The sequence below is a fragment of the Perognathus longimembris genome, chromosome 17 (genome assembly GCF_023159225.1).
Source record: "Perognathus longimembris pacificus isolate PPM17 chromosome 17, ASM2315922v1, whole genome shotgun sequence".
NCBI lineage: Eukaryota > Metazoa > Chordata > Mammalia > Rodentia > Heteromyidae > Perognathus > Perognathus longimembris.
Window position 1 is genome coordinate 15,337,237 of NC_063177.1, and position 54,650 is coordinate 15,391,886.

Consider the following 54,650-nt stretch of genomic DNA (forward strand, 5'->3'; position numbering starts at 1 on the left):
CTTGCATTTACAGTTTGGTGGAAAGTCAGCTATAAATTCAAGATTCAGATATATAGTGTTGTGGTATGTGACCAGAGCATAAACATAGGAAAACAAGGAAGGCTTAGCTAAGTATCACATAATTTATACCTGAAAGACAAGAAAGAGTAAGCATGGTAAAGCAGCGACAAAGGGAAGATGGAGGTAGGAGAGAGGAGTGGAAAATATGAACATTTTCTACATCAGAGGTGAGGCATCATGGGGACAGATAATTGTGGAAGTGGGAAAGGAAAAAAGAGGACAAAAGTGGCAGAATCTACAGTACTTTTAGATTAGATTAGATATGGAAAGATTGAAAAATGAATGGATGAAAGAAAATGTTAAGGTTTCTAACTTGAGCCTGGGTGCCTTTCAGTGAGATATGAATTGGGAAAAAGAAAGTGTAAGCCAGGAGCTTCATTATAGATCTATGAGCTGAAGGTAGTTCTGGTAAGTGGCTGGTGATAGGGTCTTATTGGTGATTAAAAGCTTTGTTTGTGATGTTCAGATGTTTATCTGTGATCCAAGAATACTTTCATGGAGGTATCCATAAAAATGAGAGAACAGTACTTGGGGAAACAAAAGCCCCAGTGAAGATAGTGTTAGAAAGGAACTGATTGGAAAAAAATCACCTTAAGTGAAGCCACACCCAAAGAAACATAGGCTACATGCTTTTCCTCATTTGTAATAATTAGAATGTGCCTATAAATCTATAAGTAAACCCAGTGGATAGTGAAAGACAAAAATTACTCTTTGGTATGATTAAACAGGACTCTAAACATTCACAGTGAGACAAAAGAAAGATATTCTCAGGAGAGGATCACAACGGCTCAATAGCTATGTGCATACAATCATATAAAATAAGCTTCTCAGAATTAACTCCAAGGAAAGGAAACAGGTGGTTGTTTTAATTGTACTGTTTGAGGTTCTTTTTTTCTTCTTGTTTTTTCCCCCTCTGGTCATTATTTTTTTTTTCTGCACACTGTGTCTTGTATATAAGTTTATCTGATTTGGGGATTGGAGGGGGAAGCATAGTAATGGTGGGACAAGGGGTGAGATAATTCAGCAGTGATACTCATTAGATACTATGTTGGAAATGAACTATACAACTTGGGAAGGGAGGAAGACTGGGAAGGGGGAACTGAGAGAAAATGAGAGAGGGGTAATACTGTTAAATAAGAAGTGTACTCATTATCTGACTTACTTAACTGTAGCCTCTCTGTACATCACCTTTACAATAAAAAAGAAACCAATTGTAATAATTAAGAATGGATGTCTGTGGAACTATGGGATATCAGTGACACATAGAAAGCAATATATGTCAGTTTTACTAGGCAAGGAAGAGTGAAAATTGTTAATCTACTGAGAAGTGATGAAAACGAGAGGCGACAGACTACGTAAAGTGGCATGTTTTAGTTGTAGGTAGCTTTTGTATAATAAAGGTAACATAAATTGTTGCAGAACATCTAAAAGATCATGTCTCATACAAATGCATTAATATATAAATGAGTTTCTAAGAGACCATATTATTTTTTCTTAAAGGTCCTGGAGACAGAGCATGTCAGGAAAGAACCAAACTATCATCTCAGAGTTCCTCCTCCTGGGCCTGCCCATCCAGCCAGAGCACCATAACCTGATCTATGTCCTGTTCCTGACTATGTACCTCACCACTGTCCTAGGAAACTTCCTCATCATTGTCCTCATTAGACTGGACTCACACCTCCATACCCCCATGTATTCTTTTCTCAGTAACTTATCCTTCTCTGACCTCTGCTTTTCCTCTGTAACAATGCCTAAATTGCTACAGAACATGAAGAGCCAAGTCCCAGCCATCCCCTTCGCAGGCTGCCTGACACAGATGTATTTCTTTCTGTTTTTTGCAGACCTTGAGAGCTTCCTCCTTGTGGCCATGGCCTATGACCGCTATGTGGCCATCTGCTTCCCCCTGCACTACATCAGCATCATGAGCCCCAAGCTTTGTGTGGGTTTGGTGGTGCTGTCCTGGGTGCTGACCACATTCCATGCCATGCTGCACACCCTGCTCATGGCCAGACTGTCGTTCTGTGAGGACAATGTGATCCCTCACTTTTTCTGTGACATGGCTGCTCTGCTGAAGCTGGCCTGCTCTGACACTCATGTTAATGAATTGGTGATCTTTATCATGGGAGGCATCATTCTTGTGATCCCATTTGTACTCATTACTGTTTCCTATGCCAGAATTGTGTCCTCTATTCTCAGGGTCCCTTCTGTTCGCGGCATCCGTAAAGCCTTCTCAACTTGTGGTTCTCATCTGGTGGTGGTGTCCCTGTTCTATGGGACAGTCATTGGTCTCTACTTATGTCCATCAGGGGGTAACTCTATTGTGAAGGAGACTGTCATGGCGATGATGTACACTGTGGTGACCCCCATGCTGAACCCCTTCATCTACAGCCTGAGGAACAGAGACATGAAGGGAGCCCTGGGAAGGGTCTTTTGTAAGAAGAGAATTTCTTTCTTCATATGATTGTAATACTTGGGATTTTTTAAATCATTTTTTCCAATAGCGGTATTAATAGTTGAATGATATTCCACACTTCCTTCTGCTCACTACCAAACATTCTATTCAATAAAAACACATAACTATCAATAAATGAGAAGGTTGTCATAAGGATATCTATTTGATATCAAAGAGGTTCTAGTAACCATTTAGGTCACTTTAACTATTAATTCCACTAATTATGGAAGTCATACCATAAAATAATATTTTAATTACTGGCACATTTTAACTATGCAATGGGCAGTCACTGTAAACTTTTTAACTGAAGTTTTGGTCCCTATGTTTTTCATCACTAATTTATCACAGGTTATTTTTATTTTCTGTATGAGACTGGGACTCAAACGTGGTATCTGATGCTTTTGCTCTACCACCTGAGCCTTGCTTCCAAACTCCTCATGTTTTTCTTAACACATCAACTTTCTCCTATTCTTGTGACTGTGTACTTCCATATTAATTCTGAGTAAGAGTTAAATATTGTGGTGCTTTGCTCACCCTTCTAACTTTTCTTTTGTAAAAGATTTTCATTTAATTTTATCACAAAGGTGTTACAGTTATATAAGTCAGGCAAAAAGTACATTCCTTTTCAGAGAAGGTCACCTCTCACTCTGTTTTTCCTTCCTGTCCCAACCTCAAGTTGTATAGTTCATTTTCAACAGAGTGTCTAGTGAGTACCACTGGTGCATTTGTTAACTCTTTGTCCTTCCATTTTTGTGCCCCAGCTTGCTCTCCGAAAAACAGATAAATGCACGAACAAGCCAAAAAAAAAAAAAAAAGAGAGAGAAAGAAAGAAAAGAAAACAAAAATAGAAGCAAAGAAAAAACCTCATTCCCATTTCCCGGAGTTAATTTCTAAAAATATTATTTTATTTGATCAGATACACGTAGGCATTGTGCTTTTGTGTTCCTCTCCTAAGTTGCAGAAAACATGTTATAATAAATTTTGTCTGATGTGATGAGGTTTGATGATTACCTCTAGCTATTGGACAATTTGTCTCAGTTTAATAAATTCATCTCAGCATTCCTGACTGCCCATACACTTGCTTGCCTTCTCTTTATCTTTCAAAATGATTGTAAGGTCTTTCGCATTCTCTTGCTAATTTAAATAGCCTTTTGAATATATTTATAAAAATCATTACTGACCTTTCAGAGTTAGTGTTCACATGATTATAATTCTTAGCCTCTATTACAACTCCTTTGTTTCATACAAGTTGTCTTTTTCTTTTACCTGATTTAAATTTATAAATGAAGGTTACACATTGTTATACTGTAGTAACTTTGCTTGTATTTACCTGGGAGCTGAGTCATTGGAGCCTTAAAAGCTGTTTCCATAAATGCAAGAAGCAAGTCTGCCTATCTCACTGTTCAACAATCTTTTACTTCCTTAGTTTTTTCACATTTGTTGGTAGAATTTGTGTTCATTATCATATTGTACATTGATGATTATTACAAAAAGGAAATGATCTTGTTTTGATGTTGAAGTTTGGAAGGTGTGCCAACATTTCAGTGTGTGTTGAATACTGAACTAGTTTAATATCTCAGACTATTTGTATAGTTTCTTCTCATTTTCCCCAATCTCAGAAATAGATTAGCCATTTATTGCTCACCCTGACCTGCATATGTATCATTGTCTAAGTTGCAATCCTCAGTCCATTTGTATTCTTGCTCCCTCCAAGTGATGGCACCTCATGATCTCATTCTTTCCTAATGTAATGTAATGCCAACTACATCTCTGGAGTCCGGATCTTCTCCACATTTACTTTGGGATGTTCCGTTGCTTAACATCCTTGTAACATCACAGTGATGCCGCATGATGTGAATCGAGTTTGTGTCCAGAAATGCTGAATCAAGGAATGAAAGGTCTCAGACGACACAGACAACGTGGGTGAGAAGTAGGCAGAGAGTCTTATTGGAAGATCTTGATATGATTCCGGAGGGACTCGGAACTGCAGCGATGGCTTTGGCTAGGGTGGGGTACAGTGTTTTATCCACAAGTTTCACAAGCATTCCTCTAATTGGTGGTGTGGGGTTGAGGCACCCAGGGCTTTGTACCACGACTTCACTTCCTAATTCTTTTGTCCTTGCACCAAATTTTCACCTCCTTGTGCCTTTTTTTTCTTGCCAGTCCTGGGACTTGAACTCAGGGCCTGAGCACTGTCACTGGCTTCTTTTTACTAGAGGCTAGCACTCTGTCACTTGAGCCACAGCATCACTCTGGCCATTTTCTATATATGTGGTGTTGAGGAATTGAACCTAGGGCTTCATGCATATGAGGCAAGCACTCTGGCCACCAGGCCATATTCTCAGCTCCCCTTTTGTTCTTGCTCATCATGGCTTTCCACTTTTTTGCTCCTTTAGGTCCCTGCGTCCATTTCATTGATCTGCAGTTTGGAGGATAATAGCTTAACCTGACACCAGTAAGTTGTACAAGCCCTCAATCCCTGTCTGCCTGTTTCCCCCTGACTCTCATTAATAGATCAGTGTACCACTCTGGTTTCCTCCCTGTAGCCATTGATGTCCATATCCATACCTTTTCTTGGTTGAAATTTCCATCTGTATGTTTATGACTTCTATATTGCCCTGTGTTTCTCTATTTTGTCCTCTGCACATTGGTAAGAAACCACTTCATGGAACCTTGATGATCTTCTTTCTGCCATGAAGTCTTTAACAAATATTTAGGGGCTAAGGTGTAGCCCCTCGTCAAATGGTAGAGTACTTGACAAGAATGTGCAAATCTGTGGGTTTATTCCCCAGCATGGTAGAAGAAAAAAGGATTCAATATAAATCACACTACTCTCCAACATAACCTCTTCCCTAAACACTGTTTAATCCCCTGCATAGTATTTATCATGACCTGACATTACAATATGCATTTAATTTTACTTTATAGTATATTTAAGGTATACTTAAGTATATAAGTAAGGTGCATTTAAGTTGCTGTTTAGACAAGTATATTTCTTACCTGTGTAAGTTTTCAGGGAAAAAAAAGCAAATTTATAAGTGAAGTTGCATTAACTAAAATGTCTCTGCACAGAAAAGGAAACAATTCCAAGAATGAAGCAAGAGCTCATAGAATGGAGGAGCATCTTTGCCACTCATTCATCTGACATAGGTATAATATCCAGAATGTATAAAGAGCTAAATAAATGGGGCCAGGTACAAGTGGCTCACACCTATAATCCTAACTACTCATGAGGCTGAGATCTTAGTTCAAAGCCAGCCTGGGCAGAAAAGTTTATAAGTCTCTTATCTCCGATTACCCGCCAGAAAGCCAAAGGTTAAGCTGTGGTGTAGAGCACTAACCTTCCTCACAAAAGCTCAGGAACAGTGCCTGGGCACTGAGTTCAAGCCCCAGGACTAGCACAAAAGAAAAAAAGTTAGGGAAATTAAGTAATTCAATGATTAAATGGGGATAGTTGAATGGAAGTGGAATGCAGAGAGGAAAGTATCTTCAGCTCCAAAGAGTACTGAAAATGTTACATAAGAATACATATACTTACATGTATATTTGAAGGTAACATAATGAAACACACTGAAGTCACTGAACTACATCTCCAACCCAAAGAAGAGTTTCTGGCCTAAGTACTGGACTTTAGAAACAGAAAATAATGTTACAACCCAAAGACAACTGCAAAATAAAATCTGGAGGGGAGACCAACTCTCCTCCTTAATAACTAAGAAATTCTGACTTTTTTTTCTCTATTATACTGTTTCTTTTAAATTTTCTTTCCTAACTGCTTTGTCTCTCTGCAGTTGATATCTATTCTCTCATTATTTTTGCCTTTTTCCACATTCCATTACATTCCATTACATCATTATTGCTACCTATACCTCTAATGATATTTATACTCCTGGTTTACCCTGTAAGTGTCCTAGTTACTTCTCAATTTTATTAGTGTGCGTGTGGATATTTATCATAGTCTTTTTACTGCTTTTAAATATATCTTTTGTGCATCAGAGTTAGTGCCTCATTTGTTCTCCCCACCATCCCCACATTCAGGGGAATTCCTGAAAGGTTTTCCATGTGCTAACACAAGGGAGCACAAGTGAGGGATCTGGGCAGCAAGAAGGAAATTTCCTGGCCTGTAGACTAAAAAAGCAATAGCTTCTAGTACACAAAGAAGGGAAGCTTCTAAGTTGGAAACAACACAGAAAGGGACAACTTATTCTTGATCACCCAGCCTCATAACACACTAACCCATACACAAAGAAATACAAGAGCCTCCAGGTAATTCTCCTCTAGAAGAAAAATACTGGGGAACTAACTCAGGATCCCTAAGCAGAGAGGGATCAGGTATATTTGGGTTACTGAGTGATCCACAAGAGAGAAACTACTCCGCCGAGCCAGCCAGCAGTGAAAAGGGAATCCTGAATGAGGGGGGCGAGGATTAAAGGAAAGGAAAAATACAAGACAAGAGAAAAAAGACAAGAGGCAAAGATGGGGTACGGGAGTCTGCATCTCGAGATTGTAACTCAAGACTGCAGCCTGGTTTATTCTTAACTTCCAGGATAAATGCAGTTTGAAAACCAGGAAACAGCATAGGCTTAAAATTCCAGAACACAAAAAGGCTTGAAGTTAGCAATACCTGACATAGCTAAGACAGGGTGAGGTTGGTTAACATAAGAATGGACTCCAGAGCAATACCTGATGGTAGTTAAGACAGGATGAGTTTGGTTAACATAAGAACGGACTCATGGCAGACATAGTAAAGCATTTCCGATTTCCATTAAGCCATGTCCTTGGACGTCCTTGAAAACACAGCCAGAGGTCAGGAAGAATTTAGCTGCAAGTTTGGCTCCCGACAAACTACATTGCATGACTCCAAATAAATGGTCCTGCCCTATCAATGAAAACACTTCAAATTAAATACTACAAGCATTTAAAACTTCCAACCAATGTAATAGCCACAGATGCAGCAATCCAATATTTTGAAAAGCAAGAATTATCAATATGACTGCTATGTGGCCATTTGCTTCTCACTGTATGACACCAGCATCATAAGGCTCAAATTGTATTCAGGGACAGGTAGGGGGAAGGGGAGAGATGGAGTAGTATGGTGCTGTCCTAGGTGCTAACCATCTTCTATGCCAGTACTAGTGGTGCACATACTCATGGCCACATCATCTTTTCTATGAACACAACAGAATCCCCCAATTCTGTAAGGCTGGTTTGCTCACAGTCATGTCAGTGAGTTGACTTTGAGATGTTTCTGGTGGGCAGGCTTGCTGAAGTCATCCCATTCCTATGTAAGAATTGTCTCCTCCATCTTCAAGGTCCCTCAGGATACCTACAAAGTCTTAACCTGTGGCCCTGCTCTGTCTCTGTTGGTGTCCATGGTGTCAGTATTCTATGGATCAGTTATTGATCTCTAATGTTCATCAGCTAATAATTCTACAGTGAAGGAAACTGTCGTGGTGATGATGCCCAAGGTAGTGACTCCCATGCTGAACCCCTTCATCTACAGCCTGAGGAACAGAGACATGAAAGGGGCCCTGCAAAAAATCAATTCTAACAGTAAAATATCCTTCTGTTTATGATGGTAATACTTGATATTTTTGAGTCCTAATTTGATTTTAACTTTTAGCTTTTCAGGGAATTGGCACATTTTTCCAGGGCAGCTGTACCAGTTCATATTCCCACTAGCAATCTGTGAGACTTATAATTTATCTACATTGCCACCAACATTTACATTTCACTTTCAAAACCAAGAATTAGACTTGTGGATGACTATTGTGAAATGTGTTCCTTGAAAATAGTAATATCTTGAGAGGATGACTGATGATATTGAATATCACATGTTTGTTCACTGCTTCTACATGTACCTTGGGAAAGTATTTGATAAATTCTATTGTCCATTATTTGGGAAGTACTGGGTTTGAACTCAGGAGCTTGAACCTGAAAAGCAAGCACTCTATCATTCCAACTATGTTGGCAGAGCCAACAGTGAAAATGATATAATTTTGGAAGAGTATATTACATAGTAACAGTAATAAACCCAATCATTAATTAAAAGGTTAAGCAATGACCATGAATTTAAATGATTTTAAATTGCATCAAAACATCTCTTCTATACATCACTGGGCCCACGTGTCTCTACCTCCCAGGGACATCAAGTTGGATAGAACTAATGAAAAGCTAATAATTACCCAGGACTTCTCTAGGACCAATTCTGTCTTAATCCTGTGGTGATTGATTACAGTCACTGATCGATGGAGAACAGCTCAGAGACATGTTTACTCATTGTCTCTTTAGGGAAATGGACTGGAGACTTCTCAGGGTAGAGATTGCATCCTAGGAGGTGAAGAAGCATCACTGAAAAAAATCATGAAATGAACAGGGACAGACTATGAATGCTCTCATAGATCTAATGAGAGTAAAAGTTTAGGCTTTTTCTTGCAGACAATAGGAAGCAATCTGTGGTTTTCAAGCAAACAATGAAAGAGCCATGCTTTGGCTTCAAGGATGGCATATCTTTCACTACAACCCACTTTTAACAGTTACAAAGGGAAGAGAGAAATGCATTTAAGAAGGACCAGACTTGCACGACTTAACCATATATATAGCTGAGAGAAATATAGAATAAGAAGATAGCATAAGAGAAAAGCACTTCCATATTATTTTTTTTATTGAAAAAGTATCCTGTTTTTTTTTTTTACCTCATTCAGTTGCTTTGAATTCTTTTTCTCTCTAGAATGTCTTAATATCACCCAAACACACTTCTACTTCTCCATGCATTTCATATAACTTCTGAATTCTAAGGTGTTTGTTTTCTTGTGCCTGATCATGTCACAATATATGGCACTTACGATTCAGTTTCACACTACCTCATTTCATATTTATCTTCTTCTTGGCTTCATCATTTGCATCAGACCTTTACGTAGTGGCTTATTTGAAATTTTCTTCTAGGGATCTGTGTACTCATTTGTATTGCATCTATTGAGTTATTTCAATTTTTTATTAACATTTGTTGGTGGCCTTCAAAATATGAGTGTCTAAAGAATTCTCCAAGATTTTAAGAAAGCATCAGATACCAAGTTTGAGTCTGTCTCAGACCAAAAAGGAAAGAAATATTAGAAAAATAAATCTAGTCCTGTACTACTACAGTACAAAACATAAAATAGTTTTTATTTAAATATAAGAACTGAATTGTAAACTAGGAAACTTCTAGAAAAAATCCTAGGGAAAATACATCAAAACATTTCAAGGAGACAAAAGTTTTTTTTGTACAAGACACCCCCCCCCCCAAAAAAAACCAAACCACAGGAAAACATTATGAAACAAATGGGATTATTTCAACCCAAAAGGCTTCTACACAGCAAAGGAAGCAATGAACATTCACTGGGGCAGACAAGAGGGCAAATGACATCAGAAGGAAGCTCTAGGCTCCACATGGAGGTGCTGAGGAGTCAGTGGCACACAAGAGCACAAAACAAATGAGTGTGTATGTCATTACCTTTTTTTTTCCAAATCCCTATTTCCACTGTTTTTTCTCCTTTTTAATTTATTTTTTATTGTAAAGGTGATGTGCAGAGGGGTTACAGTTACATATGAAAGGAAATGAGTACAATTCTTGTTGAACCTTGTTACCTCCCTTAGTTTTTTCTTGCTTTCTCTGCCCCGACTCCCCTCCTGTCCCCAAGTTGTAAAGTTCATTTCCAACATTATGTCTTGTGAGTATTGCTGTTGCATTGCATCACCCTTTGTCCTTTGTCTCACCATTTCTGTGATTCCCCTTCCCATCTTCAAGGTTCCCTTGAAGCTCCCAGGCCTCAGGTGGTCAATCTACATAACTTATCATAATAAAGGGGAGCTTCCCTGAATAGGGTGGGGGAGGGCTTAGTGGAGATGGAGTTGGCTTCTGCTCTAATCTGAGCTGGAGTCAACCTGAAGTCCCTCCACAGTTAATGATGGCACTGGCCAGATCTGACCTCCCTATTATCACAACAAAGTATGAGAAATAATTAAAGGTATATTTACACATATTTTAGTCAAAGTACCAATTGAAAGACAGACATCATTTAAAGATTTTTTTTTCTATCTTCTAGCTTATTTTCCCAGTTTTAAGGATATGAATTATGTGGCCTCTAGCTATTAATGCAATCTAGGAAAAATCAAATTGTACAAATGACTCTGATAAAGAGAAAAACTTGTTTAGTATCTGGACAGGTTAGAAGAGACAATGCAAAAAATTGATACTAAAGAAGTAGGGAAGGGTAAAGATCAAATGGCGTGAAACTTTGTTCAGATAGAACATATAGAAAGGAGACACTAGAAGACTGTGAGGTTGCAATGTTTGGGTGTCACTGAGTATTACTGTAAGAACACGGAGCACTATTTTTAAAATGATAGCCCATACTCAAAGCACAATTTTGGATAAATGACAAAATCTTGGGACAACTTAATTTAAGGAATGAAGATCACATAAAATAGTAGTTCTTATGCTATACTTTTCCAAGATCACCTGGGTAAAATGAAGTACAAGGGATAATCAGATAACTGAGTAACTCAGACCATGGTTCCTAGTTTTACTACCCCCAAAGCCTCCTTTCTGTTATGTATTGGATAATTAGTAGCATGGGTCTGTCTGTTTATCTATCACTTCAAATGTTTGTATAAGAGTGTTACAATTTAACACACCTAGTTATATGTAGGGTGCATCTTGATTAAACTCACTTCTTCCATCATTTTCCCTCCCACTTCCACCTATACATTCCACCATTTGCCAATAAAGTTTCCTTTTCCATAAATGCACTGACTTTTATGATTACATTTATTCCCCCTTTTTCCATCTATCTGCTTATTTAACACCAGCCCATCACCCCATTGAAAACATATTTTAGCTTCATAATAGCCATTTTGTTAGGTTGTTGATTATTCAGAGGGTCTATGCTATTGGGATTCTTCCCTGTATATACTACATGTTTGTCATCATATATATGTATATATATATGTGTTTACCTAGAAGATGTTATTTTGGATCTGTTATCCATATATAAGAGAAAACCTTCCCTCTTTGTCTTTCTAGGCCTGGCTTCCTTCACTATGACCTTCCCCAGATATATCAATGCCCCTGCAAATGACGTAATTCTTCTTGAGAGATCAGTAAAATGTTATTGTGTGTATATGTGTGTGTGTGTGTGTGTGTGTGAGTGTGTGCTGGGCTTCGCTCTGCCCCCCCATCCACGTGGGGGGTCCTGAGCTTCTCTGTCTCTCCCATGTGGTCCTCTCTCGCTCTCTCACGTCCCCAGGCCAGTAGGGATTAATCGCGGGAGCTGAGACCGCAGGTAGCCTCAGTTCGCGTGTGGTCGCAGGACCCTGCCACCTTCCCATCCCAAGAAAGACACGGGGCACGTGGGAGTCCCGGAGAAAGCCTCAGGGGCATTCTGGTTTAATAAAGGGAGGGGCCAACAATTTATACCCCCAAAGGCGGGCACAGGAGAGGGGCTACTGGATCTTAACGATTGGCTAAAAAGACTGTCCATCTGGTGTTGTCACGGTACTTCCTCTATGGGCGGAGACCACAGCCCCCAAGGACCGGGTTTCTGGGGTCCCTGCCATTACACACGTGGCCAGCCGAGAGGCGGGAGCTGCTTTGCTTCTCTTTCGGTTGAAGCCTGAAGGTGGGAGGGGCTCCCTTCCACACTGCCCCAGGGCTGGGGGAAGGGCAGAGTCTCTAAGGGAACCCTAGTTGCCCTTCCCCCCTTAAGGCCAAGCTGAATCCCCAACATATATGTATCTAATTTTGTTGGCCTGTTCATCCATTGTAAAGCATCTAGGCTACTATTAATAGTGCTGCATTATTCTGTATTAGCACAAGTTCCTTTGGTGAGGAAAAAGCTGGAATAATATTCCAATATCAATACAAACACATTATGTAAAAATCCAAAGTGTTACCATAACTGGTAAGAAGGAATTTTCTTCTTATAAAATATTCTTCTAAGGGCACCATTCATGTCTCTGTTCCTCAGGCTGTAGATGAAGGGGTTCAGCATGCATGAGAGTCACCACCGTGTATATCATCGCCATGACAGTCTCCTTCACGGTAGAGTTATCAGCTGATGGGCATAAGTAGAGATCACCAGCTGTCCCATAGAACAGTCCCACCACTGCGAGATGGGAGCCACAGGTAGAGAACATCTTGCGGATACTTTTAACAGAAAGGACCTTGAGGATGGATGGAGAAGACAATTTATGCATAAGACATGACTATGAGTAGAAATGGAGCAACAATTATAAGACATCCCATGATAAGTATCACCAAATCATTGACATGAGTGTCAAAGCAGGCCAGTTTTACAACAGCAGAAACATCACAGAAAAAGTGGGGGATAGTGTTGTTCCCACAGAATGACAGTCTGGCCATGAGCAGGGTGTGCAGCATGGCATGCAACGTGGTCAGTACCCAGGACAGCACCATCAGACCCACACACAGCTTGGGGTTCATGATGCTGGTGTAGTGTAAAGGGAAGCAGATGGCCATATAGCGGTCATAGGCCATGGCCAAAAGGAGGAAGTTCTCTAGGTCTCCGAAATACAGGAAGAAGTACATCTGTGTCAGGCAGCCTGCATAGGGGATGGCAGGGACTTGGCTCTGCATGTTCTGCAATAGTTTGGGCATGGTGACAGAGGAAAAGCAGAGGTCAGAGAAGGACAAGTTGCTGAGAAGCAAATACATGGGTGTGTGGAGATGGGAGTCCAGTCGAATGAGGACAATGATGAGGAGGTTCCCCAGGACAGTGGTAAGGTACATAGTCAGAAAGAGGGCATAGAACAGATGCTGGTGCTCAGGTTTGATGGGCAGGCCCAGGAGGAGGAACTCTGAGGTGATAGTTTTGTTTCTTTCTGTCATGCTTTGTCTGCAGTATCTTTAAGAGAAATGATATTGTTCCTGTAAATCCAAATAAAAATAAGTGTACGTGCATGTTTATGTCTGTTCATTGTTTTCAATAATTAACCTTACCCTCATCACAATTATAATCTCCAAACACCTTATGCTATAACCTATATAAATTTAATGACTCAGTTATTGACAGTTTTTGTGTACTTTCCAAACATACTATTTATTAGCTAGTGAAAGACAAGATGTATTAAGTTTTCCTTACCTGCCTAATTGATCATCCTAGACAACTTTAGTTGGTTCTTATTCACTGTTGGTCCTAGAAGAGTTTTCCATATTCGTTCTCCTTAAAATTCTATATATACTCCTGAGGAAAAACTGATGTATCGCAATGCCTTAGGTTACCATTTAGCATGCAGGTATCCATGGCTCTCTAATCTGCAAAACTCTTTTTTTAAATTTATTTAATAATTAAACAAAAATTTTTGACATGGTGTTGTGCACAAGGGGTACAGTTACATAGTAGGGCAGTATGTACATTTCCTGTGATATCTTACACCCTGTTTTTCTTTCCCTTCCCTAGGTCAGGTAGACATGTACACAATACACAGTGTACCAAGAAGATATACAGTAGCAACGTGGCCTATGCCAAAGAAAATTCGCCTAGGGCTTTAAATGTAATGTCGACAGTAGACAATATGTTAACAATATTCTTATATGAACGTACATACATAGCTTTTGAGCTATTATGATCCACTGAGAGGTCTATTTTTGACCTGTATATATTGAGTAGTTCTTTGGTTTTAGTTACATAATGTAGGGTCTCTGACCCAAACCTGTGGGATATACCATTTGACAAGAAGTTTTTGGTTTCCCAGACCTGGTCTCTACTGTCTCACCCTCCCCGCTTCTTAACAGTCATATATCAGGAGACCATGCCCCTTTGTTTTCTGTGTTCTAGGCTTGTCTTGCTCAACATTATTTGTTCAAGTTCTGACCATTTCCCTGCGAATAACAATATTTCACCATTTCTAATTGCTATGTAGTATTCCATTGTGTATAGGTACCATATTTTTTGGATCCATTCATCTGTGGGGGGGCATCTGGGTTGTTTACATATTTTGGCTATTGTGAATTGTGCAGCGACAAACATGGAAGTGCAAATGTCTTTTTGATATATTGGGACCTGTTGTTCAGGATAGATGCCTAGGAGTGGTATGGCTGGGTCATAGGGTAGGTCATATTGAGCTTTTTGAGAAACCTCCATACTGTTCTCCAAAGTGGTTGTACTAATTTGCACTCCCACCAACAATGGAGAAGGGTTCCTCTTTCCCCACACCCCCTCCAGCATTTGTTGTTGCCTGAGTTCAGAGTATAGGCCATTCTAACTGGAGTGAGGTGGTATCTCAGGGTTGTTTTTATTTGCATTTCCTTTATTGCCAGGGATGTTGAACATTTCCTCATATGTTTCTTTGCCATTTTTATCTCTTCTCTTGTGAAGTCTCTCTTTAGCTCCTTTGCCCATTTCCTAATTGGTTTACTGGGCTTGGAGGGGCTTAGTTTTTTGAGTTCTCTGTAGATGACAGATATTAGGCCTTTGTCTGTTGCTGTGCTGGTAAAGATCCTTTCCCATATGGTTGGCTGTCTTTCTATTTTGGTGGCTATGTCCTTAGCTGTGCAGAAACTTTGTATTTTGTAGTACTCCCATTTGTTGAGTCTCTCCCCTAACTGTTGTGCCCCTGGGACTATATTCAGGAAGTTCCTTCCTGTGCCTATAAGTTCTAGCATCTTTCCTACTCTGTCCTTCAGTAGTTTCAAGGATTTAGGTCTGATGTTGAGGTCCTTGATCCATTTTGAGTTGATCTTGGTGCATGGTGATAGGCTAGGGTTCACTTTGAGTTTTCTGCATATGGCTGCCCAGTTTTCCCAGCACCAGTAGTTGAAGAGGCTATGTTTTTTCCATTGTATGTCTTTAGCTCCTTTGTCGAATATCAGCTGACTGTGAGAGTGCGGTTTTATTTCTGGATCTTCAATTCTATTCCATTGGTCTTCAGGTCTGTTTTTTTACCAATACAAGGCTGTTTTTGTTATGATGGCCCTGTAGTAGAGCTTGAAGTCTGGTATTGTGATACCTCCTGCACTGCTTTTTTTTTTTTTTTTTTTTGCCTAGAATTGCTTTGGCTCTTCTAGGTCTTTTGTTGTTCCATATGAATTTATGGGTTGCTTTCTCTATTTTCGTGAAGAATGTAACTGGGATTTTGATGGGGATTGCATTGAATTTGTATAACAATTTGGGCAACATGGCCATTTTCACTATGTTGATTCTGCCTACCCATGAGCATGGGAGGTCTTTCTATCTCCTTCTGTCTTCTTTGATTTCCTTTATTAAATTTGTATAGTTCTCATTAAATAGGTCCTTCACGTCTTTCGTTAGGTTGATCCCTAGGTACTTTATTCTTTTTTTGTTTACTGTAAATGGAATTGTTTCCATAATTTCCTTTTCTGCTTGTATATTGCTGGTGTATAGAAAAGCTGCTGACTTTTGTGGATTGATTTTGTATCTTGCTACTTTGCCAAAATGGTTTATTTGGTGTAGGAGTTTGGGGACTGAGTTTTTTGGATCCTTCAGATATAAGATCATGTCATCTGCGAATAGGGATAGCTTGATTTCTTCCTTGCCGATGTGGATCCCTTTGATGTCCTCCACTTTTAATATTGCTATGGCTAGGGATTCCAGCACTATATTGAAAAGAAGTGGGGAGAGTGGGCTTCCTTGTCTGTTCATGAGTTTAGGGGAAATGATTTTAGTTTCTTCCCATTTAATACAATGTTAGCAGTTGGTCTGTTGTATATGGCTTTTATTGTTTTGGGGAATGTTCCATCTATTCCTGTTCTCTCCAGAGCTTTTAATAAGTATGGATGTTGTATTTTGTCAAAGGCTTTTTGGGCATCGACTGAGATAACAATGTGATTCTTAATTTTAGTTCTGTTTATGTGGTGAATTACATTGATTGATTTATGGATATTGAACCATCCTTGTGACTGTGGGATGAAGCCTACTTGGTCATGATGTATAATTTTCTTGATCAGTTTCTGGGTCCTGTTAGCTAATATTTTACTGAGGAGCTTTGTGTCTGTGTTCATTAGTGATATTGGTCTGTAGTTCTCTTTTTTTTTTTTGTTAGGTATTTGCCTGGTTAGGGGATGAGTATAATATTAGCTTCATAGAATGAGTTTGGGATTTCTCCCTCTGTTTCTATTTCGTGGAAGAGTTTGAGGAGTATTAGTATTAGCTCCCCACTAAAGGTTTTATAGAATTTGTTGGTGAATCCATCTGGGCCTGGGCTTTTCTTTGTTGGGGGGCTTTTCTTTGTTGGGAGGCTTTTGATTACTCCCTGTATCTCGCTGTAAGTTATTGGTTTATTTAGTTGATTTATTTCTTCTTGGTTCAATTTGGGGAGTTTATACTTCTCTAAGACTTGATCCATTTCTGTAAAGTTATTGTTTTGTATTGAGTAGAGTTTCTGGAAATAGTTCCTTATGATTGTTTGAATATCGTGTGTACTTGTAATTTTTCCGGTGGAGTCCCTGATTTTACATATATGAGTCTTTTCTTTTTTTTTTGTTGTATGTCTTGCGAGGGGTCTGTTGATTTTATTTATTTTCTCAAAGAACCAGCTTTTAATCATATTTACTTCTTGAATGGTCTTTTTATTTTCAATCAGATTTATCTCTTCTTTAATCTTTGTGATCTCTCTCCTCCTAGTCATTTTAGATTCGATCATTTCTTGTTTCTCCAGTTGTTTTAGTTTCAACGTGAGGTTATTTACCTGCTCTGCTTTCATTCTTTTAATGTGAGTGCTGAGGGCAATGATCTTGCCTCTCAGTACTGCTTTAGCTGTATCCCATAGGTTTCTTTGTGATGTACTTTCATTGTCATTGTGGCTTATGAATTCATCAATTTCATCTTTAATTTTGTCTGTGGCCCACGTGTTATAAAACAGTGTTGGGTTTAGCCTCCAGGAATGTGTATAGCTTCTGTGGTAACCATTGTTGTTGAGGGTTACCTTTATTCCACTGTGGTCAGATATAATACATGGGATGACGTCAATACTTTTGTATTTGCTGAGGTTCTTTGTGTGGGCTATGACATGGTCTGTTTTGGAGTATGATCCACGGGCTGCTGGGAAGAAGGTGCATTGGGTCTCTGTAGGGTGGAAGATTCTGTATACATCTGTCAGATCCATATGGGATATGGTGTTATTTAGGTCCTCAGCTCCCTTGCTAATCCTCTGGGTGTTGGATCTGTCTCTTGGAGAGAGTGGGGTATTAAAGTCACTCACTATGATTGTGTTTGGGTCTCTCTTGTTCTGTAGTTCTGTGGGAATTTGCTTGACATATGTAGGGCCTCTTTTGTTTGGTGAATATACATTTATCACCGTGATGTCTTGATTCTGGATTTTTCCTTGTATTAAAATGTAGTGCCTTTCTTTGTCTTTTTTAGTTGATTTTAATGAGAAGTTCAGCTTGTCTGAAATCAGGATGGCTACTCCTGCCATTTTGGTAGGTGCGTTTGCTTGGAAGATCTTGCTCCTTCCTTTCATTCGGAGCCTGTTTTTATCCCTTGATGTAAGATGGGTCTCTTGTAACCACAGATGGCAACTTTTTTTTTGCGGATCCACTCTGCCAGGCTTCTCCTCTTTATCGAAGAGTTTATACCATTTATATTCAAAGAGATCAAGGGTAAGAGTGTTTTTTCCCCTTCCATTTTCCTGTTATGCTGTTTTTCCTCCCTTTTTTTTCTTGTCGTTTGTGAGCTGCTCTTTCTGTTGGGCTCTGGCTATTGTAGTTTCTTTCTGTTTCTGTCTGTGTGTCTTGTACGATTTCTGTTGGGTGGGGTTCCCCTCTTAGTATTCACTTTAGGGATGGTTTTTTATTTACATACTCCTTTAGATCTTCTTTGCTATGGAAAATCTGGTTTTTCCCTCGAATTTGAATTCTAGCTTCGCTGGATTTCTTATTCTGGGTTGGCGATTGTTGCCCTGTAGGACTTGGATGGTGTCCTTCCATTCTCTTCGCGCGTGGTAGGTTTGTGTGGAGAGGTCTGCTGTTATTTGGTTCCTTTTCCCATTGTTGTTGGGGATCATTATGGCCTGGGAAAGACTGCCCTTCCACCAGCCTTGGGACAATAGAAGTCCCTCCCACCTTCTGGCCTCCACCCTTTGGGAGGTGAACACGTGCGTGCCACCATGATGGGGTTGTCCCGCCCACAAAGGGAAGTTTCGTGATGTCACTTGATGAACGTGACCCCTAGCCTATGACTGACCCTTTGGCCAGCCCCCTTTCTTTCCCGCCATTACTTCTATATAAGTGCCCTTCCATATTAAAGTCTTTGAGACGCTTTTCACCACCGCAGCGTGTCCCTGATGCCTTCCTTTTCGCCTCCGCCCTCGGTAACATGTGGGGGGACTGGGGGGAGGGGAAGCTTCAGCAACCCGTCCTCAACTTAGCGTTTGCCCATGTGAGCACGCCTTTGGCCTTCCGCTGGCGGAGGGCCAGGCTGAGTGCTCTTTCATAGAGTTTGTGGTTACCATTGTCCCCGTGGGGGGGAGAAAGGGGGTGTCCAGAACCCCAACATAAATGGCGCCCAAACAGGGACCGAATCGTACGGCCGAGAAGTTCGGGGTACAGTATCCCCACAGATTGCTAAGTAGGGTTTTAGAGGAGGGTCCTGCCCATCCAGACGGGGCAGAAGCATGGAGACACAGGCTCGCGGGACGCGGGGCCAGAGAGTTGCCCCGCCGTGGCGATTTGGCGCCAGGCGGCGGAGGGAGCGGGGCGCGCTTCCCGTGGAAACATGTCAGTGGAGCAGTGGGGCCAGAGCAAGAGGAATGCGACCCCGGGCTGGGGTCGGTTAGTTCTGCTCTGCGCGCCCCGGGCCAGACGGCGGTCCCGGCACCCACAGTGGTGCTTGAGAAGCAGTGGGTGGCCGAGCGCCGGAGCGGTTTGGCTTGCGCGGGCTGAGTGTGAGTACATTGGGCTCTGCGCCGCCCCGGGTTGCGAGCTGTGTGTGCTGGGGCTCGCGTGGCCCCGGGCGGCACCAGGCATCTTTTGCGGTAGCATTTGGGCAGCCGAGTGTGGCGGGCCGAGCACGGCATGGCGGAAGCGCGGTTCCGCCATGTGGGAAGCTGTGGCATGGCGGCGGCAGAGCTGCGGGATAGAGTTAAAAAAAAAAAAAAAAAAGGCGTGGCGTGCAGTTTAGACCATGGGCCGGCGTCCCAGTTGGGGTGCGTGGGCGGCAGCAGTGGTGGCAGCAGCCCCGGAGTGGCTGGACCTGCTGCAGCCCGGCAAACTGCTTTATGCCCGCCGATGGTCGTTAAGCTCAGAAATTCGGGTGAGTTGGTTGAATCCTGATTTCTCTGACTTAACACACACGTGGAGCACAATGGGGCATGCCATATTGGAGGCGGGGCCCCACCCATTCCCCCCAGGTGAGGGGCGGGGACTCAGACTAACAGGCCTCAAGTGATTGCGCTGCAGCTGAGAGAGGCAAGCACCCCGCTGTGCTTGCCTGCACGTTTTCTCTCTGTGTCAGACTTACAGCTGCAGACGGGGTTGGAGCCAGGAAAGCCTCAAATTATAAACTAAAATGGAATATTGAAAGGAAAACAAAGAGTTTTGATACAGCAATAGGTAATTTGATTGAACTTCCATGTTTACCAGTTCAAAGATATAAAATAAACTGGAGTTTTTCTAGATGGATAAAAGGGTTTGCTTGTCCACTGTGATTTAAAAATTGTCATGTTGGGAGTGTGTAATTAACAGGTTTCCCTTTTGTTTTTTATTCAACCACGTGGTTCTATTATGGGCAAATTAATATCATTTGCCGCTGGAATTCCAGAAAATTTAAATGGCTAATCAAAGCAATTTTAAAGAGCGCTCAGGTATTTTTGTGTGTGTGTGTGTGTGCGCGCGCGCGTGTGGTTGTTGGTAAGATTTAAAAGCATAACAATAGGTTTCCATCCCGATGTTCGATGCAGATAAAGGTGCCTATAAAAATTTCCATAAGGTTCAAATATGCAACATGTGGTAAAAGTACACCAGTATGTTATTTTATATTCAGTGTGTTTCCATAAGGTTCAAATATGCAACATGTGGTAAAAGCACAATGGTATAAAATCAGCATGTTATTTTATACTCAGTGTGTTAAAAGTTAAGTGTGCATGTAGCCTTAACAACTCTTTGGCATAAATTAAGATTTTACCTTCCCATTTTCTCTCCTGTGTTCTCATAAACTCTCAAGATCAAGAAATTGAGATTGCTTCATACAAATGTGACTATGAACCTCAGCTTTCCTGACCCAGGATTAATATACTGCTTTATAGGATACAGGTGGACAGATGTGCTAGCCGCATGGACGGTGGCAGCTCCTGGATATAGGAAGATGCCACCACAGTCTGTTCCCGAACTGCCTTGTTTCACTACTAATGATTCTTTGCTCTCTCTCCCATTGGAAGCTGCTCGAATGATTTATGAGCCTTGAGTAGGATGTGAATAGTTCCATCTTAACAGTTACTCCAGGTTAAATCACCATAGTTATGTTAGTGGTCACAGCTAGCCAGGTAAAATTTTGGGATTAAGAAAGTCTTAAAATTTTGTGATTAAGAAAGTCTTTGAATTTTGTGATTAAGAAAGTCTTTTCACCCTGCTTAAACCAGAAGGGCATCGATATGCCAGAGCCAGAAGTGCTGAAAAATTTTGAACACCCTAACCAATCTATATAGAAATTTTGCAGGCAACCCAGAGCAAGATGTGAGCAAGAGATACCACTACAGCCTTGCCTCGAGTTCCCCATCGCATGGCATGGAACTTGCCAAATGGGGATGAGGGACGCAGCCACTTCCGAGACTGAGGATTCCACAATGCTTTAACCCTTTGCCCTTGGTTGTCATTTATCTGTGTTCTCTTTCACTTGCCAGTGGGGTTCAACGGCATGATTCAAGTTGATGGCATGTAAATCTCATGTTCTCTAAGTGTTATAGCCAAACCTTCACAAGCAGTTTTTGGTCAGTTCTCAACGAGTTACAAATGGATTATCTCTGTTGTGTTTTTTCCTTGTTGCTCAATTGGGAATAAAAAGGGCTTGTAGGACTATGACTCCCTGGATAGTTCAAAGCCAGCCCGGGCAAAAGGAAAAAATCTCTCCAAAATCCCACCTCCCTGTTAAACAGCAAAGAGCCAGATTGAGAGCTCAACCACAGAGAGCGAGCAAAAGGCTGAAGCAGCACCGTGACTCAAGTGGTAGAGCACTAGCCTTGAGCGAAAGTGCTCATGGACAGTGCTCGGGCCCCGAGTTCAAACGCGGATGGAAAAATGCAATTCCAGCCACAAACGTTAAAATTCCTGGGACTTAGCCAGTCCAGGAGACGGAAAGGTGGAGTGGAGTGAGAGGAGAATGGTGCCATATTATCCTAAAGGGAGATGCCTTGTTTCACCCTTTCAAAATGGATCAGAGCCGGGAAATCGAGAGAGATAATTCCTGTCCATTTTCTTCCTTTTTGCCAGTTGTATATAGGTGTATATATATATTTATTTATTTTGCCTCTGACTGGCTATGCCAAACCAGTTTTCTATCATTAAACACTTCTTTCAGTCGTTTCTCCTTACTCGTTCACTTTACAATTGGGTTTATGCTCCAAAAGGGAACTGTTCCTGGCTTATGCCCAGGGTGTGTTCTATGCCATTCATGCCAACCAGCTCTGAGAACTTGTCGATACTTTGCCTGACCTTTTCAAAAGTGTCTTTTGACAGAATAACATCTCTTGCTGAGATCACCAATGGGGAATTTGCCGTTCACAGTCGTCACCCTAACACAGGCCTGAACCCTGGAGGCACCAACCTTGGAAACTTCTGGGTATGCCCAAAGACTCAGGGGGGCTGGAGAAAACCATAGAGCTCTCTGGCCCTAGTGACCATACTCATGGTAATGATGGGGACTTTTTGCCAGCTACACCGGACTGCCAGGCTGACCAGGGGCCCTTGATTTACGTCGCCCCCTTGACAGCAGGAAGTAGCTACAGAAGACGAGACCTCCATCCATACTCCCTGCCTGGTGGCCGCCGGTGTCATAATTTTAAAAAACAAAAGGGGGAGGTATTCCCCAGGATTAATTAAGGATTCCCTAGGATTAATTAAGGATTAGTATGCTTATGTCAATTATCCAGAAATTTTAAATCATCCCGAATCAGGTTGGGATGGAGTACAGTATATGTGTTTTTCCAGATTGGAAAATTAAACCCAGAGCACCCACTCTGGAGAAATGTTTTCTTGTTCTCTCCAGGAAAAGGAGGACCATGTTGGACTTCTGCTCTCCCATGAAAATATGGAAAGTAGGACTGCCTACGGTAGGAGGCAACCAAGCTTCCTTTCTAGATTCCTTCTTGAGCGTCTCATGGCTCAATGTTTTGCTGGGGCAATACTGCCTACAGCATCACACAAAGAAACTAAAGGAATTTTGCACCATGCTTCTTCCTTTCCTCTCCCCCTGCTGCTAGACTTGGGGAGTCCCATTGGAAAGAAAATAGGAGCTGAGGGTATTGACACTCAACCCCAATGTTTTATGATAGAAATGTTTAAAAAGGTAAATGCAAAGGTTTAACACCTTGGCTTCAATGTTTATATAAAAGAATGTTTTACTAATCACTTATGTTTGAGTTATCAGCTACTGTGTACTGCCGGGAATGCCAGAGTTTCAGCTTCTACCTCACCAACAAAAGAGGGCTGCTGTCTGCACCTTCCTGCACTTGGCAGAAACCAGCTGAGGATTCTGACTTCTGGACATAGCCAGATGGATGGACCCTTACCTACCCCTCACCCCAGTTTTGTGGAAGGGGCCCCACAGATCTTATGTCAGCATTTGCCTTATGCCCACACATGCCATGTGTTTACAGCATCCCCTGCTTATTGAAAAAAACAAAAAGGGGGAGATGTTGGGGATCATTATGGCCTGGGAAAGACTGCCCTTCCACCAGCCTTGGGACAATAGAAGTCCCTCCCACCTTCTGGCCTCCACCCCTTGGGAGGTGAACACGTGCGTGCCACCATGATGGGGTTGTCCCGCCCACAAAGGGAAGTTTCGTGATGTCACTTGATGAACGTGACCCCTAGCCTATGACTGACCCTTTGGCCAGCCCCCTTTCTTTCCCGCCATTACTTCTATATAAGTGCCCTTCCATATTAAAGTCTTTGAGACGCTTTTCACCACCGCAGCGTGTCCCTGATGCCTTCCTTTTCGCCTCCGCCCTCAGTAACATGTGGGGGGACTGGGGGGAGGGGAAGCTTCAGCAACCCGTCCTCAACTTAGCGTTTGCCCATGTGAGCACGCCTTTGGCCTTCCGCTGGCGGAGGGCCAGGCTGAGTGCTCTTTCATAGAGTTTGTGGTTACCATTGTCCCCGTGGGGGGGAGAAAGGGGGTGTCCAGAACCCCAACACATTGTAATAAATTTCTTTCTTCGCTTTGGCTGAATTCAAAATTTGCTCTTTATTCTTGAGATCTGAAGTCTTGATTATTATGTGCCTGGGTGAGGAATTTCTAGGGTCTGGTCTGCCAGGTGTCCTATAGGCTTCGGTTACCTGGGTGAGGTCCCTTGTTAGATTGGGGAAGTTTTCTTCAATCACTTTATTGAAATTATTTTGAAGCCCTCTGCCCTGGTATTCGCTCCTTCTCCTATTCCAATTATATGCAGATTATATCTCTTGTCTTTGTCCACTAGCTCCTGGATTAGTCTGCCCTGGAGCTTTACCGTTTCTTGGAGTGTGGTAATTTTCTGGTCCTTGTTGGCTGCATCATCGTCCAAGAGAGAGATTCTAGATTCAATATTGTCAATTCTTTGTGCTGTGGATTCAAGGGTGGAGTTTATGGATGTCATGGAGATATTTATGGTTGCCAGATCAGCTCTGATCGTGGAAATTTCTTCCTTTAAAGAGTTGCATTTTAAATCTATTTTTTCATGCATTTCGCTTCTCAGGATGCTAAGGTCTTCTTTAACGGAGGTTTGCACTATATCCATTGTTGCTTCCATTTCTTTCTTGGCTTCCTGAAGTTCCTTCGAGACTTCCATTCTAAACTCCTGGAATTGTTTTCTGGTTTCGTTCCTGAGGCTTTCCATCATTTCTGCTATAGCCTCGGTTGTTTTTTTATTCTCCATCTCCTTTTCAGTCATACTGCTTTTTGGAGCTGGTGAGTTGGCTTGCCCTTTCATGTAATTTGTAATATTTCTCTGTGATTTGCGCATCTGGAGATTTGTAGGTGGCTTCCTTGGGTTGGCTTTGTGCTGGTTCCTGCTGGTCCATCAGTGGGGGACTTGTGTCCTGGCTCTGGGTTTGAGTTTGGCTGTTGAACTTTACTGCCCAATGGGTGAGTATGACCGTCCCTGTTGTTGCCGGGGTGGTCACCCTCACTGCACTTGGGGGTGGGTAGGTTTTGTGTCTTTCTCTGCAGGATAGTGTCCTGCCACTGTGTTGTGCTGACCCTAGCGTGCCCCTGGTGTTGTTTTGCAGTTCTCTGATTCAGCGTGGCATGGAGGCTTTTCTCTTCTTTGGTTCTTTTTTCCACTCGGTATCTTGGTCAGAGGAGCTCACCTCTCAGATTGAGATTTGCCGCTGAGAGCCGGCTCACCCATCTGTGTGGATTGCTCCTGTCGGAGCAGTTGTTGCTGTTGAGAAGCAGCCCACCCACCTGTGTGGGATGCACCTGTCAGAGCGTGTGTTGCAGCTTGCCTGCTTGTGCATTCCCGCAGGGGTTTGGGCAAGAGATCCTCCTGCTGGAGGGCTAGCACGCTGGCCCTCTGGGGGTCGTGTGCGTGTGCACTCGAGTGCTTCCTTTGGGGATGTGCTGCCCTGAGTTGTTGGAGGGTGTTTGTGCCCTCTCGCGAGTTTGCTGTGGGGGGCAGTATGCATGCACCCCACCAGGATCAAGTGTCTGGGCACGGGTTGGTGCCCACAGACTCTTTGTGCCTCCGCTCTGAGGGGGGCATGTGTTTGGGCCCAGGTGTCCCTGCTGTGCTGGTGTTGCACACCAGTGAGCCTGTGACTGTTGTTCAAAAAGTTCACAAGGACCAGGTGCCTCAGGTAGGGCTTCCAATGCCTACCAGTCCCCGGGCCCCTGCTGGCGGGGGGGGGGGGGGCGGACTGGTGAGGCCAGTTTCAGGCTCCCCAGCTGGGGCTTTGAGGGGGATGCCTTGGTGCTGCTCTGCCTCTGTTAGTTCCCATGTCCTCCCAGATGTCTTAGCGCCGCCAGATAGGGGGCTGCTTTATTCCCTCAGGTAGGGAGGGGGAGGGAGGTAGCTCTAGCTTCATTGTAGGTTTTGGGTCTCTGCTAGAGCTGGTCTTCCATTTGGGGCAGGGGGAGGGTTAATGGGGAACTTACTGGTCCTGGGTTGTGTGTGTGTCCTACTCTGCTGTGGGCTTTTCGGGGCTGTGGTGCTGGGGTGTGGCGATCCGTCGTTTGGTGGTGGCGGTCCCGGCTCTCTCCGTCTGCACAGCGGGTTCCCCTGCTGCTTATGTCTGATCCCAGCCGTTCAGTCCCGCAGCTCCAGTCCCTCGCCACCGTCTGTCTTGGTCCGTCTGCACTTCGTCTGGGGTCCGTGGAGCTCCTGCTGTCTGGACTCTGCGCTCCTGGTGTGACTATTCGGCTGTTGGTTTGCCGGCGCCGGGTCCTCTTTCCCAGCCTGGCCCTGTTCGGGCCAGGGTCAGCGGGTGTGTGTTTGTGGGGGTACCCCGGAGATTTTCCGGCTCCGTGCAGGTTATAGGCTCTTCTTTTTTTGTTCTTTTTCGTTTCCTGTGTTTCTCTGGTGCTTCTGGTTGTTGGGTTTGCTGGATTCTTGACGGTGTTTTGGGTGCTGGAGTTCCCAGCTCACTATTCCGTTGGAGCCTACCTATCATGACAGCGGATCTTTCTTCCATCGCAAACCTCTGTATTCCATTTAAAAATATTAAGTAGTTGTACAAAAGACTTATAATTCCATATGTAACACAAGTCTTAAGAAGTGCTGCTTTAAATCCTACCTTACAGAGCTGCTACTCTTTCAAAATAATGAGATCATTGGAGAGTACATGGCATGGCAGGTAAAATTACTTATTTTTTTGAGACTGAAAACTAATTTTATTTATTTATTTATTTTTATGTACTAAATAGCAGATGTTCTTTTTTATTGTTATTATGAAGGTTATATACATAGGGGTTTGTTACGTAAGTCAGGTAATGAGTACATTTCTCTTGGGACAAAATCGCCCCTTCCCTCCCTCTCTCCCAGTTTTCTCTCCTGTCCCCACCCACAAGTTGTATAGTTCATTTTCAGCACAGGGTCTAGTGAGTACCACTGCTGCGTTTGTTCACTCTCTGTCCCCCGATTTTTTTGCCCCTTGTTCCTCCCGAAGATAAACAAGATAAAAGAAAACCAAAGCATCAACAAAGGAAAATCCTCTTGATTCATTTCCTGGAGTACATTTTGATAAATATTATTTTATGTGATCAGATGTACATAGGCACTGTGATTTTGTGTCTGTCTCCTAAGAATATTCTCCTTTGGTCTCACTGTGTGTGAATATCTAGAATTCTGTATAATTTCCCATCCTTCAGTGTATATTTAGATCTAGCTTCTGCATTAGTTTTTTTTAAAAGATAGAAGGCAGCCATTAACTAAAGTATTTCTACAGTGTGGCAACATCTTGGGATATTATCATATTGAGATATGACAAAGGGGAAAGTTACCATACCTGAAAAATTATCTAGCAGGACATAAAATTGCCTAGTAAGTAAATCATGCCCTTCAGCATGGAAGGATAAGGCATAGAAGGAGGAAAGAAAATCAACTGGTTCACCCACTTCCCAACTGCCTAGATGCCAATGCCATGATCCTAAATTTGGCCACCTTTTATTCTTTATAAGCAAGGAAATATCAGTATCTCTCATCATCACCCATATGTGTGCTATCTCTGCACACATCTCCCTTCTAGACATCCCTGGGCCTATGAGGATCTGGATCCCAGTGGAGTCCAGATGTAAGGACACGGTAATTACCCACGACCAAAGCTGTTATATTCCTTGAGATGTGACCCATTATAACCACTAAACACACCTGATGGTTCTACTTTTTAAAAAGTTTTCTTCAAATATTGTATGAGTCACCCTTTTCACCCTTCCCCTTCTTCCTTCCTACCCATCTCCTCAAGTTTCCTAGTTCAGTTTTCACATATATACATAGAGTGTTATGGCTTTACCTGGGATTCCTCTTTTCATTCATCCACACTTGCCCTCACCCCCCACCTCCAGTACCTGCTCCATTTAGTAGAGACAAATTTCAGCTTCACATCTGAATATTGTTATTGAAGGTCAGCTTTTGACTGCTTAATTGGAGATAAGTGCTTCTCAGATTTGTCTTCCCAGGCTAATTTTTAACTGTGATCCTCAAGTCTCAGCTCCTAATTGGCTAGGATTATAGGCATGAGTCACTGATACCCGACTTAGTCCTGCCATTTGTGTAGAAAGCCAACTGATTCCAGTTCAGTTGATATGTGGATTTATCTTAGATGCTCACTTTATTGCTTTACCTGTATTCCTGTCCTTTCAGTTGTTTTGTTTTTGCTAGTCCTGGGGCTTGAACGCAGGGCCTGAGCACAGTCCCTAGCTTCTTTTTGCTCTCTACCACTTGAGCCACAGTGCCACCTCTGGCTTTGTTTATGTGGTGCTGAGGAATTGAACCAAGGCCTTAGTGGATGCTAGGCAAGCACTCTACCAGTAAGCCACATTCCTAGCCCCCCTTTAGCAGCTTTGTAATGTAACTTTATGACAAGTTCTAAAATTGCATACTATGAAGAATCTGCTTCAACTATTTTGGAAATCTGGGTTGTCTTGCAATTCCTTGTACACTTTGGGGAGCAGCCTTTTCCAAAACAACTATTAGGATTTTTGTGAGGATTTTAGTGAGTCTATAGATACCTTTGGTTAACACATTTTTCTAACAATGAGCACAGATTTCTTTCGATTTATCTGTCTTTGATTTCTTTTAGCAATGCTTTGTAGTTTGCTGTGCATGAGTTTGTAGCCTCATAGGTGTCTTTTTTATTATGTATTTTGTCTCCTTGGTGTTATGAAATATTCTTTTGTTTTGTTTTGTTTTGTTTGCCAGTCCTGGGCCTTGGACTCAGGGCCTGAGCACTGTCCGTGGCTTCTTTTTGCTCAAGGCTAACACTCTGGCACTTGAGTCACAGCGCCACTTCTGGCCATTTTCTGTATATGTGGTGCTGGGGAATGGAACCCAGGGCTTCAAGTATATGAGGCAAGCGCTCTTGTCACTAGGCCATATTCCCAGCCTGAAATATTTTTATTTGAACAGTAAATTGTACAAAGCATATGGTTTTATGATAACACTTCCAAATATGACTATAATTTATATTCGTGAAAATCTAGTATTCTTTGAGTTTCTCTCAAGTCCTCTTTTGCCCTCCTCTCACATCCATTGAACTACATCTTATGCATAAGTTTTCATGCTTTCGTATTATTAAAAGTCCATATTCCACATGGATGAGAATATATGTATATATATATATATATATATATATATATATATATATATATATATATATATATATGGCATTCTGAGTATGGCTCATTCCACTATTCTACCCCGCCCCCCAAATGACACAATTCTCACTTATGGGTGCCTAAGATTACAATGTGCATTGATGTACTATTGTGCTGCTTAAGCTCCTAAGCCTGTTTCATAGCCTGGCTATTGTGAATAGTGCTTCAAGAAACACACATGCAGGTATATCTATTTTATGCTGGCTTTGATTTTTTTGGATATATAGCCAAGATAGTATAACAGGGTCATGAACCAGTTCTATTTTTAGTTTTTTGAGAAACCTCCATACTGATTTTCATAGTGGGTACACAAAGTTTACATTCTCACCAGCTGGGTGTGAAGATTGCTTTCTTTGTCCTTGTATCCTTGCAGCTCTGTGTGTGTGTGTGTGTGTGTGTGTGTGTGTGTATGTGTGTGTGTGTGTCTTCTTCACAGGAGCTATTCTGACTTGGGTGTGGTAGAATATCAATATAGTTCTGATTTGCAACTCCATTACAATTAAGGCTGTGGAACATTGTTTTTCATATATTCCTTCTCTTGAAAACTATTCAAATCACGTGTCCATTTATTAATCGGGTTATTTATTCTTTTGGTGTCTCATTTTGGAACTCTATGTACTCTGGATATTAATGATCTATCCAAAGAATTCCTGGCAAATTCTTTTTTCCCATTCTGTAAGTTTACTTTTGATTCTGGAAATAATTTATGTGATGCATTCTATTTAATATCTTGCAATTCCAGTTTTCAGTTCTTGTTCTTATTCAATATTGTTCTTATTTCCTAAGATATTGGAGTTCTAATCAGAAAAGCATTTTCTGTGATGACAACTTCAATGCTTTCCCTCTAGCAGTTTTCAAGTTTCTGTCCTGACCTTAAGCTTTTCATTCCATTTGGAATTGAGTTTTAAATTTTACTTTAGAATTAGCATTCAGTAGTAATATGAGGGGGTTTCTTAAGATAACTGATTTGTGTGCAGAGTTTTTATACTTGCTCTTAAAATATTGCTGTTCAAATTTCATATTTCCTCATCTTTGTCTCTGATAATCCCTGATACATTTTTTTCCTCTGCTGGGTAAAGTTTTTGGTGATGTTTTCTACTGTATTTTTTTTTATTGAGTTTTCTTCTCTGGTCATCTCTGATTAATTTCTTATTCACATTTCTGACTTATCGATGTCTTCAATTTATTTCTTTACTTCATGTATCTGTTCTATTGAATCTTCTTGGGGCCACTGGTCTTTTGTTGTTGTTGTTGTTGTTGTTCATGGGACAAGGGCCTGGTCACTATCTCTGAGCTTCTGTGCTTGGGACTAGTGCTCTAACACTTTGAGCCACAGCTCCATTTCCAATTTTCTGATGGCGAATTGGAGATAAGAGTTCCATGGACTTCCTTGCCTGAGCTGGCTTTGATGAACTGGGATCCTCAGATCTCGGCCTCCTGAGTTGGTAAGATTATAGGCATGAGCCCCAGGACCCAGCAGGACATTCTTAAAATTAGGATTTTGAATTCTTTGGAATTTCTGTCATTTCAACGTCATTGAATTTGGATGTTGAGGAGTTAAGTATTTTTAGAGGATTCATAGTGCCTTGCTTTTTAATATATCTTGTGTTTCTAGTTGAATTTTTACATTTATTGAGGTGGTGTCTCTTACATATACTCAGAAGAGAAAACAGATCATTGCAGTAAAACCAACCATTCAAAAGGTAACCAAATATATACATAATGGAATTCTATGCTTCCAATAGAAAGAATGACATAGCCCCATTCATAAGAAAGTGGAAAAAAATCATACTAAGTGAAGTAAGGCAGACGCAAAGAAACATGGACTCCATGGTTTCCATTATCTGTAATAGTATATGTCTAGGATATCTCTACCAGAGGAACACAATAGTTCAATGACTATGTACATATGATCATATGAGGTGATGCTAAGAGAAATAAACTCCAAGACATGGAAACAAGAGGTTTTTATTTGTTGTTCTTGTTTTTAATGTACTGTGTGAAGTTATTTTTTTCTTTCGTTTTTCTTCCCTATTGTTTAGCCCTTGTCACTGTATTTCATTTTGATACCCTGTATACTTATATACATTTATCCAAATTAGGGAAGGGAAACAACAAAATGGTGAGAGAAAGGACAAAGGGCAAATCAAAGCAACAGCAATACTCACAAGTCACATGTTGGAAATGAACTTTCCAACTTGAGGGGGATTAGGGAGGGGAAAAAATGGGAGAAAAATGAGGAAGGATCCCTTTGAGATATTACATATGGAAATAATAGTAAGACGTAGCACATTAAAATAATAGATACAAAACAATAATCATAAAACAAGAGAAAGATAAACATCAATATTTCTTTTTTGTTGATATACACATTATTTTCTCAGAGATCTTGTGATATTTTCTCTGGAGTAACTACTTATGTAATTATTCCATCTAACATATTTTCCATTAAGGACTAGAAAATTGGGAGATATTTCCCATGTAAGATTTTCTTTTATATCTCCATTTCTCACAGTCAGCTCATCATTCCGTGAGGGTTCTTTGTTTTATAAATGTAAATTGCAGGATTCCATCTGATCTCCATCTCCTGTTTAGTGCTTCTCTCCTTTAATTCTCCCCTCAAGTTCCAGTGGTATTCTTTTTTAAAATTTAATTTTATTGTCAAGGTGATGTACAGAGAGGTTACAGTTACATACATTAGGTAGTGAGTACATTTCTTAACTCTTCCCTTATTTTTCTCCGACCTTTGTCATCCCTAATTCCCCTGCCTCCTGAGTTGTACAATTAATTTCCAACACATTGTCTTGTATTTCTGTTGCATAAGTTTGCCCTTTGTCCTTTGTCTCACCATTCTGATGTGCCCCTACTCTTTCCTAATTCAGATAAATGTATGTACACTATCCACGGTACCAAAATCAAATACAGGGACAAGGGCTAAATCACAGGGAAAAAATGCAAGGAAAAAGAATAATTTCACATGGCACATTGAAAATAACAACAATGAAAAACCACTTGTTTCCATATCTTGGAGTTCATTTTGCTTAGCTTCTTCTTATTATATGTTGATATGTCCATAATCTTTGAGCTACTGTGATCCTCTGCTAGGACTATGCTAGATATACACTAATTATTACCAGTGAGGGAAAACATAGTCTGTTTCCTTGGGTCTGGCTCACTTCACTTAGTATGATTTTTTCAAAAGCTTTCCATTTTCTTATGAATGGAGCAATGCAATTCTTTCTTATGGAAGCATAGAATTCCATTGTGTATATATATACACTACATTTTCTTGATCCATTCATCTACTGAGGGGCATCTGGGTTGGCTACATAGCTTAGCTATGGTAAATAATGCTGCAGTGAACATGGTTGTGCTGGTAGCTTTAGTATGGCCTTGTTTGTGATCCTTTAGGTAAATGCCCAGAAGTGGAACTACTGGGTCATAGGGGAGCTCTATGTTTATCATTTTGACGAACCTCCACACTGCTTTCCAGAGTGGTTGAACAAGTTTACACTCCCACCAACAGTGTAGTAGTAGCATTCCATTTTGGCCACATATCTACCAGCATCTGTTGTTTTGTTTTCTTGGTAATAACCATTATTACTGGGGTGTGGTGGAGTCTCATTATTTTGATTTGCATTTCTTTTATGGCCAGAGATGCTGAGCACTTCTTCATTTGTCTATTGGCTATTCTAATTTCCTCTTCAGAGAAGTCTCTAAGTCATTAACCTGTTTACTAATGGGGCAGTTGTTTATCTGAGGATTTGTTTTGGGAGAACTTAATTTTTTTATTTTTATTTTTTTTTGCCAGTCCTGGGGCTTGAATTCAGGGCCTGAGCACTGTCCCTGGCTTCTTTTTGCTCAAGGCTCGTGCTCTACCACTTGAGTCACAGCACCACTTCTGACTTTTTCTATATATGTGGTGCTGAGGAATCGAACTCAGGGCTTCATGTATACGAGGCAAGCACTTTACCACTAGGCAATATTCCCAGCCTGAGAAATTAATTTTTTGAGTTCAAAGTATATTTTAGATATGAGACCCTTGTTTGTTGTATGGCTAATGAAGATCTTCTCCCAATCTGTGGGCTTTCTATTTATTTTGCAAGCTATCTCCTTTGCCATGCAGAAGCTCTGCAATTTCATGCAATCCCACTTGTCCAAACTTTTTGATTTGCTGTTTCTGGACTTTATTAACAAAGTTTCTACCTGTGCCAAGGAGCCCTAGTTTTTTTCGTATTCCTTCTTGTAATGTTTTCAGGGTATCTGCTTTTACCTCAAGGTCTTGATACATTTGAGATTGATTCTGGTATAGTGTGATATGTAGGGATTTGGCTTTATTTATTTTTTTAACAGGTGTTTACCCAATTTACCCAGCACAATTTGTTGAAGAGGCTGTCTTTCTTCCATCTCCCTTTCCCTCTCCCCCCATGAGTTGTTCAGTTGGTTTACACCAAATGGTTTTGTAAGTATTGCCTTTGGAGTCATTTGTCTTTTTATCCTTTGTCTCTTGATTTTGATATTCCCTTTTCTTTCCCTACTTCTAATACAAGTATATACAGTATCCAGGGTGCTCAGATGAGATACAGTGATAGTGCGGGGACAACCACAGGAAGGGGACACAAGAGGAACAACAACAACAAAAAGCTAGTTTCACATGGCATGTTGAAAATAATTACATCAGTGATATAACACTTGTTTCCATGACATGGAGTTCATTTCAATTAGCATCATCTTGTGTGTTCATAAGGGCATAGCTATTGCGCTCTTGTGATTCTCTGCTGTGACTAGCCTAAACCTGTACTAATTATTCCCTATGAGGGAAACCATAGAGTCCATGTTTCTTTGAGTCTGGCTCAGTTCACTTAGTATAATTTTTTGCAAGTCCTTCCAATTCCTTACGAATGGGGCAATGTCATTCTTTCTTATAGAGACATAACCCATATGCCCCTCAGTAGACGAGTGGATAAGGAAAATGTGGTACATATACACAATGAACTATTTTCTGATCCCCTTTTTATTTTTTGTGCCAGCAATGAGGCCTAGACACCATTCCTGGGTTCTTTTGCTTAAGGCATGCATTCTACTAGAGCCGCAGCTGTTTATAGATTTTGAGGGTTAATTGGAAATAAGAGTCTCATGGATTTTTCCTACACAAGTTGGCTTTGAGTCACTATCCTCAGATCTCAGATTCCTGAGTAGCTAGGATTACAGATGTGAGTTTCCAGCACCCAGCTTGATTTTTTTTTTTCTTTTTGGCCAGTCCTAGGCTGTGAACTCAGGGCCTGAGCACTGTCCCTGGCTTCTTTTTTGCTCAAGGCTAGCACTCTGCCACTTGAGCCACAGCGCCACTTCTGGCCATTTTCTGTATATGTGGTGCTGAGGAATCGAACCCAGAGCCTCATGTATATGAGGCAAGCACTCTTGCCACTGGGCCGTATTCCCAGCCCCCTGATTTTTTAAAAAAAATATGGGTCATTGACATTGTGCAAATATTCAGTTGAGTTTTGTGTTTATCTTACACTCTGAATCTCTGTGAATTACCACAATTTTTTAGTCTTTAGGATTTTTATATAAATAAGTCTATACAGCCATCTGTGAATGAACAGTTACTTTTTTCCTAATTTGTATATCTTTTAAATGTTTTCCTAATTTCTCTAGATAGGACTTCCAACAATTTGTTGAATAGTGGGGATCCTTGCTTTGTTGTATATCTTTATGGGAGTTTCTTTTAGTCTGTCATCATCAAGTGTGAGATTAGCTATATGTTCTTGATAAATGCACATTAACATCTTGGTAAATTTTATTATTATTTCATTGTTTTCTTATCATGAATTGTCATTGAATTTTGACCAAATGATTTTCTCATACTGACTGAGATGAACATGTATTTCTGAACTTGGTTCTACTAATGTATTTTATGGTCATTGTTTTTTTTAATCATTTATTATTACTTTATTATTTTTCAAATTTTTATTATCAAACTGATGTACAGAGAGGTTACAGTTTCATAGGTTAGGCATTGGATACATTTCTTGTACTGTTCGTTACCTTGTCCCTCATACCCCCCTCCCCCCTTCTCCTTTCCCTTCCCCCCCTGAGGTGTTCAGTTCACTTTCACCAAACAGTTTTGCAAGTATTGCTTTTGTAGTTGTTTGTCTTTTTATACCCTGTGTCTCTCAATTTTGGTATTCCTTTCAATTTCCTAGTTCCAATACCAGTATACACGGTTTCCAATATACTCAGATAAGATTACAGAGATAGTGTAGGTACAACCACAGGAAGGTGATACAAGAACATCATCAATAATAGAAGCTACAGATACACATGGGACATTGAAAGTAGTTACAACTGTGATATAACAATTGTCTCCATAACATGGAGTTCATTTCACTTAGCATCATCTTAGGTGTTCATAAGGGTATAGCTATTGGGCCTTGTGATGCTCTGCTATGAGTTGCCTAAACCTGTACTAATTATTCCCAATAAAGGAGACCATAGAGTCTATGTTTCTTTGGGTCTGGCTCACTTCACTTAGTATAATTTTTTCCAAGTCCTTCCATTTCCTTACAAATGGGACACTGTCATTATTTCTGAAAGAGGCATAAAATTCCATTGTGTATATGTACCACATTTTCCTGATCCATTCGTCTACTGAGGGGCATCTGGGTTGGTTCCAGATTCTCGCTATGACAAATTGTGCTGCAATGAACATTGCTGTGCTGGTGGCATTACTGTGATTTTGTTTGTGGTCTTTTGGATAGATACCCAAAAGTGGGGCTGCTGGGACATAGTGGAGTTCTATATTTAGCCTTCTGAGGAATATCCATACTGCTTGCCAGAGTGGCTGAAACAGATTACATTCCCACCAACAATGAAGTAGGGTTCCCTTTTGGCCACACCCTTCCAACAATTGTTATTGTTAGTTTTCTTGGTATATGACATTCTTACTGGGGTGAGATGGAATCTCAATGTTTTTTTTTTTTTTTTTTTTTTTTTTTTGCCAGTCCTGGGGCTTGGACTCAGGGCCTGAGCACTGTCCCTGGCTTCTTTTTGCTCAAGGCTAGCACTCTGCCACTTGAGCCACAGCACCACTTCTGGCCATTTTCTGTATATGTGGTGCTGGGGAATCGAACCCAGGGCCTCATGTATACAAGGCAGGCACTCTTACCAGTAGGCCATATCCCCAGCCCCTCAATGTTGTTTTGATTTGCATTTCTTTTATGGCCAGTGATGCAGAGCATTTTTTCATGTCTCTTGGCCATTCTCATTTCCTCATCAGAGAAGTCTCTTTGTAAGTCTTTAGCCTACTTGATGAGGGGGCTATTGGTGCTTTGCGGTTTTGTTTTGGAAGAAGGTAATTTTTTTAGTTATGCATATATTTTAGATATGAGGCCTTTGTCTGTTGAATGGCCAGTAAAGATCTTCTCCCAGTCTGTGGGCTTTGTGTTTATCTTGCGAGCTATGTCCTTTGCCATGCAGAAGCTCTGCTGTTTGATGCAGACCCATTTGTCCAACCTTTCTTTGATTTGTAGCCTTTCTGGGTCTTTGTTAAGGATGGTCTTTGTTTATCTTACATTGAGCCACCATTGCATTCTTGGAATAAGGGCCTTGGGATATACTGGTTTCCTTTAACGTAGTGTCGGATTTGGTTTTATTGCACCTTTCAATTCAAAAATTATCTGGCAATTGTTGGACTTTGTCACATGTTTCACTGATTTGGAAGTTAATTAAACCATTCAATATTTTTTTTGTTCTTATATGTCAGTCAATTTTGCATCACTGTAACAAAATACACAACCTGGACAACTTAAAGGAGGAAAGATGTCTTTTAGCTCATAGTCAAAAATGTTGAGGTCCATGTTCACTTCACTCCATGTTGATGGCCTGATCATGAGGTTGTAAAGTGTGACAGAAGGGTAGGATGTACAAAAGCACATCTTTAACAGTGGCACTCTGTTTCAAAACATCAAATGCCTCCATGGGTAATTTTTTTCTCTATTTTCTTGTCAAACTTCCTCTGGGTAAAATTTCATACTTTTAAAATATTTCAAAACATTCAGTCTGATCTTTGATGGTTTTATGGATCCTCCAACCATCCTTCTTTACCTCTCAAAAATGCAATCTCCACTGACACAGGGCCCCTTGGCAATCTTGTAAGCAATTGTGAGTAAGTATCCACCCACTTTCTGCTTCCTCCAATTTCCATTCCACAGAGTATAATCAGGTGTGATCATACACTGAAATCAGCCAAAACACAGGCCTCTGAAGGAGTGTTTTAATGAGGTCCTCTAGGATCTAGACTCTCCTGTGATGAAGGACTTCTTAGGCCTCAGGGATAAGTAGAGTGAGAAATGTGGACTGGGGTGGCACAGACTTAGCTGATGACTGACTTACTTCAAATCCATACAAAGAATAAGCAGGAGGACCCTAGATATTCTGAGAAAATTGGGAAGAGGGCAAATGAGCCTTGGAGCCCTTCCAACATGAGAACTTTGATTTCCCAGGTCATATGGTGTTCTGTATGATGCCTTTCAGGTATGATATTTTTATCTTTTCCCATCTCTCTGTCTTCCAAGTTTTTCCACATTATACAAACACTATGATGGAAGTTCACCTTTTATACTTTTTATTAATGATATCAGTTGTTAGTACTGTTTAGTGTACATTCCCAAGATTATGTCATTTAACATAATGACACCTCTGTGAGGGAGGCATTTTATACAGAGGTTCTTACTGTTTTGTGGTAAAAAAAATACTTATGCAGCTTTAAAATACTCTGTATCACCCTCCCTCCCCAAGACATTTTGACCACATTTTCCTAATTTCTCTGCATAAGACATGCATTGTACAGTCTTCTCTCAGTACGGTCTATAGCCTATCAGTTATAGTTACCAAAGGTAAAATTTGAACCTTTATGTGTGTGTGAGGCAGTGGAGTGTGAAATTAGGTCCTCATGATTAAGCAGGTGCTCTACGACTTGAGCCATGCCTCCAATATTGAACTTTTACAGTGTGAGAATACACATCAAGCCCATAGAATCCAAACCAGGACTTGACACAGAGTAAGCAGGTGCTTCACATGCAAATTGTTTTTCACAGCACCTCCTTCTTCAGTCTGAGCACACACATCTACTAGAAGAGGGAGATGAGAAGCATTATCCAGGGAACAACCAAGGCTCAGGGTACCCAATAGTGTTATTGTCAGAAAGTGATGTCTCTGTTTTATGATGACTAATAAAACGTAGATTCTGCCATGGGTCGCCCTAAATTCCTAGGGAAGCACCATTCTAGAAGTCAGATATGTAAAATTTCATTGGTATGTAAAATTTACCATACTACAACACCTACACATTATGTACAGACATGATTAAAAAACTGGTAGTGTGTCCTGATTAAATATCATCAACAAAATGAAAATTCCTGAAGTGGGCTCAGTTTCATCCCTTTAGGGGAGAGGCTTCCCAAGTGCCTTATCCCTAGTCTTCTCAGAGGCATCTGAGGTATGGAGATCTGGAAAGGAACTAGCATGATATCCTAAAGGTAGAAATAAACTGGAATGATGTCTTAAAGGGGAAAATTATTTCTTTCTCCCCATGTGACTCAGTTTGATTTTTTTCATCCAAGATTAGTGAATCACAAGAAAAGAAAATATTATACATATTGGATTATATGATTTATGTTTTGGATACACATTTTCATGAAACAGTAGCCACATTCATACACTATGCCAGGTGCTGGCCATGTTGCACACCTTAAAGCAGACAGGGCTTTTCTTGCATTTACAGTTTGGTGGAAAGTCAGCTATAAATTCAAGATTCAGATATATAGTGTTGTGGTATGTGACCAGGGCATAAACATAGAAGTAGGTCTACCCTCAGGAAAACAAGGAAGGCTTAGCTAAGTATCACATAATTTATACCTGAAAGACAAGAAAGAGTAAGCATGGTAAAGCAGCGACAAAGGGAAGATGGAGGTAGGAGAGAGGAGTGGAAAATATGAACATTTTCTACATCAGAGGTGAGGCATCATGGGGACAGATAATTGTGGAAGTGGGCATTTCCCATTTTCTAAATATTTTTTATTGTAAAGGTGATGTACAGAGACATTACAGTTACTTAAGTGAGGTGGCAAGTACATTTCTTTGTGAATAGTGTCACCTCTTCCCACATTTCCCCTCAGGTTTTGGCCTCTCAATTCCAATCTCCCACAAGTTGTTCAGTTAATTTTCATCATAGTGTTAGTGAGTATTATTGCTGAATTAGTTCACCCCTTGGCACACAATTTTTTAAATTTATTTATTAATTGAACACAATTTTTTTGACAAGGTGTTGTGTAAAAAGGGTACAGTTACATAGTAGGGCAGTGTGTACATTTCTTGTGATATCTTATGCCCTGTTTTACTTTTCCTTCTCTAGGTCAGGTAGACATATATACAATATACAATGTATCAAGAACATATACAGTAGCCACGTGGCCAAGCCCAAGAAAATTCACCTAGGGCTTTAAATGTAATGTCGATATTAGACAATATGTTGACAGTACTCTTATATGAGCATACATACATAGCTTTTGAGCTATTGTATTCCACTGAGAGGTCAATTTTTGACCTTTATATGTTGAGTAGTTGTTTGGTTTTAGTTACATACTGTTGGGTCGCTGCCCCAATCCTGTGGGAAATACCATTTGACAAGCAGTTTTTGGTTTCACAGACCTGGTCTCTACTGTCTCTCTGTCTCCCTTTCTTAACAGTCATATATCAGGGAGATCATGCCCCTTTGTTTTCTGTGTTCTAGGCTTGTCTTGCTCAACATTATTTGTTCGAGTTCTGACCATTTCCCTGCGAATAACAATATTGCACCATTCCTAATTGCTATGTAGTATTCCATTGTGTAAAGGTACCATATCTTTTGGATCCATTCATCTGTAGAGGGGCATCTTGGTTGTTTCCATATTTTGGCTTTTGTGAATTGTGCAGCAATAAACATGGATGTGCAGATGTCTTTTTGATATATTGGGACCTGCTGTTCAGGATAGATGCCTAGGAGTGGTATGGCTGGGTCATAGGGTAGGTCATATTGAGCTTTTTGAGAAACCTCCATACTGTTCTCCAAAGTGGTTGTACTAATTTGCACTCCCACCAACAATGGAGAAGGGTTCCTCTTTCCCCGCACCCCCTCCAGCATTTGTTGTTGCCTGAGTTCAGAGTATAGGCCATTCTAACTGGAGTGAGGTGGTATCTCAGGGTTGTTTTTATTTGCATTTCCTTTACTGGCAGGGATGTTGAACATTTCCTCATATGTTTCTTTGCCATTTTTATTTTTTCTCTTGTGAAGTCTCTCTTTAGCTCCTTTTCCCATTTCCTAATTGGTTTATTGGGCCTGGAGGGGCTTAGTTTTTTTAGTTCTCTGTAGATATTAGATATTAGATATTAGGCCTTTGTCTGTTGCTGTGCTGGTAAAGATCCTTTCCCATATGGTTGGCTGTCTTTCTATTTTGGTGGCTATGTCCTTAGCTGTGCAGAAACTTTTTAATTTGTAGTAGTCCCATTTGTCGAGTCTCTCCCCTATTTGTTGTGCCCCTGTTGGACCACCATTTTTGTGCTTCTGCTTACCCCACTCCAACTCAGATAAATTTATATACAAGACAAATGGAAAAAAATAACAATGACAAAAGGGGAAAAACAGAAATCATTTTCCTTTATCTTAAGAACTGGGAGCATGGAACTCTCAACAGGGTAATGTTGACCAAATCTGAAGAGATTGAATCTGAACAAGTGAAGGAGCTTCAAGAAAAGCTTCTTCCAGACAATTACAGAGAATGCACGAGGATGTGGTGGCATACTCCTGTGATCAGACTGAGGTCCATGGCTACATAAGAAGATCTGGTCTCAAAAAATCCCCAAACAATAACAAAAAGAAGAAGGAAGAGTGAAAGGAAAGAGGCAAGAAAAAGTGGAGAAAGGAATCAAGGAAAGAAAGTGAGAGAAAGGAAGAGAGGGTGTGGAAGAAGAAACAAGAAAGGAAAAAAGAGGACAAAAGTGGCAGAATCTACAGTTCTTTTAGATTAGATTAGATATGGAAAGATAGAAAAATGAATGGATGAAAGAAAATGTTAAGGTTTCTAACTTGAGCCTGGGTGCCTTTCAGTGAGATATGAATTGGGAAAAAGAAAGTGTAAGCCAGGAGCTTCATTATAGATCTATGAGCTGAAGGTAGTTCTGGTAAGTGGCTGGTGATAGGGTCTTATTGGTGATTAAAAGCTTTGTCTGTGATGTTCAGATGTTTATCTGTGCTCCAAGAATACTTTCATGGAGGTATCCATAAAAATGGGAGAACAGTACTTGGGGAAACAAAAGCCCCAGTGAAGATAGTGTTAGAAAGGAACTGATTGGAAAAAAATCACCTTAAGTGAAGCCACACCCAAAGAAACACAGGCTACATGCTTTTCCTCATTTGTAATAATTAGAATATGCCTATAAATCTATAAGTAAACCCAATGGATAGTGAAAGACAAAAATTACTCTTTGGCATGATTAAACAGGACTCTAAACATTCACAGTGAGACCAAAGAAAGATATTCTCAGGAGAGGATCACAATGGCTCAATAGCTATGTGCATACAATCATATAAAATAAGCTTCTCAAAATTAACTCCAAGGAAAGGAAACAGGCTGTTGTTTCAATTGTACTATTTGAGGTTCTTTTTTTCTTCTTGTTTTTCCCCCCTCTGGCCATTATTTTTTATTTCTGCACAATGTGTCTTGTATATAAGTTTATCTGATTTGGGGAGTGGAGGGGGAAGCACAGTAATGGTGGGACAAGGGGTGAGATAATTCAGCAGTGATACTCATTAGATACTATGTTGGAAATGAACTATACAAATTGGGAAGGGAGGAAGACTGGGAGGGGGGAAACTGAGAGAAAATGAGAGAGGGGTAATACTGTTAAAAAAGAAACATACTCATTATCTGACTTACATAACTGTAGCCCCTTTGTACATCACCTTAAAAAAAAAGAAGCCAACTGCAATAATTAAGAATGGATGTCTGTGGAAGTATGGGATATCAGTGACACATAGAAAGTACTATATGTCAGTTTTACTAGACAAGGAAGAGTGAAAATTGTTAATCTACTGAGAAGTGAAGAAAATGAGATGCGACAGACTAAGTAAAGTGGCATGTTTTAGTTGTAGATAGCTTTTGTATAATAAAAGTAACATAAATTGTTGCAGAACACCTAAAAGATCATGTCTCATACAAATGCATTAATATATAAATGAGTTTCTAAGAGACCATATTATTTTCTCTTAAAGGTCTTGGAGACAGAGCATGTCAGGAAAGAACCAAACTATCATCTCAGAGTTCCTCCTCCTGGGCCTGCCCATCCAGCCAGAGCACCATAACCTGATCTATGTCCTGCTCCTGACCATGTACCTCACCACTGTCCTAGGAAACTTCCTCATCATTGTCCTCATTAGACTGGACTCACACCTCCACACCCCCATGTATTCTTTTCTCAGTAACTTATCCTTCTCTGACCTCTGCTTTTCCTCTGTAACAATGCCCAAATTGCTACAGAACATGAAGAGCCAAGTCCCAGCCATCCCCTTCGCAGGCTGCCTGACACAGATGTATTTCTTTCTGTTTTTTGGAGATCTTGAGAGCTTCCTTCTTGTGGCCATGGCCTATGACCGCTATGTGGCCATCTGCTTCCCCCTGCACTACACCAGCATCATGAGTCCCAAGCTGTGTGTGGGTTTGGTGGTGCTGTCCTGGGTGCTGACCACATTCCATGCCATGCTGCACACCCTGCTCATGGCCAGACTGTCATTTTGTGAGGACAATGTGATCCCTCACTTTTTCTGTGATATGGCTGCTCTGCTGAAGGTATCTTGCTCTGACACTCGTGTCAATGAGTTGGTAATATTTATCACCGGAGGCATCATTCTTGTGATCCCATTTGTACTCATTACTGTTTCCTATGCCAGAATTGTGTCCTCTATTCTTAAGGTCCCTTCTTCTGGAGGCATCCGTAAAGCCTTCTCAACTTGTGGTTCTCATCTGATGGTGGTGTCCCTGTTCTATGGGACTGTCATTGGTCTCTATTTATGTCCATCAGGGGGTAACTCTATTGTGAAGGAGACTGCCATGGCGATGATGTACACGGTGGTGACCCCCATGCTGAACCCCTTCATCTACAGCCTGAGGAACAGAGACATGAAGGGAGCCCTGGGAAGGGTCTTTTGTAAGAAGAGGATTTCCTTCTTCATATGATTGTAATACTTGGGATTTTAAAATCTTTTTTTTCCAGTAGCGATTTTGATAGTTGAATGATATTTCACACTTCCTTCTGCTCACTACCAAACATTCTATTCAATAAAAACACACAACTATCAATAAATGAGAAGGTTGTCATAGGGATATCTATTTGATGGCATAGAGGTTCTAGTAACTATTTAGGTCACTTTAACTATTTATTAACTCAACTGATTATGGAAGTCATACCATAAAATAATATTTTAATTACTGGCACATTTTAACTATGCAATGGGCAGTCACTGTAAACTTTTTAACTGAAGTTTTGGTCCCTATGTTTTTCATCACTAATTTATCACATGTTATTTTTATTTTCTGTATGAGACTGGGACTCAAACGTGGTATCTGATGCTTTTGCTCTACCACCTGAGCCTTACTTCCAAACCCCTCATGTTTGTTTTTTTTTTTTTAACGCATCAACTTTCTCCTATACTTGTAACTGTGTACTCCCATCTTAATTCTGAATAAGAGTTAAATATTGTGGTGCTTTGCTCACCCTTCTAACTTTTCTTCTGTATAAGTTTTTTTATTTAATTTTATCACAAAGGGGTTACAGTTACATAAGTCATGTAAAAAGTACATTCCTTTTTAGACAAGGTCACCCCTCACTCTGTTTTTCCTTCCTGTCCCAACCACAAGTTGTATAGTTCATTTTCAAGTGTCTAGTGAGTACCACTGCTGCATTTTTTAACTCTTTGTCCTTCCATTTTTGTGCCCCCTGCTTGCTCCCCAAAAGACAAATGAACAAACAAACCAAAAAAAATCAGAAGCAAAGAAAAACCTCATTTTCTAAAGCTCATTTCTACAAATATTACTTTATGTGATCAGATACACATAGGCATTGTGCTTTTGTGTTCCTCTCCTAAGTTGCAGAAAACATGTTATAATAAATTTTGTCTGATGTGATGAGGTTTGATGATTGCCTCTGGCTATTGGACAATTTGTCTCAGTTTAATAAATTCATCTCAGCATTCCTGATTGCCCATACACTTGCTTGCCTTCTCTTTATCTTTCAAAATGATTGTAAGGTCTTTCGCATTCTCTTGCTAATTTAAATAGCCTTTTAAATATATTTATAAAAATCATTACTGACCTTTCAGGGTTAGTGTTCACATGATTATAATTCTTAGCCTGTATTATATATCCTTTGTTTCATGTATGGTCTTTTTCTTTTACCTGATTTAAATTTGTAAATGAAGGTTACACATTGTTATACTGTAGTAACTTAGCTTGTATTTACCTGGGAGCTGAGTCATTCGAGTCTTAAAAGCTGTTCCCTTAAGTGGAAGAAGCAAGTCTGCTTACCTCACTCTTCAACAATCTTTTGCTTCCTTAGTTTTTTCACATTTATTGATAGAATTTGCCATCAGTATCATATTGTACATTGATGATTATTACAAAAAGGGAATGATCTTGTTTTGATGTTGAAGTTTGAAAGGTGTGCCAACATTTCAGTGTGTGTTGAGTGTGTTTAATATCTCAGGCTATTTGAATAGTTTCTTCTCATTTTCCCCAATCTCAGAAATAGATTAGCCATTCATTACTCACCCTTAGCTGCCTATATATCATTGTCTAAGTTGCAATCCTCAGTCCATTTGTATTCTTCTTGCTCCCTCCAAGGGATGGCACCTAAACTCATGATCTCATTCTTTTCTAATGTGATGCCAACTACATCTCTGCAATCTTGACCTTCTCCAGTGCTCAGTTTTCATCATTTCCCTTTTTATCATGATATATTAATTGTACAAGGTAGGGAATTCTTTATGACATTTCCAGACATGCCTAAGATATATTTTGATCATGCTCACTCCTCTATTATTCTTTTATATCCCAACCCTTTATCCTTTCCTTTTCCACATTTTTACTAGGCCTCTTTTTAACTTTTATCTTCTTTCTTTTTCCCCCTGCCTTCCACAAGGGAGAAACACACAATATTTGTCTTCGTGAAACTGGATTATTTTACTTACCCTGACGTTCTCTAGTTTCATCCATTATTATGTAAATAACATAATGTCTAGGGCCCTTTTAGCTATGGGTTCAGACAAAAACAAAATAATTTATATGTAACTATTATGAAAATTAAGGGGTGTGTTAAAGTTTAGAGATAGAATTATGCCAGGCCATAGTGACTCATGTATGTAATTCTAGCTATTTTCAGGAGACTGAGATTTGAAGATTGCATTTCAAAGCTTGTTCGACAGGAAAGACTGTGAGACTCTTATCTCCACTTAACTACCATAAAACCAGAATTGGACCTATGGCCCAAAATAGTAGAGTGGTAGCCTTGAGTAGGAAAGCTCAGGGACAGTGCCTAGGCCCTGACTTCAAGACCCAGGAACAATTATAAGAGATAAAATTATGCCATATTTTGGTCAGAAAGAACATATAGGAGGTATTATGAGACTGTTATATTTGACATTAAATAATATTCAAAGAATATGAAACACTCTGTAAAAATGCTACAGTCAAAGCAGTATTACACATAAAATGATAAAATCCTGGAATGAGTTAAGAATGTAAGGAGTAACAGTATGGTGTGTTGTTTTTTTTCCAATTTTTTCCTCAAGGCTAGCACTCTACCACTCGAGCCACAGCTACATGTTTTGCTTTTTGGTGGTTAATTGGAGGTAAGAATCTCATAATTTTACCTGCCTGAGCTAGCTTTGAACTGTGATCTTCAGCTTCTTCAGTAGTTGGGATTGTAGGCATGATGGCAAGAGCCACCAGCACCTGGTGACAGTAAGCCTTACACTATATTACTAAGGATTATCTAGGCAAGACAAAGAGGAAGGCTAGTGAGGTGATCTAATTCTCTATTCAATTATGCAGCTAAATTTCCTTTTTTATGTACTGGTCAATTATTTAATAGCTGCTCTCATGGTGAAAGACTACAATAACATTCCAATACCACCATCATCATTGATTGGATAAAATCACATAAAAATATCAAGTATTACCATCATAAACAGAAAAATATTTTACTGTTAGAATTGATTTTTTGCAGGGCCCCTTTCATGTCTCTGTTCCTCAGGCTGTAGATGAAGGGGTTCAGCATGGGAGTCCCTACCTGGGGCATCATCACCATGACAGTTTCCTTCACTGTAGAATTATTAGCTGATGAATATAAGTAGAGATCAATAACTGATTCATAGAATACTGACACCATGGACACCAACAGAGACAGAGCAGGGCCACAGGTTAAGACTTTGTAGGTATCCTGAGGGACCTTGAAGATGGAGGAGACAATTCTTACATAGGAATGGGATGACTTCAGCAAGCCTGCCCACCAGAAACATCTCAAAGTCAACTCACTGACATGACTGTGCGCAAACCAGCCTTACAGAATTGGGGGATTCTTTGTTGTGTTCATAGAAAAGATGATGTGGCCATGAGTATGTGCACTACTAGTACTGGCATAGAAGATGGTTAGCACCTAGGACAGCACCATATTACTCCATCTCTCCCCTTTCCCCCTACCTGTCCCTGAATACAACTTGAGCCTTATGATGCTGGTGTCATACAGTGAGAAGCAAATGGCCACATAGCAGTCATATTGATAATTCTTGCTTTTCAAAATATTGGATTGCTGCATCTGTGGCTATTACATTGGTTGGAAGTTTTAAATGCTTGTAGTATTTAATTTGAAGTGTTTTCATTGATAGGGCAGGACCATTTATTTGGAGTCATGCAATGTAGTTTCTCTCTTCTGGACCACTCAGTAACCCAAATATACCTGATCCCTCTCTGCTTAGGGATCCTGAGCTAGTTCCCCAGTATTCTTCTTCTAGAGGAGAATTACCTGGAGGCTCTTGTATTTCTTTGTGTATGGGTTAGTGTGTTATGAGGCTGAGTGATCAAGTATAAGTTGTCCCTTTTTGTGTTGTTTCCGACTTAGAAGCTTCCCTTCTTTGTGTACTGGAAGCTATTGCTTTTTTAGTCTACAGGCCAGGAAATTTCCCTCTTGCTGCCCAGGTCCCTCATTTATGCTCCCTTGTGTTAGCACATGGAAAACCTTTCAGGAATTCCCCTGAATGTGGGGATGGTGGGGAGAACAAATGAGGCACTAACTCTGATGCACAAAAGATATATTTAAAAGCAGTAAAAAGACTATGATAAATATCCACACGCACACTAATAAAATTGAGAAGTAACTAGGACACTTACAGGGTAAACCAGGAGTATAAATATCATTAGAGGTATAGGTAGCAATAATGATGTAATGGAATGGAATGGAATGTGGAGAAAGGCAAAAATAGAGAATAAATATCAACTGTAGAGAGACAAAGCAGTCAGGAAAGAAAATTTAAAACAAACATTATAATAGAGAAAAAAGTCAGAATTTCTTAGTTATTAAGGAGGAGAGTTGGTCTCCCCTCCAGATTTTATTTTGCAGTTGTCTTTGGGTTGTAACATTATTTTCTGTTTCTAAAGTCCAGTACTTAGGCCAGAAACTCTTCTTTGGGTTGGAGATGTAGTTCAGTGACTTCAGTGTGTTTCATTATGTTACCTTCAAATATATATGTAAGTATATGTATTCTTATGTAACATTTTTCAGTACTCTTTGGAGCTGAAGATACTTTCCTCTCTGCATTCCACTTCCATTCAACTATCCCCCATTTAATCATTGAATTACTTAATTTCCCTAACTTTTTTCTTTTGTGCTAGTCCTGGGGCTTGAACTCATTGCCCAGGCACTGTTCCTGAGATTTTGTGCTGAAAGTTAGTGCTCTACACCACAGCTTAACTTCTGGCTTCCTGGTGGGTAATTGGAGATAAGAGAGTCTTAGGGACTTTTCTGCCCAGGCTGGCTTTGAACTAAGATCTCAGCCTCATGAGTAGTTAGGATTATAGGCGTGAGCCACTTGTACCTGGCCCCATTTATTTAGCTCTTTATACATTCTGGATATTATACCTATGTCAGATGAATGAGTGGCAAAGATGCTCCTCCATTCTATGAGCTTTTGCTTCATTCTGGAAATGGTTTCCTTTTCTGTGCAGAGGCATTTTAGTTAATGCAACTTCACTTATAAATTTGCTTTTTTTCCCTGAAAACTTATTGAGAGTGAAGATTTTAGGTGTTCTTAACACACATACATACACACACAGGTAAAATATATACTTGTCTAAACAGCAACTTAAATGCACCTTACTTATATACTTAAGTATACCTTAAATATACTATAAAGTAAAATTAAATGCATATTGTAATGTCAGGTCATGACAAATATTATGCAGGGGATTAAACAGTGTTTAGGGAAGAGGTTATGTTGGAGAGTGGTGTGATTTATATTGAATCCTTTTTTCTTTTACCATGCTGGGGAATAAACCCACAGATGTGCACATTCTTGTCAAGTACTCTACCATTTGACGAGGGGCTACACCTTAGCCCCTAAATATTTGTTAAAGACTTCATGGCAGAGAGAAGATCATCAAGGTTCCATGAAGTGGTTTCTTACCAATGTGCAGAGGACAAAATAGAGAAACAGGGCAATATAGAAGTCATAAACATACAGATGGAAATTTCAACCAAGAAAAGGTATGGATATGGACATCAATGGCTACAGGGAGGAAACCAGAGTGGTGCACTGATCTATTAATGTGAGTCAGGAGGAAACAGGCAGAAAGGGATTGAGGGCTTGTACAACTTATTGGTGGCCGGTTAAGCTATTATCCCCCAAACTGCAGACCAATGAAATGGAGGCAGAGCCCCAAAAGGAGCAAAAAAAAAAAAAAAAGAAGAAGAAAGCCGTGATGAGCAAGAACAAAAGGGGGAGCTGGGAATATGGCCTAGTGGCAAGAGTGCTTGCCTCATATGCATGAAGCCCTAGGTTCAATTCCTCAGCACCGCATATACAGAAAATGGCCAAAAGTGGCGCTGTGGCTCAAGTGGCAGAGTGCTAGCCTTGAGCAAAAAGAAGCCAGGAACAGTGCTCAGGCTCTGAGTCCAAGGCCCAGGACTGGCAAAACAACAACAACAACAACAAAACCCACCAAAACAAAAAACATAAGGGCACAAGTAGGCGATGTGGAGCAAGGGCAAAAGAATGAGGAAGTGAAGTCGTGGCACACAGCCCTGGGCACCACAACCCCACACCACCAATTACTGGAAAGCCTGTGAAACTTGTGGATAAAACAACGTACCCCGCGCTAGCCAAAGCCATCGCTGCAGCCCCGAGTCCCTCCGCAATCCTATCGAGAGCTTCCAATAAGGCTCGTTGCCTACTGCTCACCCAGGTTGCCCGACTTGTCTGAGACCTTTCATTCCTTGGTTCAGCGTTTCTGGACACAAACTCGGCTCACATCATGCGGCCTCACTGTGATGTCATAAGGACTAAGCAAGGGAACATCCCCTGGAGGTTAGCTCCATTGTCCTTCTGGGTAGGATCTCTGGCGGTAAGAAGGGTGTGAACCAGCATCTTATTGGTTATGTACCTCCGTCAATCCATTTCGTCCCTGCAGTCTTCCGGTCCACCCTCCAATGGCTGCTTTTGTTAGGCTGTTGAGGTCGTCACTTCTGAAAGGTCCGCCTTTCTTCCACTGAAACTGAGAAGGTGGGATCCCAGGAGGCACCCACCCCCCACAGCGCTCTGCTTTCACCTCTGATTGGCTGAACTGAGTGCCAGTCACTACTTTTCCTGCTTCTTATTGGTCCTTAGGCCACAAACTGCGTGGCGCCCCCACCCCATTCCCATCTAATGTTTGTGATGGAGCTATGAAGTAGCTCATCTCAGTGCGAGCGCCAGCACAATAGGGAACCAGGATGTCAAGTATGACAACCTGCCTAATGGTGCAGCTGGGTTGGTAGCAGAGGGGCAGGGGCATGGTGGCAAAGAGACTGGTGGGCTGGCAGGCGGGTTGATGTTGGGTTTAGACAGGAGCCTGGCACTGTGGCCTGGTGGGCCCCACAGCCCGGAAGTCCTTGCAGGCGGGGCTCATTCAACTTTAGGTGGGAATTCAGGGTTACGAAGAACTCGAGGCCCAGAGAGGTGGGAGGGTGGAGGGGGTTTGATCTTATTTCCTGAGGTGTTGGTGTTGTAGTCAAAAAGTCATTGTCTGTGCCTGTATCTGCCAGATGTTGTCCTTAGGTTGACCTGAAGTTAGTCAGAATATCAAGTTTTAAAAGTCTTTGTGCTGGGGCTGGGGATATAGCCTAGTGGCAAGAGTGCCTGCCTCGGATACACGAGGCCCTAGGTTCGATTCCCCAGCACCACATATACAAAAAACGGCCAGAAGCGGCGCTGTGGCTCAAGTGGCAGAGTGCTAGCCTTGAGCGGGAAGAAGCCAGGGACGGTGCTCGGGCCCTGAGTCCAAGGCCCAGGACTGGCCAAAAAAAAAAAAAAAAAAAGTCTTTGTGCTGGTTTGAGTTGAATTTTGTACTGAGAGAAAGGGGTGTCATTTCGGTCCTCTATATATTTATTGATAGTGTTCACAGTCTTTGTTGAAGACAGACAATTGATTTGTAACAAAGGTGCTAAGAAAACACAGACAAAAAGCAGTATCTTAAATAAATACTGCTGGGAAAAATTTGATATCCATGTGAAGAAGAACCAAAAGAGACCTTTGTCTCTTACCAATTACAAATATCACTACAAAATGGACAAAATAAGCATAAGACTTGCTATTATGAAACTACTACATTAAAGCCAGAATAGGAGGGGGGTGTTCCTCTTCTTGTCTGATGCTAGGACCTCTTCATATATTGAGACATTGAGAACATATTTTCTTTTTCTGTCTTCTTATAAATTTTTGTTTTGCTTGGATGCTATGGTTGGAAATGACTTCCCCATGAGAATATGGTAAAAAAAAAACAAAACAAAACAATTAGTTCTCTCCATTTTGAGCATTTTATGTATTTTCTTCTCTCCCTCCCTCCCTCCCTCCCTCCCTCCCTCTCTTCCTCCTTTCCCTGTCCCTAACCTTTTGTTGTCTACCACTTGAGCCTGCATGTGTGCATGCTTGCGCGTGTGCGTGTGTGTGTGTGTGTGTGTGTGTGGTTATTTGGAGTATCTCAGATTTTTCCTACCTTCACTGGCAGCCAACTATGATCCTCAGATCTCAGCCTCCTGAGTAGCTAGGATTATAGGTGTGAGCCACCAGCACTCAGCCATCAGTGTTGGTTTGATTTGCATTTCCTTCATGGCCAGAGATGTTGAGCATTTCTTCATGTGTCTATTGGCTATTTTTATTTTTTCTTCTGAGAAGTCTTTAAGTCATTTATTAATTGGGTTGTCATTTTCTTTTTCTTTTTTTTTTTTTTGTGCCAGTCCTGGGCCTTGGACTCAGGGCCTGAGCACTGTCCCTGGCTTCTTCCCGCTCAAGGCTAGCACTCTGCCACTTGAGCCACAGCGCCGCTTCCGGCCGTTTTCCGTATATGTGGTGCTGGGGAATCCAACCTAGGGCCTCGTGTATCCGAGGCAGGCACTCTTGCCACTAGGCCATATCCCCAGCCCCTGTCATTTTCTTTTTGTTTAACACTTGAGGATTTAATTTTTTGATCTCTAAGTATATTCTCAATATTAGGCCCTTATCTGATGCATAGCTGGTAAAATATTTTCCAATTTTGTAGTCTTTTTTTTTTTTTTTTTTTTTTAGCTTATTAGCTATGTCCTTTGCTGAAACTTTTAGGTTTAATGCAATCCCCATTTATCAAGTCTTTCTTTGATTTATTGTGCTTTTGAATCTTCATTAATCCTCACTAATAAATTTTATCTGTGCCCAGGAACCAACCCTAGTGCTTTCCCTACTCTTTCCTGTAATACTTTCATGGTTTCCCATCTTTCATTTTGAGTTGATGCTGGTGCAAGGTGATATGTAAGTGTCTAGGTTCAGGTTTCTGCATGTGGATATCCAGTTTTACCAGCATTCTTTTTAAAGAGGTATATGTTTTTGGCTCTCTCATCAAATATTAGATGGCTATACATCTGTGGGTTCATCTCTGGGTCTTGTATTCTGTTCCACTGGTCTTCAAGCTTGTTTTTGTGGCAGTATCAAGCTGTTTTCATTAGTTTGGCTTTGTAATAGGGATTGAAGTTTTGTACTGTTATTCCTCGAACACTTTTCTGCCTGCTAAGGACTGCTTTTGCTATTTGGGGTCTTTTGTTATTCCTTATGAATTTTTGGATTGCCTTTTCTATCTTATTGAAGAATGTTGAGAATTTGATGAGTATTGCATTGAATTTGTAGATTGCTTTGGGCAGTATTGCCATTTTCAAGATGTTAATTCTTCCAGCCAGGAGCATGGGGAGTCTTTTCATATCCTCAAGTCTTCTTCAGCTTTCCTTTTCAAAATTTTAAGGTTTTTACTATAGAGAGTCTTCACATCTTTCGTTAATTCCTACTTGTTTGTTTGCATTTTTTTTGAGGCTATTGCAAATGGGTTGCTTTCTTGATTTTGTCATTATTGGCATACCGAAAAGCTACTGATTTTTTTTTTTTTGTGGGCTCATCTAGTACTTTACTACAGTTTTGATTCAGTAGCTTGGTGGGAGGAGTTTATTGGGTCCTTTAAGTACAAGATCATATCATCTCCAAGAAGGGATAGATTTACTTCTTCCTTCTCTGTGTCCATGGTTTTCTCTTTTCTTATAGCTCTTGCTAGGAATTCCAGTACTCTATTGAAGAGGTATGGAGAAAGTGGACATATTTGTCTCATTCCTGATTTTAAGGGAAATGCCTTTAGTGTTTCACCATTGAGTATAATGTTGGCTGTAGAATTTTTTATATATAACTTTTATTACATTGAGGAATGTTCTATGCATTCCTAGCTTCTCTAGAGCTTTTTATTATAAAGGGGTATTGAATCTTATCAAAGTCCTTTTCTGTATCTATTGAGATGTTCATGTGGTTCTTGTCCTTGCTTCTCTTGAAGTGTTGCATGACATTTATTTATGTATGCTGAATCAGTTTTGTATCCTGGGATAAATCCTGTTTGATTATAGTGTTATGATTCCTTTGATTAGTTGTTGGATTTGGCTGGCCAGTATTTTGTTGAGAAGTTTTGTGTCTTAATGGAAGAAGTTGCATAAAATTCTAAGTGTCATTATCATAGAGAGAAAAAGGAATTTTCACTGTCCTTATGATCCTTGACAGTGCTGTCTTATTGTCTAGTTCTTGCATCATCCCTGCTCATATCTACCCTTCTAGCCATCCCTGAGCCTAAGAATCTCTTTGTCTCACAAGATTTCAGATCTTGAAGTGACTCATTAAAAACAAGGTAATCACCTAGGACCCCTCTATGACTAATTCTCTGAGTCCTTTAGTGGTGGGTGATAAGTCACTGAGCATACCTTACTGCACTTTGGCAGAAGGTGAAGATGAAGAGAAACTCGAGGATGGGTGCTGACTCCTTGAATGTTTAGGAGAATAGAATGAAGTCTTGTGTTGGGCACCAGTGGCTCACACCTATAATCCTAGCTACTCAGAAGGCTGAGATCTGAGGATCACAGTTCAAAGCCAGCCCAGGCAGGAAAGTACCTGAGACTCATATCTCCAAGTAACCACCAGGAAACTGGAAGTAGTGCTCTGACTCAAGTGGTAGAGCAATAGCCTTGAGCTGAAGAGCTGAGGGACAGCTACCAGGCCCAGAGTTCAAGCCCCACAACATACCAAAAAACAATGGAGTCTTGTGTGGGCAAAAGTGGAAACTGAAATAATCAGAAAATAGACTATGAATGGTGTACAATATGTTAGGAATATATATATATATATATATATATATATTTTTTTTTTTTGGCCAGTCCTGGGCCTTGGACTCAGGGCCTGAGCACTGTCCCTGGCTTCTTCCCGCTCAAGGCTAGCACTCTGCCACTTGAGCCACAGCGCCGCTTCTGGCCGTTTTCTGTATATGTGGTGCTGGGGAATCGAACCTAGGGCCTCGTGTATCCAAGGCAGGCACTCTTGCCACTAGGCTATATCCCCAGCCCCCCCTTTTTTTTTTTTTACAAGAGGAGTCATTAGTGGCTTTGAAACAGAGTACCTCCATGAAAGACACTTTGTGAAAGATACATACCTTGGAAAGATTTCCAACTATGGTGTCTCAATACAATATGACTCCATGTATATAGGCCCTAAGAGAGGGAAGATGCTGAGATCCCTTTGGCAACTATGGGTCAGTAACTGAAAAGGACAGAAATTAGAGGCTGATGAACTTTCAATGGTTCCTAAGGTCAGGATAGAAAATCCTAGATTCACACCCTACTCAATTTCTTTTGGCTCTTTTTATCTTTAGCAAACCTTAATAGAAGGCATCACCACTGCCTCAAAGATTCTCCATGTGTCAGATTACCTCCTATGCCATGTTCTGTATCA

The 54,650-nt window shown here is 40.7% G+C and overlaps 2 protein-coding genes and 1 pseudogene across 2 annotated transcripts; 2 read left to right on the top strand and 1 right to left on the bottom strand.

The window, feature by feature from the left end:
• The first annotated feature begins 1,561 nt into the window (after nt 1–1,561).
• On the top strand, nt 1,562–2,522 carry LOC125365354 (olfactory receptor 1468). The gene has a single exon (XM_048365361.1). It carries the CDS (start codon nt 1,577–1,579, stop codon nt 2,519–2,521), a length of 945 nt encoding a protein of 314 aa, XP_048221318.1. The 5' UTR covers nt 1,562–1,576; the 3' UTR covers nt 2,522.
• A 9,919-nt stretch (nt 2,523–12,441) lies between these two features.
• On the bottom strand, nt 12,442–13,400 carry LOC125365820 (annotated as a pseudogene).
• Nucleotides 13,401–42,356: 28,956 nt separating this feature from the next.
• LOC125365361 (olfactory receptor 1-like) lies at nt 42,357–43,301 on the top strand. Its single transcript, XM_048365370.1, has one exon. The coding sequence runs from the start codon at nt 42,357–42,359 to the stop codon at nt 43,299–43,301; it is 945 nt and encodes a 314-aa protein (XP_048221327.1).
• Nucleotides 43,302–54,650: the final 11,349 nt, after the last annotated feature.

What these genes read in the sequence shown, in the direction of transcription:
- LOC125365354 (XM_048365361.1), top strand. Translation starts at nt 1,577, where the DNA reads ATGTCAGGAAAGAACCAAACTATCATCTCAGAGTTCCTCCTCCTGGGC.
- LOC125365361 (XM_048365370.1), top strand. Translation starts at nt 42,357, where the DNA reads ATGTCAGGAAAGAACCAAACTATCATCTCAGAGTTCCTCCTCCTGGGC.